General features: G+C 38.0%; 2 protein-coding genes across 2 annotated transcripts; both read left to right on the top strand.

The window, feature by feature from the left end:
• Positions 1-27,073: 27,073 nt before the first annotated feature.
• Positions 27,074-33,193, top strand: LOC129283482 (fibropellin-3-like). Its single transcript, XM_064113958.1, has 10 exons — positions 27,074-27,206; positions 27,442-27,621; positions 28,661-28,840; positions 29,505-29,618; positions 29,898-30,011; positions 30,290-30,403; positions 30,683-30,796; positions 31,076-31,189; positions 31,469-31,582; positions 32,668-33,193. Exons 4-10 carry the CDS (start codon positions 29,603-29,605, stop codon positions 32,775-32,777), a joined length of 696 nt encoding a protein of 231 aa, XP_063970028.1. The 5' UTR covers positions 27,074-27,206; positions 27,442-27,621; positions 28,661-28,840; positions 29,505-29,602; the 3' UTR covers positions 32,778-33,193.
• An 11,568-nt stretch (positions 33,194-44,761) lies between these two features.
• LOC129282467 (uncharacterized) lies at positions 44,762-54,375 on the top strand. Its single transcript, XM_054918363.2, has 6 exons — positions 44,762-44,792; positions 48,124-48,218; positions 48,690-48,882; positions 49,884-49,983; positions 50,947-51,202; positions 52,197-54,375. The coding sequence occupies exons 2-6, from the start codon at positions 48,129-48,131 to the stop codon at positions 52,503-52,505; spliced, it is 948 nt and encodes a 315-aa protein (XP_054774338.2). The 5' UTR covers positions 44,762-44,792; positions 48,124-48,128; the 3' UTR covers positions 52,506-54,375.
• The last annotated feature ends 17,714 nt before the right edge of the window (positions 54,376-72,089 follow it).

Raw genomic sequence — 72,089 nt, 5'->3', positions numbered from 1 at the left:
GTTATGCGTCGCAAATGATGGGGCAACTCTTTGACTATCTATAGCAATTTGTTAGAAGTCTGTAGAATGCAGGATGTGGGAGTTAGGACGAGATTAGTAATGGTATGCAAATGGACTTGAAATTTACAAAATGGCGCCTAGATGGTCATGCATGAGTGATTTTGAAAAAACGAAGACGAGGGGCACAACAAGGGATGCTGGACAACATGTCTACCAAGTTTGGATGAATTTGGATGAGGGACGGAGCCAGGGCAGAGCTAACAAACACCATGTGTTAAACAAATGGGATTTTGTGGAAGAAGAAGAAGAAGAAGACTAGAACTGCAATCGTTTCAGAACGATGTGCATGCATTGACGCGTCTGATTGAAAGGTCAAGTCCACCTCAGAAAAATGTTGATTTGAATCAATAGGGAAAAATCAGACAAGCACAATGCTGAAAATTTCATCAAAATCGGATGTAAAATAAGAAAGTTATGACATTTCAAAGTTTCGCTTATTTTTAACAAAAGAGTTATATGAACGACCCAGTTACATCCAAATGAGAGAGATGATGATGTCACTCACTCAAAATGGTGCATGCACTGTCATGCATGACTGATTTTAGAAAATGAAATAAGAGGTACACAATAATGCATCATGGACAACATGTCTACCAAATCGGAATGAATCTGGATGAGGAGCGGAGGCAGGGGAGGACTAACAAAAATTACATGTTAATCAAAGTGGATTTTGGTACATTTTGCCCTCCATAGGAAGTTACAGTCTCGAGTCAAACGGATTTCGTCCATTTTTAGACCATGTGGCCGCTCAACAAAGAGAGAGAAGGGAGAGAAAGACACAGAGAGTGATATGAATAAGCATACAAATTTCCCTGACAGTTCATTAACGTAACTCAGTGTAAAGTACATAGCAGAACGATGTGCATGCATAATACGTTATGCCATAGACATTGTGTACAATTCTGTTGTTGATAATGTGTGCATTGTGAGTAGTATACCATGTGTTCAGAATGGCTTATCTTGAAATTTTCTGTTGTAACCTATGTCGTATTTGGTATCACTGGATAGAACATTCCAATGCGGTGACATTGATACCACTTTTATTTGTGCGCAAGCAATAGACCGGAAGTAAATGCCATATAAAGAAAGACATTAAAAATGACAGTTTTGCACAATAATTTTAAGCTGACGTCAGCTCTATGTCAGTTTCTGTCACAAAACGTTGACGAACGGTTGAAGTATATATCAACACTCATATCTGCCAAGTTAGAAAGGATAAGCTTCAATAATAAGGAAATAAGAGTAAGTTGAAGTTGTGCTGGCATTATAGTGCATTTTTGCGTATTTTGCTGATTTTCGGGAGCATTTTTCAGATATTTCGTCAGCTGTAAGGTATATATTTTTCTAAATGGCATGAATGGGCATATCTTGAACACCCTAAATCTAAAAAAGGGTACGGGTTTGGCCATGCATGACGCAATGAGGAGCATTCAAAGATAAGCGTTTTTGAAACTTTAGAGGGCGCTATTTCAATGCCGGAAGGTCGATGATGCGTAAAAACTAAGTCGTATGTATGATATGTTGCCAGTATCAATTCCTGAAAATATCAACTCGAATTGAATAAAAAGAAGAAAGTTATGGCCATTTTACGATTATTTGACTTTACGTTTCAATAAATATGACGTTTTTGAAGGAAGGCTATTTCGGATTTGAATTTAGGGCATGAAGATGGCATTTTGAAGGTCAGGTTATACGTCGCAAATGATGGAGCAACTCTTTGACTATCTATAGCAATTTGTTAGAAGTCTGTAACATGCAGGATGCGGGAGTTAGGACGATATTAGTAATGGTATGCAAATGGACTTGAAATTTACAAAATGGCGCCTGGATGGTCATGCATGAGTGATTTTGGAAAATGGAAAACGAGGTGCACAACTAGGGATGCTTGACGACATGTCTACAAAGTTTGGATGAATTTGGATGAGGGACGGAGCCAGGGTAGAGCTAACAAAAACCATGTGTTAAACAAATGGGATTTGGTGGAAGAAGAAGAAGAAGAAGAAGACGACGGAATAGGAATACGGAACAAGAACAATGCATTGTCGCCATTGGGCGTCAATGCAAAGAAGAAGACGACGGAATAGGAATACGGAACAAGAACAATGCATTGTCGCCATTGGGCGTCAATGCAAAGAAGACTAGAACTGCAATCGTTTCATTACGATGTGCATGCATTGACGTGTCTGATTTAGAGGTCAAGTCCACCTCATAAAAATGTTGATTTGAATCAATAGGGAAAAATCAGACAAGCACAATGCTGAAAATTTCATCAAAATCGGATGTAAAAAAAGAAAGTTATGACATTTCAAAGTTTCGCTTATTTTTAACAAAAGAGTTATATGAACGAGCCAGTTACATCCAAATGAGAGAGATGATGATGTCACTCACTCCAAATGGTGCATGCACTGTCATGCATGAATGATTTTAGAAAATGAAATAAGAGGTACACAATAATGCATCATGGACAACATGTCTACCAAATCAGAATGAATTTGGATGAGGAGCGGAGGCAGGGGAGGACTAACAAAAATTACATGTTAATCAAAGTGGATTTTGGTACATTTTGCCCTCCATACGAAGTTACATTCTCAGGTCAAAAGGATTTCGTCCATTGGGCCATTTTTAGACCATATGGCCGCTCAAAAAAAAGAGAGAGAAGGGAGAGAAAGACACAGAGAGTAATATGAATGAGCATACACATTTCCCTGACAGTTCATTAACGTAACTCAGTGTAAAGTACATAGCAGAACGATGTGCATGCATAATACGTTATGCCATAGACATTGTGTACAATTCTGTTGTTGATAATGTGTGCATTGTGAGTAGTATACCATGTGTTCAGATTGGCTTATCTCGAAATTTTCTGTTGTAACCTTTGTCGTATTTGGTATCACTGGATAGGGCATTCCAATGCGGTGACATTGATACCACTTTTATTTTTGCGCAAGCAATAGACCGGAAGTAAATGCCATATAAAGAAAGACATTAAAAATGACAATTTTGCACAATAATTTTGAGCTGACGTCAGCTCTATGTCAGTTTCTGTCACAAAAGGTTAACGAACGGTTGAAGTATATATCAATACTCATATCTGCCAAGTTAGAAAGGATAAACTTCAATAATAAGGAAATAAGAGCAAGTTCAAGTTGTGCTGGCATTATAGTGCATTTTTGCGTATTTTCCTGATTTTCGGGAGCATTTTTCAGATATTTCGTCAGTGGTAAGGTATATTTTTTTCTAAATGGCATGAAAGGGCATATCTTGAAAACCCAAAATCTAAAAAAGGGTACGGGTTTGGCCATGCATGACGCAATGAGGAGCATTCAAAGATAAGCGTTTTTGAAACTTTAGAGGGCGCTATTTCAGTAACGGAAAATTGATGATGCGTGAAAACTAATTCCTATGTATGATATGGTACCAGTATCAATTCCTGAAAATATGAGCTCGAAATGAATAAAAACAAGAAAGTTATGGCCATTTTACGATTTTTTGACTTTACATTTCAATAAATATGACGTTTTTGAAGGAAGGCTATTTCGGATTTGAATTTAGGGCATGAAGATGGCATTTTGAAGGTCAGGTTATACGTCGCAAATGATGGGGCAACTCTTTGACTATCTATAGCAATTTGTTAGAAGTCTGTAGAATGCAGGATGCGGGAGTTAGGACGAGATTAGTAATGGTATGCAAATGGACTTGAAATTTACAAAATGGCGCCTTGATGGTCATGCATGAGTGATTTTGAAAAAAGAAAGACGAGGGGCACAACTAGGGATGCTGGACAACATGTCTACCAAGTTTGGATAAATTTGGATGAGGGACGGAGCCAGGGCAGAGCTAACAAACACCATGTGTTAAACAAATGGGATTTTGTGGAAGAAGAAGAAGACGACGGAATAGGAATACGGAACAAGAACAATGCATTGTCGCCGTTGGGCGTCAATGCAAAGAAGAAGAAGAAGAAGACGACGGAATAGGAATACGGAACAAGAACAATGCATTGTCGCCGTTGGGCGTCAATGCAACTAGAACTGCAATCGTTTCCGAACGATGTGCATGCATTGACGCGTCTGATTGAAAGGTCAAGTCCACCTCAGAAAAATCTTGATTGGAATCAATAGGGAAAAAATCAGACAAGCACAATGCTCAAAATTTCATCAAAATCGGATGTAAAATAAGAAAGTTATGACATTTCAAAGTTTCGCTTATTTTTAACAAAATAGTTATATGAACGAGCCAGTTACGTCCAAATGAGAGAGATGATGATGTCAGTCACTCAAAATGGCGCATGCACTGTCATGCATGAATGATTTTAGAAAATGAAATAAGAGGTACACAATAATGCATCATGGACAACATGTCTACCAAATCGGAATGAATTTGGATGAGGAGCGGAGGCAGGGGAGGACTAACAAAAATCACATGTTAATCAAAGTTGATTTTGGTACATTGTGCCCTCCATAGGAAGTAACATTCTCGAGTCAAACAGATTTCGTCCATTTTTAGACCAAATGGCTGCTCAACAAAGAGAGAGAAGGGAGAGAAAGACACAGAGAAAGTGATATGAATAAGCATACACATTTCCCCGACAGTTCATTAACGTAACTCGGTGTAAAGTACATAGCAGAACGATGTGCATGCATAATACGTTATGCTATAGACATTGTATACAATTCTGTTATTGATAATGTGTGCATTCTGAGATGTATACCATGTGTTCAGATTGGCTTATCTTGAAATTTTCTGTTGTAACCTATGTCATATTTGGTATCACTGGAAAGAGCATTCCAATGCGGTGACATTGATACCACTTTTATTTGTGCGCAAGCAATAGACCGGAAGTAAATGCCATATAAAGAAAGACATTAAAAATGACAGTTTTGCACAATAATTTTGAGCTGACGTCAGCTCTATGTCAGTTTCTGTCACAAAAGGTTAACGAACGGTTGAAGTACATATATCAATACTCATATCTGCCAAGTTAGAAAGGATAAACTTCAAAAATAAGGAAATAAGAGCAAGTTCAAGTTGTGCTGGCATTATAGTGCATTTTTGCGTATTTTGCTGATTTTCGGGAGCATTTTTCAGATATTTGGTCAGTGATAAGGTATATATTTTTCTAAATGGCATTAAAGGGCATATCTTGAACACCCTAAATCTAAAAAAGGGTACGGGTTTGGCCATGCATGACGCAATGAGGAGCATTCAAAGATAAGCGTTTTTGAAACTTTAGAGGGCGCTATTTCAGTAACGGAAATTCAGTGATGCGTGAAAACTAAGTCGTAAGTATGATATGGTACCAGTATCAATTCCTAAAAATATGAGCTCGAAATGAATAAAAACAATAAAGTTATGGCCATTTTACGATATTTTGACTTTACATTTCAATAAATATGACGTTTTTGAAGGAAGGCTATTTCGGATTTGAATTTAGGGCATGAAGATGGCATTTTAAAGGTCAAGTTATACGTCGCAAATGATGGGGCAACTCTTTGACTATCTATAGCAATTTGTTAGAAGTCTGTAGAATGCAGGATGCGGGAGTTAGGACGAGATTAGTAATGGTATATGCAAATGGACTTGAAATTTACAAAATGGCGCCTAGATGGTCATGCATGAGTGATTTTGAAAAAAGGAAGACAAGGGGCACAACTAGGGATGCTGGACAACATGTCTATTAAGTTTGGATGAATTTGGATGAGGGACGGAGCCAGGGCAGAGCTAACAAACACCATGTGTTAAACAAATGGGATTTTGTGGAAGAAGAAGAAGAAGAAGAAGAAGACTAGAACTGCAATCGTTTCCGAACGATGTGCATGCATTGACGCGTCTGATTGAAAGGTCAAGTCCACCTCAGAAAAATCTTGATTGGAATCAATAGGGAAAAAATCAGACAAGCACAATGCTGAAAATTTCATCAAAATCGGATGTAAAATAAGAAAGTTATGACATTTCAAAGTTTCGCTTATTTTTAACAAAATAGTTATATGAACGAGCCAGTTACATCCAAATGAGAGAGATGATGATGTCACTCTCAAAATGGCGCATGCACTGTCATGCATGAATGATTTTAGAAAATGAACTATAAGGTACACAATAATGCATCATGGACAACATGTCTACCAAATCGGAATGAATTTGGATGAGGAGCGGAGGCAGGGGAGGACTAACAAAAATTACATGTTAATCAAAGTGGATTTTGGTACATTGTGCCCTCCATAGGAAGTAACATTCTCGAGTCAAACAGATTTCGTCCAGTTTTAGACCAAATGGCCGCTCAGCAAAGAGAGAGAAGGGAGAGAAAGACACAGAGAGAGTGATATGAATAAGCATACAAATTTCCCCGACAGTTCATTAATGTAACTCAGTGTAAAGTACATAGCAGAACGATGTGCATGCATAATACGTTATGCTATAGACATTGTGTACAATTCTTTTGTTGATAATGTGTGCATTGTGAGAAGTATACCATGTGTTCAGATTGGCTTATCTTGAAATTTTCTGTTGTAACCTATGTGGTATTTGGTATCACTGGATAGGGCATTCCAATGCGGTGACATTGATACCACTTTTATGTGTGCGCAAGCAATAGACCGGAAGTAAATGCCATATAAAGAAAGACATTAAAAATTACAGTTTTTCACAATAATTTTAAGCTGACGTCAGCTCTATGTCAGTTTCTGTCACAAAAGGTTAACGAACGGTTAAAGTATATATCAATACTCATATCTGCCAAGTTAGAAAGGATAAGCTTCAATAATAGGGAAATAAGAGCAAGTTGAAGTTGTGCTGGCATTATAGTGCATTTAACGTAACTCAGTGTAAAGTACATAGCAGAACGATGTGCATGCATAATACGTTATGCCATAGACATTGTGTACAATTCTGTTGTTGATAATGTGTGCACTGTGAGTAGTATACCATGTGTTCAGATTGGCTTATCTTGACATTTTCTGTTGTAACCTATGTCGTATTTGGTATCACTGGATAGGGCATTCCAATGCGGTGACATTGATACCACTTTTATTTTTGCGCAAGCAATAGACCGGAAGTAAATGCCATATAAAGAAAGACATTAAAAATGATAGTTTTGCACAATAATTTTGAGCTGACGTCAGCTCTATGTCAGTTTCTGTCACAAAAGGTTGACGAACGGTTGAAGTATATATCAATACTCATATCTGCCAAGTTAGAAAGGATAAACTTAAATAATAAGGAAATAAGAGCAAGTTCAAGTTGTGCTGGCATTATAGTGCATTTTTGCGTATTTTGCTGATTTTCGGGAGCATTTTTCAGATATTTTGTCAGCAGTAAGGTATATATTTTTCTAAATGGCATGAAAGAGCATATCTTGAACACCCTAAATCTAAAAAAGGGTACGGGTTTGGCCATGCATGACGAAATGAGGAGCATTCAAAGATAAGCGTTTTTGAAACTTTAGAGGGCGCTATTTCAGTAACGGAAATTCAGTGATGCGTGAAAACTAAGTCGTAAGTATGATATGGTACCAGTATCAATTCCTAAAAATATGAGCTCGAAATGAATAAAAACAATAAAGTTATGGCCATTTTACGATTTTTTGACTTTACATTTCAATAAATGTGACGTTTTTGAAGGAAGGCTATTTCGGATTTGAATTTAGGGCATGAAGATGGCATTTTGAAGGTCAGGTTATACGTCGCAGATGATGGAGCAACTCTTTGACTATCTATAGCAATTTGTTAGAAGTTTGTAGCATGCAGGATGCGGGAGTTAGGACGAGATTAGTAATGGTATGCAAATGGACTTGAAATTTACAAAATGGCGCCTAGATGGTCATGCATGAGTGATTTTGGAAAAAGGAAGACAAGGGGCACAACTAGGGATGCTGGACAACATGTCTACAAAGTTTGGATGAATTTGGATGAGGGACAGAGCCAGGGCAGAGCTAACAAAAACCATGTGTTAAACAAATGGGATTTTGTGGAAGAAGAAGAAGAAGAAGAAGAAGAAGAAGAAGACGACGGAATAGGAATACGGAACAAGAACAATACATTGTCGCCGTTGGGCGTCAATGCAAAGAAGACGACGGAATAGGAATACGGAACAAGAACAATGCATTGTCGCCATTGGGCGTCAATGCAAAGAAGAATAATGAAGGAAAAGCAGTAGGAGACGTATAAGGGCAGGTGGGCAGAAGAACAACAAGAAGAGAGGAGACGTAGAAAAGGGAGGGGAAGGAAAATGAAGGAGCAACAGAAAAGGATGAGGTGGAGAAAAAGAATAATGAAAGACGACAAAGGATATGAAGAAGACAAAAGGAGAAGGAGCAAGAGAATTAGATTTGATTTCATACCTATCACATCACAATCATTTAGGGCCATGCTCATATAATACAGTAATAGGGAATGGAATGGTGACATGAACTTTTCTGACCGGGATTTACCAATATAATTATAAACTTAAAAGCTTTAAATCATAAAGAAGGAATATCAGCGGATACACTGCAGTTTTTTGTAATAAGAATAGATTAAATAGGAGGCCTACAAGAAGCATACATTGTGTGTGAATTTTATATCATCAAAAATTATGTTTCTTGGTATTATTCATTGAATGTGTGACTTTCGTAACTTTCAGTATTTTCATTTATTATAATCATCAAGGCTACCACATTCACTACCACCGCCACCACCATCATCAGTGTTAATTATCATCACTATCATCAGCAGGATCATTATAGTCAAGTCAACAGCAAATCATCTATGTCATTATCGTAGTTATTGAAATTAGGATCATTTTGGTAAGGAAATAATAAAAATGAGAGAAAGGTTGTAGCGGGAAGGGGGGTGTGAATTTGTTCTAAAGTAAGATCAATGTGAGTAGAATAAACTTTGTTTTTAATCTATATTGCAGTGATGGTAAACATCATTGCAATACTATTTAGGATGCCATGATGTTCAATAATTCAAGCTTCAAAATTCAATACTTCACGGGTGAAGATATGGGGCCGTAAGCTGCAGGGAGATAATTATGTAGAATAATATTAAAATTAGATCATTACTCTAAAATAGATGAAATGTAATTATTATATATTTATTATTTATATTAGTTTGTACACTTAATGGCCTAACGGCAAAAGCAAATAGGGCCATGATATAGTCTTCTCCATCAAGAGAATTGAACATTATTTTCCTTTCAGGATTAATTGCTGGGCATTATACTCATCGAACTGTTTTTAGTCATTGCCCAGGCCTATGATCATGAAAAAGCAAGATCACTGACCCGTATAGTAGAGAATCATTGACAATGGCATGCTCAGCGCGTTCGCCACAGAGAACAATGGGAGAGACGCGCACAGACTTTAGTTCCCCATATCCGCTGTCGTGATTATAGTCGTAATTTCAATAGATTAACTTACTTCAAAAGACCGTTGGCCGGTCCGATGGGGAATCTTTTGTACTATAGTGTATTAAAGTGCGTATATACAGTAACTACCGTCCCGACTTCTTTTGTGCTATTTAAAAGATTTCTTTCACCACCATCGAGTAGCAATTAGCACGTAAAATCGCATAAAATACCTGACAAAACGGGTCTAATGTTCATGATTACCAGCATCACCATAATCATTACTATTACCTTTCATATATTTATGATTATAGAAAATATAAAATTGACATTGGAGAACGATTGGAAATAGATAATGAATGATGATGATAATGATAATAACAGTGATGATGATAATGGTAATAATAACAATGAAGTGATATTAACGGACATGATAATACGAATAATAATATAAGTGAAAATGTTGATGATCAAATTATAACAAATGAAGATGATTGGTATATTTTGCGGTATAATGAACCATGTATAACATGAGACACGTTTTTCCTTTATCATGTTTGTTATAAAAGGATTTTTATATCATGATCCTGAAATACATAGATTATATTTCAGTTTTCAAACAAAATTAAGAAGAGGGAGAATGGATGGCCTTTATCTAATTATGGAAAAGTTTTTGCTGGTTGCCAAGTCCGATGCAGTATCAATCATGATTGCATACCGAGGTCGATGCGATTTTTATATCAACGTCATCATCCCCCAGAGTTTATCAAGTTTAATTTGAGTTTGTGTGCATTTTCGCAAAAATTGAAATTTGTCATGTTTGTAATACGAGATTATTCTAATTTTAGAGTGCTGTATCATCCGAACTGCATGCCATCCCGGCTATATACGTACGTTTTGAATTCATCGCCTAATTCAATTTCTGGATGCATGATACCATGCACTGCAGTTAAAGCGGAATGTCTCGGTCATATGTCAAAACTTAAGGTAATAATATTCAAACATATCAGCTCTTTTTTTAACTGTGATCCATATCCACTCACAATTTTCATACAAATCTCGAATTTTCCGCTTCCGCTTCGCATCAGTTGCTTATTTGTATAACTATATTTTTCATGATTACAAAAATTGCTTAGAATTTTCATTCTTCAGGTAGAAATGTCAAGATTTTCAGCTCACGCTTCGCGCTCACATTATTAACTTGTTGAAATATGTAACGTTTTCACTTACGGATATTACAAGCAGCCGTTAACAGTTCCCTTTTTATCAGAATGATCAAAACTCAATTTATTCATCTCGTTTAGGATGACAAACATTGCCAGAATGCCACTTTAGGACAAAATACATGAAATAATAATTTAAGAAATATCTCGCGGCTCGCGCTCGCACTATTTAAAAAAGGCTTATGAGACTATGTTAGATTTATTTTGATTTATAAGAATAAAGCTTAGAATTGACAATAGGACTACCCCTTCAAACAAAACAAAAAATCAGATTTGAGCGGCTGATCGCGGGTCATGCCTTTTGTGGATAAAAAAATTCCGCCCGCCCCCCCCCCCCTTCATCGCTGTGATGCCAACACTGAACAGTTAAATGTTCTTACTCGCGATGAACATGAACAAAGGTTATTTTGCCGAAAGCATGAATCCAGTTAATGCTTATTTAACCACATGTCTATCAGGGTTTTTGTATGAAAAAAGATGAAAAAAAGATCGGGCTCAGTGTGATTTAAAAAAAAATCTTACCCGCGCGTGAACATTAACCCTTAAAGGACTGGGCTATTTGAGATGTATTTAGGACTGGGGGGATGATGTCCCCCCCCCCCCCTTCTCATATCGGCCGCTGTTCACACGATCGCGCCGAAATTTGGTACGCACATTCCTTGCCATATAAACTACAAGATAGTATTAAAAAATTCTGAAAATAATTATTTTTTATTTATTATGAATAAGATATGCAAATTTATTCATGAAAAGCATTATTTGCATATTTTACACCCAATTTCACTTCAAAGTTTCTTTTTTTTTCTGATCTCATATTTGTAACGTTATTTATATTAAACCCTAAATTAATCAAGCAGACCAATTAGAGCGACAAATATTCACCCTTTTATAATTATATTTCATCTCCCATAGACTTTGTACACAAATTATGAAAATGAGCCATTTTCGGCATGACATTGTCTCGTAAAAAGTCAAGTGACGTCGCGATGCTTATACCCGTATGTCACAAATTCGGTCTCAAAAGTTGCGCGAGACTTCAAAAAAAGGTCATAAAATTTTGCGGGGCTATCTGTTTGCGTTTCAGAAATATCGTGCGAAGTGTCGAAGGGGGGCATCATGCTCCCCCAGTCCTTTTAGGGTTAAGTTTTAGACGGTCAACACGGTCTATTCTTGAAACTAAAACAACATGTTCATGCTATTAAGCTCAATTAATCTATCAAAACAATCTAAATCTAGTTGAACTTGTTACTACTGAAGCCTGAAAGCAGGAAGTATAAACATTTGTAGAAGCGTAGCTTTTGGAAAATATAACAATTAAACGTACACGCCACTGAACTATTATCGGCCTTTGCATGGATCCTCGCATTGTCAACATAGAGGGCGCTCATGCAAAAACAACAAATCGGATAGTTGCTTGAGAGGATTCATCGAGGTGTCACTGTAAAAGATAAAAGAGCCGCGTCCGTTTTCGCTGCAAAAGGGCACGCTGGCGTCTTGAATGGCAAGAGCACTGACCCGTAGGAAAGAAAAATGGACAATGGCACGCTGAGCGGGTTCGCCGTAGAATATAAAGGTAAAGACGCACACACACTTTTGACAAGACGCCTAAAGCGACGTGGTCCAGATATTCTGACTCTCGCTTTTGAAACAGAGAGGCGCGTGTTCGAATCCCATCCAAGGTCTAATTTCTTTTAGTAGAATATTGATCTCCATTGTGTTCCAATCAACCCAGATGAGGTTAATGGGAATCCGTACCGATTACTTCCTTGAATTCCCTAAGGACTTTAGAGAATCCGAAGCAAAAGTCCGGGTAATAGTTCGCCATTTAAGAAGCACCTCGATACTTTCCACTTCGTAATTAACCTTATATCATCGTTGATCTTTTCATGTTGATAATGGTTTCTCAGTTGCCAAAACTCGAGGTCTGTTATAAGAAACGACTTTTTCTTAAATATCTTGATTGCTGACATCACCAACTTTTCTTTGAGTCGTGTTGTTTCAGTTACTTGTGAGGTTTCTGAATTGGGAGAAAACGTAAATTCGTCTTGTACACCTGGTGAGGAAGTAAGCCTGAACCAAGAATGTGTATTCTCTTGTCCGACTGGTTACGATCTGACTGGCCAATCCTCTGTCACATGCACAAGCTCCGGAAATTTCTCGGATCCATTTCCCCAATGTCAGAGTAAGTAAATAAAGTAAAGGAACCATTATCCATTTATTCAAAGCTCCAGAATCTCGGAAAGAATTTCTGGGAATACAATACATGAAAGACGAAATGCTCTGCTTTTTGTGCCGATAACCCAGGCTTGGGGTAAGATCTAGTGTATCTGTCTTCCGTTTCATGTAGAAACGCAGTATTCTTTTGGAAGACCTTCTTTTCTGACAGTAAGGAGATGTGCTCTATTGGCCAAAGACCTTGTATCTCGATGATAACTTGTGGGAGTATCGGGATTGGAAAACAATCGTTTATAGATATACCGAAAATCAAACGATAGCTACGTCAATAAAGGCAAACGGAAGGTTTTATGCGTTGACGTTATTAAACAATGATTCGATATTACCTGCCTCCAGGAAGGGACATAACTTATATGTTTTTTGTTAGTTGCCGACACTCGTCCTGATTTCTTTCTTTCAAATTAGTCGTGATGTGCGCTGTAACCTCACTGGGAGACAAAGTAAACTCATCGTGTACACCTGGCAGTCAAGTAAACTATGAAGAAGAATGCACCTTTTCTTGTCCAACTGGTTATGCGCTGGTCGGACCGTCATCCGTTAACTGCACAAGCTCTGGAAATTTCTCACACTCATTTCCCAAATGTCAGGGTAAGTTGGACATAGAAGCTTTGTACCATACTGAAAAATTGTCAATTACCTAATTATGTAAGAAAAAGACTTCCACACCCTAGATGAGAAAATGAAATATTTTTGAACATTATATTCAGTATTCAAAAGAGCGGATATGACGTTGTCTTTATCAATATATTGGTATAGTAGCCTCAATCTAATGGTGAAGACAATGGTGATAAGTTAAGATGGTGGAGATTTTCATAATTATTATAGGGGGTAATATAGGGTGTGTTTTGCGACTCTGGTGTGGTAGTCGTAGTGCTGGTACTATTTGAGGTGACATAGCAATAAAGCGACGTGGTCCAGATATTCTGACTCTCGCTTTTGAAACAGAGAGGCGCGTGTTCGAATCCCATCCAAGGTCTAATTTCTTTTAGTAGAATATTGATCTCCATTGTGTTCCAATCAACCCAGATGAGGTTAATGGGAATCCGTACCGATTACTTCCTTGAATTCCCTAAGGACTTTAGAGAATCCGAAGCAAAAGTCCGGGTAATAGTTCGCCATTTAAGAAGCACCTCGATACTTTCCACTTCGTAATTAACCTTATATCATCGTTGATCTTTTCATGTTGATAATGGTTTCTCAGTTGCCAAAACTCGAGGTCTGTTATAAGAAACGACTTTTTCTTAAATATCTTGATTGCTGACATCACCAACTTTTCTTTGAATCGTGTTGTTTCAGTTACTTGTGAGGTTTCTGAATTGGGAGAAAACGTAAATTCGTCTTGTACACCTGGTGAGGAAGTAAGCCTGAACCAAGAATGTGCATTCTCTTGTCCGACTGGTTACGATCTGACTGGCCAATCCTCTGTCACATGCACAAGCTCCGGAAATTTCTCGGATCCATTTCCCCAATGTCAGAGTAAGTAAATAAAGTAAAGGAACCATTATCCATTTATTCAAAGCTCCAGAATCTCGGAAAGAATTTCTGGGAATACAATACATGAAAGACGAAATGCTCTGCTTTTTGTGCCGATAACCCAGGCTTGGGGTAAGATCTAGTGTATCTGTCTTCCGTTTCATGTAGAAACGCAGTATTCTTTTGGAAGACCTTCTTTTCTGACAGTAAGGAGATGTGCTCTATTGGCCAAAGACCTTGTATCTCGATGATAACTTGTGGGAGTATCGGGATTGGAAAACAATCGTTTATAGATATACCGAAAATCAAACGATAGCTACGTCAATAAAGGCAAACGGAAGGTTTTATGCGTTGACGTTATTAAACAATGATTCGATATTACCTGCCTCCAGGAAGGGACATAACTTATATGTTTTTTGTTAGTTGCCGACACTCGTCCTGATTTCTTTCTTTCAAATTAGTCGTGATGTGCGCTGTAACCTCACTGGGAGACAAAGTAAACTCATCGTGTACACCTGGCAGTCAAGTAAACTATGAAGAAGAATGCACCTTTTCTTGTCCAACTGGTTATGCGCTGGTCGGACCGTCATCCGTTAACTGCACAAGCTCTGGAAATTTCTCACACTCATTTCCCAAATGTCAGGGTAAGTTGGACATAGAAGCTTTGTACCATACTGAAAAATTGTCAATTACCTAATTATGTAAGAAAAAGACTTCCACACCCTAGATGAGAAAATGAAATATTTTTGAACATTATATTCAGTATTCAAAAGAGCGGATATGACGTTGTCTTTATCAATATATTGGTATAGTAGCCTCAATCTAATGGTGAAGACAATGGTGATAAGTTAAGATGGTGGAGATTTTCATAATTATTATAGGGGGTAATATAGGGTGTGTTTTGCGACTCTGGTGTGGTAGTCGTAGTGCTGGTACTATTTGAGGTGACATAGCAATAAAGCGACGTGGTCCAGATATTCTGACTCTCGCTTTTGAAACAGAGAGGCGCGTGTTCGAATCCCATCCAAGGTCTAATTTCTTTTAGTAGAATATTGATCTCCATTGTGTTCCAATCAACCCAGATGAGGTTAATGGGAATCCGTACCGATTACTTCCTTGAATTCCCTAAGGACTTTAGAGAATCCGAAGCAAAAGTCCGGGTAATAGTTCGCCATTTAAGAAGCACCTCGATACTTTCCACTTCGTAATTAACCTTATATCATCGTTGATCTTTTCATGTTGATAATGGTTTCTCAGTTGCCAAAACTCGAGGTCTGTTATAAGAAACGACTTTTTCTTAAATATCTTGATTGCTGACATCACCAACTTTTCTTTGAATCGTGTTGTTTCAGTTACTTGTGAGGTTTCTGAATTGGGAGAAAACGTAAATTCGTCTTGTACACCTGGTGAGGAAGTAAGCCTGAACCAAGAATGTGCATTCTCTTGTCCGACTGGTTACGATCTGACTGGCCAATCCTCTGTCACATGCACAAGCTCCGGAAATTTCTCGGATCCATTTCCCCAATGTCAGAGTAAGTAAATAAAGTAAAGGAACCATTATCCATTTATTCAAAGCTCCAGAATCTCGGAAAGAATTTCTGGGAATACAATACATGAAAGACGAAATGCTCTGCTTTTTGTGCCGATAACCCAGGCTTGGGGTAAGATCTAGTGTATCTGTCTTCCGTTTCATGTAGAAACGCAGTATTCTTTTGGAAGACCTTCTTTTCTGACAGTAAGGAGATGTGCTCTATTGGCCAAAGACCTTGTATCTCGATGATAACTTGTGGGAGTATCGGGATTGGAAAACAATCGTTTATAGATATACCGAAAATCAAACGATAGCTACGTCAATAAAGGCAAACGGAAGGTTTTATGCGTTGACGTTATTAAACAATGATTCGATATTACCTGCCTCCAGGAAGGGACATAACTTATATGTTTTTTGTTAGTTGCCGACACTCGTCCTGATTTCTTTCTTTCAAATTAGTCGTGATGTGCGCTGTAACCTCACTGGGAGACAAAGTAAACTCATCGTGTACACCTGGCAGTCAAGTAAACTATGAAGAAGAATGCACCTTTTCTTGTCCAACTGGTTATGCGCTGGTCGGACCGTCATCCGTTAACTGCACAAGCTCTGGAAATTTCTCACACTCATTTCCCAAATGTCAGGGTAAGTTGGACATAGAAGCTTTGTACCATACTGAAAAATTGTCAATTACCTAATTATGTAAGAAAAAGACTTCCACACCCTAGATGAGAAAATGAAATATTTTTGAACATTATATTCAGTATTCAAAAGAGCGGATATGACGTTGTCTTTATCAATATATTGGTATAGTAGCCTCAATCTAATGGTGAAGACAATGGTGATAAGTTAAGATGGTGGAGATTTTCATAATTATTATAGGGGGTAATATAGGGTGTGTTTTGCGACTCTGGTGTGGTAGTCGTAGTGCTGGTACTATTTGAGGTGACATAGCAATAAAGCGACGTGGTCCAGATATTCTGACTCTCGCTTTTGAAACAGAGAGGCGCGTGTTCGAATCCCATCCAAGGTCTAATTTCTTTTAGTAGAATATTGATCTCCATTGTGTTCCAATCAACCCAGATGAGGTTAATGGGAATCCGTACCGATTACTTCCTTGAATTCCCTAAGGACTTTAGAGAATCCGAAGCAAAAGTCCGGGTAATAGTTCGCCATTTAAGAAGCACCTCGATACTTTCCACTTCGTAATTGCCTTATATCATCGTTGATCTTTTCATGTTGATAATGGTTTCTCAGTTGCCAAAACTCGAGGTCTGTTATAAGAAACGACTTTTTCTTAAATATCTTGATTGCTGACATCACCAACTTTTCTTTGAATCGTGTTGTTTCAGTTACTTGTGAGGTTTCTGAATTGGGAGAAAACGTAAATTCGTCTTGTACACCTGGTGAGGAAGTAAGCCTGAACCAAGAATGTGCATTCTCTTGTCCGACTGGTTACGATCTGACTGGCCAATCCTCTGTCACATGCACAAGCTCCGGAAATTTCTCGGATCCATTTCCCCAATGTCAGAGTAAGTAAATAAAGTAAAGGAACCATTATCCATTTATTCAAAGCTCCAGAATCTCGGAAAGAATTTCTGGGAATACAATACATGAAAGACGAAATGCTCTGCTTTTTGTGCCGATAACCCAGGCTTGGGGTAAGATCTAGTGTATCTGTCTTCCGTTTCATGTAGAAACGCAGTATTCTTTTGGAAGACCTTCTTTTCTGACAGTAAGGAGATGTGCTCTATTGGCCAAAGACCTTGTATCTCGATGATAACTTGTGGGAGTATCGGGATTGGAAAACAATCGTTTATAGATATACCGAAAATCAAACGATAGCTACGTCAATAAAGGCAAACGGAAGGTTTTATGCGTTGACGTTATTAAACAATGATTCGATATTACCTGCCTCCAGGAAGGGACATAACTTAGATGTTTTTTGTTAGTTGCCGACACTCGTCCTGATTTCTTTCTTTCAAATTAGTCGTGATGTGCGCTGTAACCTCACTGGGAGACAAAGTAAACTCATCGTGTACACCTGGCAGTCAAGTAAACTATGAAGAAGAATGCACCTTTTCTTGTCCAACTGGTTATGAGCTGGTCGGACCGTCATCCGTTAACTGCACAAGCTCTGGAAATTTCTCACACTCATTTCCCAAATGTCAGGGTAAGTTGGACATAGAAGCTTTGTACCATACTGAAAAATTATCAATTACCTAATTATGTAAGAAAAAGACTTCCACACCCTAGATGAGAAAATGAATTATTTTTTAACATTATATTCAGTATTCAAAAGAGCGGATATGACGTTGTCTTTATCAATATATTGGTATAGTAGCCTCAATCTAATGGTGAAGACAATGGTGATAAGTTAAGATGGTGGAGATTTTCATAATTATTATAGGGGGTAATATAGGGTGTGTTTTGCGACTCTGGTGTGGTAGTCGTAGTGCTGGTACTATTTGAGGTGACATAGCAATAAAGCGACGTGGTCCAGATATTCTGACTCTCGCTTTTGAAACAGAGAGGCGCGTGTTCGAATCCCATCCAAGGTCTAATTTCTTTTAGTAGAATATTGATCTCCATTGTGTTCCAATCAACCCAGATGAGGTTAATGGGAATCCGTACCGATTACTTCCTTGAATTCCCTAAGGACTTTAGAGAATCCGAAGCAAAAGTCCGGGTAATAGTTCGCCATTTAAGAAGCACCTCGATACTTTCCACTTCGTAATTGCCTTATATCATCGTTGATCTTTTCATGTTGATAATGGTTTCTCAGTTGCCAAAACTCGAGGTCTGTTATAAGAAACGACTTTTTCTTAAATATCTTGATTGCTGACATCACCAACTTTTCTTTGAATCGTGTTGTTTCAGTTACTTGTGAGGTTTCTGAATTGGGAGAAAACGTAAATTCGTCTTGTACACCTGGTGAGGAAGTAAGCCTGAACCAAGAATGTGCATTCTCTTGTCCGACTGGTTACGATCTGACTGGCCAATCCTCTGTCACATGCACAAGCTCCGGAAATTTCTCGGATCCATTTCCCCAATGTCAGAGTAAGTAAATAAAGTAAAGGAACCATTATCCATTTATTCAAAGCTCCAGAATCTCGGAAAGAATTTCTGGGAATACAATACATGAAAGACGAAATGCTCTGCTTTTTGTGCCGATAACCCAGGCTTGGGGTAAGATCTAGTGTATCTGTCTTCCGTTTCATGTAGAAACGCAGTATTCTTTTGGAAGACCTTCTTTTCTGACAGTAAGGAGATGTGCTCTATTGGCCAAAGACCTTGTATCTCGATGATAACTTGTGGGAGTATCGGGATTGGAAAACAATCGTTTATAGATATACCGAAAATCAAACGATAGCTACGTCAATAAAGGCAAACGGAAGGTTTTATGCGTTGACGTTATTAAACAATGATTCGATATTACCTGCCTCCAGGAAGGGACATAACTTAGATGTTTTTTGTTAGTTGCCGACACTCGTCCTGATTTCTTTCTTTCAAATTAGTCGTGATGTGCGCTGTAACCTCACTGGGAGACAAAGTAAACTCATCGTGTACACCTGGCAGTCAAGTAAACTATGAAGAAGAATGCACCTTTTCTTGTCCAACTGGTTATGCGCTGGTCGGACCGTCATCCGTTAACTGCACAAGCTCTGGAAATTTCTCACACTCATTTCCCAAATGTCAGGGTAAGTTGGACATAGAAGCTTTGTACCATACTGAAAAATTATCAATTACCTAATTATGTAAGAAAAAGACTTCCACACCCTAGATGAGAAAATGAATTATTTTTGAACATTATATTCAGTATTCAAAAGAGCGGATATGACGTTGTCTTTATCAATATATTGGTATAGTAGCCTCAATCTAATGGTGAAAACAATGGTGATAAGTTAAGATGGTGGAGATTTTCATAATTATTATAGGGGGTAATATAGGGTGTGTTTTGCGACTCTGGTGTGGTAGTCGTAGTGCTGGTACTATTTGAGGTGACATAGCAATAAAGCGACGTGGTCCAGATATTCTGACTCTCGCTTTTGAAACAGAGAGGCGCGTGTTCGAATCCCATCCAAGGTCTAATTTCTTTTAGTAGAATATTGATCTCCATTGTGTTCCAATCAACCCAGATGAGGTTAATGGGAATCCGTACCGATTACTTCCTTGAATTCCCTAAGGACTTTAGAGAATCCGAAGCAAAAGTCCGGGTAATAGTTCGCCATTTAAGAAGCACCTCGATACTTTCCACTTCGTAATTAACCTTATATCATCGTTGATCTTTTCATGTTGATAATGGTTTCTCAGTTGCCAAAACTCGAGGTCTGTTATAAGAAACGACTTTTTCTTAAATATCTTGATTGCTGACATCACCAACTTTTCTTTGAATCGTGTTGTTTCAGTTACTTGTGAGGTTTCTGAATTGGGAGAAAACGTAAATTCGTCTTGTACACCTGGTGAGGAAGTAAGCCTGAACCAAGAATGTGCATTCTCTTGTCCGACTGGTTACGATCTGACTGGCCAATCCTCTGTCACATGCACAAGCTCCGGAAATTTCTCGGATCCATTTCCCCAATGTCAGAGTAAGTAAATAAAGTAAAGGAACCATTATCCATTTATTCAAAGCTCCAGAATCTCGGAAAGAATTTCTGGGAATACAATACATGAAAGACGAAATGCTCTGCTTTTTGTGCCGATAACCCAGGCTTGGGGTAAGATCTAGTGTATCTGTCTTCCGTTTCATGTAGAAACGCAGTATTCTTTTGGAAGACCTTCTTTTCTGACAGTAAGGAGATGTGCTCTATTGGCCAAAGACCTTGTATCTCGATGATAACTTGTGGGAGTATCGGGATTGGAAAACAATCGTTTATAGATATACCGAAAATCAAACGATAGCTACGTCAATAAAGGCAAACGGAAGGTTTTATGCGTTGACGTTATTAAACAATGATTCGATATTACCTGCCTCCAGGAAGGGACATAACTTAGATGTTTTTTGTTAGTTGCCGACACTCGTCCTGATTTCTTTCTTTCAAATTAGTCGTGATGTGCGCTGTAACCTCACTGGGAGACAAAGTAAACTCATCGTGTACACCTGGCAGTCAAGTAAACTATGAAGAAGAATGCACCTTTTCTTGTCCAACTGGTTATGCGCTGGTCGGACCGTCATCCGTTAACTGCACAAGCTCTGGAAATTTCTCACACTCATTTCCCAAATGTCAGGGTAAGTTGGACATAGAAGCTTTGTACCATACTGAAAAATTGTCAATTACCTAATTATGTAAGAAAAAGACTTCCACACCCTAGATGAGAAAATGAAATATTTTTGAACATTATATTCAGTATTCAAAAGAGCGGATATGACGTTGTCTTTATCAATATATTGGTATAGTAGCCTCAATCTAATGGTGAAGACAATGGTGATAAGTTAAGATGGTGGAGATTTTCATAATTATTATAGGGGGTAATATAGGGTGTGTTTTGCGACTCTGGTGTGGTAGTCGTAGTGCTGGTACTATTTGAGGTGACATAGCAATAAAGCGACGTGGTCCAGATATTCTGACTCTCGCTTTTGAAACAGAGAGGCGCGTGTTCGAATCCCATCCAAGGTCTAATTTCTTTTAGTAGAATATTGATCTCCATTGTGTTCCAATCAACCCAGATGAGGTTAATGGGAATCCGTACCGATTACTTCCTTGAATTCCCTAAGGACTTTAGAGAATCCGAAGCAAAAGTCCGGGTAATAGTTCGCCATTTAAGAAGCACCTCGATACTTTCCACTTCGTAATTGCCTTATATCATCGTTGATCTTTTCATGTTGATAATGGTTTCTCAGTTGCCAAAACTCGAGGTCTGTTATAAGAAACGACTTTTTCTTAAATATCTTGATTGCTGACATCACCAACTTTTCTTTGAATCGTGTTGTTTCAGTTACTTGTGAGGTTTCTGAATTGGGAGAAAACGTAAATTCGTCTTGTACACCTGGTGAGGAAGTAAGCCTGAACCAAGAATGTGCATTCTCTTGTCCGACTGGTTACGATCTGACTGGCCAATCCTCTGTCACATGCACAAGCTCCGGAAATTTCTCGGATCCATTTCCCCAATGTCAGAGTAAGTAAATAAAGTAAAGGAACCATTATCCATTTATTCAAAGCTCCAGAATCTCGGAAAGAATTTCTGGGAATACAATACATGAAAGACGAAATGCTCTGCTTTTTGTGCCGATAACCCAGGCTTGGGGTAAGATCTAGTGTATCTGTCTTCCGTTTCATGTAGAAACGCAGTATTCTTTTGGAAGACCTTCTTTTCTGACAGTAAGGAGATGTGCTCTATTGGCCAAAGACCTTGTATCTCGATGATAACTTGTGGGAGTATCGGGATTGGAAAACAATCGTTTATAGATATACCGAAAATCAAACGATAGCTACGTCAATAAAGGCAAACGGAAGGTTTTATGCGTTGACGTTATTAAACAATGATTCGATATTACCTGCCTCCAGGAAGGGACATAACTTAGATGTTTTTTGTTAGTTGCCGACACTCGTCCTGATTTCTTTCTTTCAAATTAGTCGTGATGTGCGCTGTAACCTCACTGGGAGACAAAGTAAACTCATCGTGTACACCTGGCAGTCAAGTAAACTATGAAGAAGAATGCACCTTTTCTTGTCCAACTGGTTATGAGCTGGTCGGACCGTCATCCGTTAACTGCACAAGCTCTGGAAATTTCTCACACTCATTTCCCAAATGTCAGGGTAAGTTGGACATAGAAGCTTTGTACCATACTGAAAAATTATCAATTACCTAATTATGTAAGAAAATGACTTCCACACCCTAGATGAGAAAATGAATTATTTTTGAACATTATATTCAGTATTCAAAAGAGCGGATATGACGTTGTCTTTATCAATATATTGGTATAGTAGCCTCAATCTAATGGTGAAGACAATGGTGATAAGTTATTGAAGATGGTGGAGATTTTCATAATTATTATAGGGGGTAATATAGGGTGTGTTTTGCGACTCTGGTGTGGTAGTCGTAGTGCTGGTACTATTTGAGGTGACATAGCAATAAAGCGACGTGGTCCAGATATTCTGACTCTCGCTTTTGAAACAGAGAGGCGCGTGTTCGAATCCCATCCAAGGTCTAATTTCTTTTAGTAGAATATTGATCTCCATTGTGTTCCAATCAACCCAGATGAGGTTAATGGGAATCCGTACCGATTACTTCCTTGAATTCCCTAAGGACTTTAGAGAATCCGAAGCAAAAGTCCGGGTAATAGTTCGCCATTTAAGAAGCACCTCGATACTTTCCACTTCGTAATTGCCTTATATCATCGTTGATCTTTTCATGTTGATAATGGTTTCTCAGTTGCCAAAACTCGAGGTCTGTTATAAGAAACGACTTTTTCTTAAATATCTTGATTGCTGACATCACCAACTTTTCTTTGAATCGTGTTGTTTCAGTTACTTGTGAGGTTTCTGAATTGGGAGAAAACGTAAATTCGTCTTGTACGCCTGGTGAGGAAGTAAGCCTGAACCAAGAATGTGCATTCTCTTGTCCGACTGGTTACGATCTGACTGGCCAATCCTCTGTCACATGCACAAGCTCCGGAAATTTCTCGGATCCATTTCCCCAATGTCAGAGTAAGTAAATAAAGTAAAGGAACCATTATCCATTTATTCAAAGCTCCAGAATCTCGGAAAGAATTTCTGGGAATACAATACATGAAAGACGAAATGCTCTGCTTTTTGTGCCGATAACCCAGGCTTGGGGTAAGATCTAGTGTATCTGTCTTCCGTTTCATGTAGAAACGCAGTATTCTTTTGGAAGACCTTCTTTTCTGACAGTAAGGAGATGTGCTCTATTGGCCAAAGACCTTGTATCTCGATGATAACTTGTGGGAGTATCGGGATTGGAAAACAATCGTTTATAGATATACCGAAAATCAAACGATAGCTACGTCAATAAAGGCAAACGGAAGGTTTTATGCGTTGACGTTATTAAACAATGATTCGATATTACCTGCCTCCAGGAAGGGACATAACTTAGATGTTTTTTGTTAGTTGCCGACACTCGTCCTGATTTCTTTCTTTCAAATTAGTCGTGATGTGCGCTGTAACCTCACTGGGAGACAAAGTAAACTCATCGTGTACACCTGGCAGTCAAGTAAACTATGAAGAAGAATGCACCTTTTCTTGTCCAACTGGTTATGCGCTGGTCGGACCGTCATCCGTTAACTGCACAAGCTCTGGAAATTTCTCACACTCATTTCCCAAATGTCAGGGTAAGTTGGACATAGAAGCTTTGTACCATACTGAAAAATTGTCAATTACCTAATTATGTAAGAAAAAGACTTCCACACCCTAGATGAGAAAATGAAATATTTTTTAACATTATATTCAGTATTCAAAAGAGCGGATATGACGTTGTCTTTATCAATATATTGGTATAGTAGCCTCAATCTAATGGTGAAGACAATGGTGATAAGTTATTGAAGATGGTGGAGATTTTCATAATTATTATAGGGGGTAATATAGGGTGTGTTTTGCGACTCTGGTGTGGTAGTCGTAGTGCTGGTACTATTTGAGGTGACATAGCAATAAAGCGACGTGGTCCAGATATTCTGACTCTCGCTTTTGAAACAGAGAGGCGCGTGTTCGAATCCCATCCAAGGTCTAATTTCTTTTAGTAGAATATTGATCTCCATTGTGTTCCAATCAACCCAGATGAGGTTAATGGGAATCCGTACCGATTACTTCCTTGAATTCCCTAAGGACTTTAGAGAATCCGAAGCAAAAGTCCGGGTAATAGTTCGCCATTTAAGAAGCACCTCGATACTTTCCACTTCGTAATTGCCTTATATCATCGTTGATCTTTTCATGTTGATAATGGTTTCTCAGTTGCCAAAACTCGAGGTCTGTTATAAGAAACGACTTTTTCTTAAATATCTTGATTGCTGACATCACCAACTTTTCTTTGAATCGTGTTGTTTCAGTTACTTGTGAGGTTTCTGAATTGGGAGAAAACGTAAATTCGTCTTGTACACCTGGTGAGGAAGTAAGCCTGAACCAAGAATGTGCATTCTCTTGTCCGACTGGTTACGATCTGACTGGCCAATCCTCTGTCACATGCACAAGCTCCGGAAATTTCTCGGATCCATTTCCCCAATGTCAGAGTAAGTAAATAAAGTAAAGGAACCATTATCCATTTATTCCAAGCACCAGAATCTGGGAAAGAATTTCTGGGAATACAATACATGAAAGACGAAATGCTCTGCTTTTTGTGCCGATAACCCAGGCTTGGGGTAAGATCTAGTGTATCTGTCTTCCGTTTCATGTAGAAACGCAGTATTCTTTTGGAAGACCTTCTTTTCTGACAGTAAGGAGATGTGCTCTATTGGCCAAAGACCTTGTATCTCGATGATAACTTGTGGGAGTATCGGGATTGGAAAACAATCGTTTATAGATATACCGAAAATCAAACGATAGCTACGTCAATAAAGGCAAACGGAAGGTTTTATGCGTTGACGTTATTAAACAATGATTCGATATTACCTGCCTCCAGGAAAGGACATAACTTAGATGTTTTTTGTTAGTTGCCGACACTCGTCCTGATTTCTTTCTTTCAAATTAGTCGTGATGTGCGCTGTAACCTCACTGGGAGACAAAGTAAACTCATCGTGTACACCTGGCAGTCAAGTAAACTATGAAGAAGAATGCACCTTTTCTTGCCCAACTGGTTATGCGCTGGTCGGACCGTCATCCGTTAACTGCACAAGCTCTGGAAATTTCTCACACTCATTTCCCAAATGTCAGGGTAAGTTGGACATAGAAGCTTTGTACCATACTGAAAAATTGTCAATTACCTAATTATGTAAGAAAAAGACTTCCACACCCTAGATGAGAAAATGAAATATTTTTGAACATTATATTCAGTATTCAAAAGAGCGGATATGACGTTGTCTTTATCAATATATTGGTATAGTAGCCTCAATCTAATGGTGAAGACAATGGTGATAAGTTATTGAAGATGGTGGAGATTTTCATAATTATTATAGGGGGTAATATAGGGTGTGTTTTGCGACTCTGGTGTGGTAGTCGTAGTGCTGGTACTATTTGAGGTGACATAGCAATAAAGCGACGTGGTCCAGATATTCTGACTCTCGCTTTTGAAACAGAGAGGCGTGTGTTCGAATCCCATCCAAGGTCTAATTTCTTTTAGTAGAATATTGATCTCCATTGTGTTCCAATCAACCAAGATGAGGTTAATGGGAATCCGTACCGATTACTTCCTTGAATTCCCTAAGGACTTTAGAGAATCCGAAGCAAAAGTCCGGGTAATAGTTCGCCATTTAAGAAGCACCTCGATACTTTCCACTTCGTAATTGCCTTATATCATCGTTGATCTTTTCATGTTGATAATGGTTTCTCAGTTGCCAAAACTCGAGGTCTGTTATAACATGTATAAGAAACAACTTTTTCTTAAATATCTTGATTGCTGACATCACCAACTTTTCTTTGAATCGTGTTGTTTCAGTTACTTGTGAGGTTTCTGAATTGGGAGAAAACGTAAATTCGTCTTGTACACCTGGTGAGGAAGTAAGCCTGAACCAAGAATGTGCATTCTCTTGTCCGACTGGTTACGATCTGACTGGCCAATCCTCTGTCACATGCACAAGCTCCGGAAATTTCTCGGATCCATTTCCCCAATGTCAGAGTAAGTAAATAAAGTAAAGGAACCATTATCCATTTATTCAAAGCTCCAGAATCTCGGAAAGAATTTCTGGGAATACAATACATGAAAGACGAAATGCTCTGCTTTTTGTGCCGATAACCCAGGCTTGGGGTAAGATCTAGTGTATCTGTCTTCCGTTACATGTAGAAACGCAGTATTCTTTTGGAAGACCTTCTTTTCTGACAGTAAGGAGATGTGCTCTATTAGCCAAAGACCTTGTATCTCGATGATAACTTGTGGGAGTATCGGGATTGGAAAACAATCGTTTATAGATATACCGAAAATCAAACGATAGCTACGTCAATAAAGGCAAACGGAAGGTTTTATGCGTTGACGTTATTAAACAATGATTCGATATTACCTGCCTCCAGGAAGGGATATAACTTAGATGTTTTTTGTTAGTTGCCGACACTCGTCCTGATTTCTTTCTTTCAAATTAGTCGTGATGTGCGCTGTAACCTCACTGGGAGACAAAGTAAACTCATTGTGTACACCTGGCAGTCATGTAACCTATGAAGAAGAATGCACCTTTTCTTGTCCAACTGGTTATGCGCTGGTCGGACCGTCATCCGTTAACTGCACAAGCTCTGGAAATTTCTCTTACTCATTTCCCGAATGTCAGGGTTAGTTCGACATAAAAAGCTTTGTACCATTCTTAATAATTGTCAATTACCTAATTACCTAATTTTCACTTCATAACTGCTTTATATCATCGTTGATCTTTCCATGTTGATAATGGTTGTGCTAATGTTGCTCAGTTGCCAAACTCGATGTTTGTTATAAGAAACGACTTTTTTCTTAAATATCTTGATTTTTCACATCACAAATTATTTTTGACATGTTTGGTTTACATTTCAGCAACTTGCACCGTACATGACTTGGGAATACAAGTAACTTCTTTATGTACTACTGGTGAGGAAGTAAGCTTGAACCAAGAATGTACCTTTTCTTGTCCAACTGGTTATGAGCTTATCGGACCATCATCCGTTACCTGCACGAGCTCTGGAAATTTCTCAGACGCACTTCCCGATTGTCGGGGTAAGTCTGACGTATAGGCTCTGTATAATGCTTAATAAGTTTCTATCGCTTTATTATGTTAGAAGGAAGTTTTGAAACCATGGCTGAGAGAACGAAATATTTTTGACATTTTTATCACGTATTCAATAGCGGTAATGGCGTTGTGTTTATCAAGGTCTTGAACTCACTTTGATGGTTACAATAGTTATAACGGTGATGAAATGAAGATGATGAAGATTATCACAATGATTATAGGGGGGGGGGGGTAATAGAGGGGATACGTTGTGACTCTTGTGTGTTAGTCGTCGTGTTGGTACTACTGGGGGTGACATAGGGATGAAGGGACGTGGTCCAGACCTTCTGACTCTTGCTTTTGAAAGAGGGTCGTGAGTTCAATTCTCAACCCAGGCGTAATTTCCTTTTAGTAGGATATTGATTCTCATTATTTTGAAATCAACCCAGGTGAGGTTAATGGGTACCCGGCTGAATTACTTCCTTGAATGACGTAAGGACATTTAAGCAGTTGGAGCTATAGTCCGGGTATATAGTTCACCTTTAAAAAGGAAACTAGATAATTGCCTGTCGAAGTTCCCTTATATTATTGTTCATTCTTTCATATTGATGATGGTTGTCCTACTGTTGTTTATACTATATTTATCACCTCTGACTCTCACTTTTAAAACAGATGGGCGTGAGTTCAATTCCCAACTAAGGCATTATTTCCTATAGGGGGATATCGGTCCTCGTTGTGTTGCAATCAGCCCAGGTGAGGTTAATGGGTACCCGGCCTGATGACTTCCTTGAATGCTATAAGTACTTTTAAGAATCTGGAGCTAATGTCCGGGTAATACAGTTCGTAATGTAAGAGCCACCTAGATCATGTAGATAATTGTCATTTCATAATTGCCTTATATTATCGCTGATGTTTTTATGTTTATGATGGTTGTGTAACTTGTGTTAGCGTTGCTCAGTTGCCGATGATCAATGTTTGTTACAATAAACGACAATTTTTTAAAGAGCTTGATTTCTGACATCACCAATTTTTGTTTCGACTGGTCAGTTACTTGTGAGGTTTCTGAATTTGGAGAAAACGTAAATTCATCTTGTACACCTGGTGAAGAGGTTAGCTTGAACCAAGCATGCACATTCTCTTGTCCGACTGGTTATGATCTGACTGGCCAATCCTCTGTCACATGCACAAGCTCCAGAAATTTCTCTGATCCATTTCCCCAATGTCAGAGTAAGTAAATATAATAAAGAATCATCCATTCACGTAAGGGTTGAGAATCTCGGAAAGAAATTCTGGGAATATAATAACCGAAGAGCAAAATGCTCTGCATTTCTGTGCCGATAACCCAGGCTATGAGTAAGACCTACTCTGCTTGTCCTCCGTTATATATACAAACGCAAATTTCTCTTGGAAGTACTTCTTTTGTGAGAGTAAAGAGCTGTGTTCTGTCGGCCAAAGTTTTTGAATCTCGATGAGGACTTGTGGAAAAACTGTTTAACAGATAACAGACTTATTTATGAGCAATACAATGAATAGGAAGCTAACATTTTATTCAATCATCAATGTTATTGATCTTTTACAGATATCGACGATTGTGATCCTCCCCCTTGTGTGAATGGAGGAACATTTCCTCAATTCATCCTCCTCTATTGCGATGATGGTATCAACTCTTATACTTGTAACTGTGCTCCTGGGCCCTGTAACACAAAGTTTAGCAATTAATCATAGGAAAAAGTTCTACAATCATTGCTAACCTTTGTGTTACGGGCCCCGGGTTATACTGGAATGACCTGCTTAACAGCTAACAAACTTAATCATTTATTTATGAGCAATGAAATGAATATAAAGCTAACATTCTCCTATTTAATCATGAATGTTATTGATACTGTTGCAGATATTGACGATTGTGATCCTTCCCCCTGTGTGAATGGAGGAACTTGTGACGATGGTATCAACTCTTATACTTGTAACTGTGCTCTTGGCTATACTGGAATGAACTGCTCGACAGGTAACAAAAAATATCATTATTATAGGTTAATAACCAATGTAGGGAACGAAAGGCTAAATATCCATTGATCCTTATATTTTCTTCATTATTATTAATGGCTTTAATCATATCCTTTGAAAGTTCTTCAATCATTGCTAACCTTTGTGTTACGGGTCCCGGGTTACACTGGAATGACCTGCTTAACAGGTAACAAACTTAATCATTTATTCATGAGCAATAAAATGAATATAAAGCTTACATTCTCCTATTTAATCATGAATGTTATTGATCTTGTTGCAGATATTGACGATTGTGATCCTTCCCCTTGTGTGAATGGAGGAACTTGTGACGATGGTATCAACTCTTATACTTGTAACTGTGCTCTTGGCTATACTGGAATGAACTGCTCGACAGGTAACAAAAAAATCATTGTCATAGGTTAATAACCAATGTAGGGAACGAAAGGCTAAATATCCATTGATCCTTATATTTTCCTCATTATTATTAATGGCTTTAATCATATCCTTTGAAAGTTCTACAATCATTGCTAACCTTTGTGTTACGGGCCCCGGGTTACACTGAAGTGACCTGCTTAACAGGTAACAAACTTAATTATTTATTCATGAGCAATAAAATGAATATAAAGCTAACATTCTCCTATTTAATCATGAATGTTATTGATCTTGTTGCAGATATTGACGATTGTGATCCTTCCCCTTGTGTGAATGGAGGAACTTGTGACGATGGTATCAACTCTTATACTTGTAACTGTGCTCTTGGCTATACTGGAATGAACTGCTCGACAGGTAACAAAAAATATCATTTTCATAGTTTAATAACCAATGTAGGGAACGAAAGGCTAAATATCCATTGATCCTTATATTTTCCTCATTATTATTAATGGCTTTAATCATATCATTTGAAAGTTCTACAATCATTGCTAACCTTTGTGTTACGGGCCCCGGGTTACACTGGAGTGACCTGCTCAACAGGTAACAAACTTAATCATTTATTCATGAGCAATAAAATGAATATAAAGCTAACATTCTTCTATTTAATCATGAATGTTATTGATCTTGTTGCAGATATTGACGATTGTGATCCTTCCCCTTGTGTGAATGGAGGAACTTGTGACGATGGTATCAACTCTTATACTTGTAACTGTGCTCTTGGCTATACTGGAATGAACTGCTCGACAGGTAACAAAAAATATCATTATCATAGGTTAATAACCAATGTAGGGAACGAAAGGCTAAATATCCATTGATCCGTATATTTTCCTCATTATTATTAATGGTTTTTATCATATCCTTTGAAAGTTCTACAATCATTGCTAACCTTTGTGTTACGGGCCCCGGGTTACACTGGAGTGACCTGCTCAACATGTAACAAACTTAATCATTTATTCATGAGCAATAAAATGAATATAAAGCTTACATTCTTCTCTTTAATCATGAATGTTATTGATCTTGTTGCAGATATTGACGATTGTGATCCTTCCCCTTGTGTGAATGGAGGAACTTGTGACGATGGTATCAACTATTATACTTGTAACTGTGCTCTTGGCTATACTGGAATGAACTGCTTGACAGGTGACAAAAAATATCATTAGTATAGGTTAATAACCAATGTAGGAAACGGAAGGCTAAATATCCATTGATCCTTATATTTTCCTCATTATTATTAATGGCTGTAATCATATCCTTTGAAAGTTCTACAATAATTGCTTACCTTTGTGTTACGGGCCCCGGGTTGCACTGGAATGACCTGCTTAACAGGTAACAAACTTAATCATTTATTTATGAGCAGTAAAATGAATATAAAGCTAACATTCTCCTATTTAATCATGGATGTTATTGATATTGTTGCAGATATTGACGATTGTGATCCTCCTCCTTGTGTGAATGAAGGAACTTGTGACGATGGTATCAACTCTTATACTTGTAACTGTGCTCTTGGCTATACTGGAATGAACTGCTCGACAGGTAACAAACTTAATCATTTATTCATGAGCAATAAAATAAATATATAAAGCTAACATTCTCCTATTTAATCATGAATGTTATTGATATTGACGATTGTGATCCTTCCCCTTGTGTGAATGGAGGAACTTGTGACGATGGTATCAACTCTTATACTTGTAACTGTGCTCCTGGCTTTACTGCTCGACGGGCAACGAAATTATTTGACTTTACTAGTTGCTGAAGAATGAAAGGAATAAAAAGCTAACAAATGTTTTTTAGCACTCATGTTATTCATCTGTTGATGGATATTGACGACTGTGATCCTAATGTTATTAGAGCATTAACACATCTAATTAAAAATGTAACACTTCTAATAACAACACCACTTAAAATATATGAGGATCTTCCATTCTTTCTGATTCACTATCTTCTCTCCTTCTTCTTCTTCCTGTCTACTTTGTGTAGTTTTGTTTCGTTTTCTTCTTGCTTTGTTGTGCCCTGTTCTTGTATTTGTTATATTATGTCTTGCTGTGTCTTGGTCTTGTCACGTCCTCATACGTGCTTTTCCTGGAACGTTTTTGTTTTGTAATGTCCCGTTGGTTTGACTTGCCATATTCTGTTATTCTTCAGCCGCATTTATTATTTTTGGGAGAATATAGATATGATTATTGTAATGATATTTATATTCTATTCTGCATGAAGGTAAATATTATATATTTGCATATTAAAGACAATGTGAATATTCGTATCTATTATTATGTCGCATATACATTTTTTACGGGAACCTCAACAAGATAGGCTTTAGAGAAGGTAACCATTTCACTTCAATATAATATATAATATTAAGCTTTATGTTTTAATTTTATTGTTGAACTTGAAGTAAAATAAATCCTATCAGTAGAATGCTATCATTTAATCTCTGGAGGAACCCGCGATGATGGTATCGACTCTGATCCTTTTAACTATTCTCCTTGCTATACTGGAATGAACTGCTCGACAGGTAAAAAAATCCTATTAATTATACAGGATAATGCGTAATAAAATGAATAAAAGTCTAGCAACCTCCTTTCTTAAATCAATCATTAATGTTATTAATCTATTTACAGATATCAACGAATGTGCATCAAACCCCTGTATACGTGGGACCTGTGTGGATGGTATCAACTCTTACACTTGTGATTGTCCTGAAAATTACACTGGAACGAAATGTGGTTAGTTATTTCTTTATATTCTTTTCTCGAGCCACTTTTACAAATACAAACATTATTAGACATTGGTAGAGCACCCGTCTCACCATCTTGAGGTCGGTAGTTCAAGCCCCGGTCGCCTCGGACCAAACAGACGTTATTAAAAGATACCAGTTACTGGTACCCTGTTTGAGCGTAAATGGCGTTCAACGGTTTAAGGGTTAGAACAACATTGGTCTGTCGCTGTACAGTGGCTGCCGCCGGCGGGCCCTCGATCATTTGGCCAAAATCAATTTTCGGAAGATTTCTATTAATGATTTCTGTTTTGATCAATAATCTATGGGGGTTCTTATTGGACAATATCATTGGACCTCTCTATCCTTTTTTCCTTCTTTATGTATCGATGTTAATACAAAAAAAATTCTAAATGAAAGACCCCCCCCCCAAAAAAAAAAAAAAAAATAAAATGTATTTTCTATTCACGTTTCTGAATCCACCCATGATCATGGTCATATTCTTGACCTCGGGAAGGAGGTAGCATTATTCATAATTGTGGCGTGAGAAAGTGTCTTGGATCTGATCATTATGTCGTGGAATTTGATATATCCAAACAAAGGCCAGCCAAACAATCAATTGTTTCTACAACCCGAAAATACAGAAATATTGATATGGATAGTTCTAAAAGTGATCTTTTAAATGAGTTCTCTAAATTAGACATCAATGACGCAAGTAATGTCAATACAGTCTATGACGCTTTTGAGAAGATTATTTTGAAGGTCATTAATTCGCATGCTCCACCAACTACCAGAGTGAGAACTACTCGACCTTTTTGTCCGTGGTATAATGATGAGATTAGAGATGCCCGTCGGGTTTGGCGTAGGTTAGAACGAAAGTGGCAAAAACATACCTCTGATGAAACTCGTAAGACTTATAAAAAACAACATATCAAAGTAAACAAGCTAATAATTAGTACTAAGGAGACTTTCTACAAGACTAAATTAACAACTGCTGACAGTAAGACCATGTTTAAAATTTTGAATAGCTTAATAAAGGGAAGAAAGTCTTACCTGTTTGTGACGATTATGATAAATTGAGCAACTCTTTTGCTGACATTTTTTCACGATAAAATTGCAAAGATTGGACAGTGAATTGGTGGTCAAAATTTAGAGTTCGACTCACACACTCAAGTTAATGTTGATACTCTAAATGAGGATGCAGTCATGACAAAATTCAAACTTGTGTCAGAGGAAAATGTTAGAAAAATTATCTGCAAACTTCCAAATAAATCATGTTCGCTTGAGGTTATTCCAACATGGCTCTTGAAACACAATGTACAGTGTGTCTCTAAAAAAGTCAACCCATCTTCAACGGCAAATTTTCAGAAAACTAAAAAATATTTACACATTATTTGTCATGGTTAGCTAGTCCAATAAGTCTTATTAATAAGTCTTATTAGGTTATCTAACTCTCATGCATGACTGAGCATGATTCAACTTAGTGAACTGGGGTCATATCATCACTATGGCAAGTTATTTCTTGTTATTTTCATGCATTCAAGGCCTATTTGAAGTTAAACTCAGTGGTTCCGTGATCAGCATACTTTCTCACATTGTACCAGATGGCCCTTTTGTTGGAGGCTGCCTCTCGGGGAACTGCACCCGAAAAGCCTCTTGAACTTCCACGAAACTTCTTGTTTCCTGGTATTGAGTTACCAGGAATACTCTCTGCTCAATTGTCAATTGTACCATGTTTGGAAAGCATGTGAAGTGTGCCTGTGTTAGGAACAACCTTTGCTGAAGTTGTTATGAAATTATAGGCCTAACATGTGACCAAAATTTAACTTACAATAGGCCTTGAATGCGTGACAATAGCAATAAATAACTTGCCACAGTGATGATTTAATCATAGGCCTAACATGTGACAAACATTTAACTTTAAATAGGCCTTGAATGCATGAAAATAACAAGAAATAACTTGCCACAGTGATGATTTGACACCAGTTCACTAAGTTGAATCATGCTCAGTCATGCATAAGAGTTAGATAACCTAAGTGATATAATTGGACAGAGGACTTATTGGACTATCTAACCATGAAAAAATAATGTGTAAATATTTTTTAGTTTTCTGAAAATTTGCCATTGAAGTTGGGTTTACTTTTTTTAGAGACACGCTGTATATCACCTATAATTCCACCACTAACAGCTATAATTAATTTATCTCTCACTTTTCGTGAGTTCCCTGTATCTTTAAAACAAGCGATTATTACACCTGTCATTAAAAAGCATCTCTTGATATGAATCACTTAAATAATTATAGACCAGTTTTCAATCTCAAATCCTTTAAAAAAATTATGGAAAAGTTTGCAATGTCTCAATTACACACTCATACATGTCAGACAATAAATTACTGGATCCATATCAGTCCGCATACAAACCACAACATGGCACTGAAACTGCTCTTCTACTGAGAGTTAAAAATGACATTCTGTGTGCTTTGGATAACCGCAAAGCTGTATTTGTAATTGTTTAGATCTTAGTGCCGCTTTTGACAGGATTGATTTTGATATTAATGACAAAAGACTCACACATTGTTTTGGAATTCATGGAAATAAACATACCTTAGAGTTTGGTGTGCCACAAGGATCTGTGGTTGGCCCAGGAATGTTACACACTATACATATCCACTTGGTAAAATAATCGAGAGTTACAACCTAAAATACCATATCTATGCAAATGACGCTCAAATTTATATTGAATTCGATTAAAAAATACCTGATGACAATGTCATTGCATTGCATAAGCTTCAAGAATGTATTAGATAATTAAAATCATGGATGACTGTCAATAAACTGAAGCTGAATGAAGAAAAAACAGAGTTCTTTATAGCAGCTTCTACCCATAATATGAATTATCTTAATAATGTTTCCTTGGATGTTTGTGGTACACAAATAATTCAATAATAATCTTGGTGTCTATTTTGATAATAACATGATTATGTCAAATCATGTTTGCCCTCTTGCACGCTCCTTGAATTTTAATCTGCACAATATTGGAAGCATACGTCGCTATATCGATGAAAATACGCGTAATCATGTAGTTAGATCACTTGCTCTCTTACGTCTAGACAGCTGTAATTCACTCCTATACGGCATTACTGTTAAAGTCATTAAAAATTGCAGACCATTCAAAATAGATCAGCTAGACTAATTTTTAAGGTAAATCGTAGGGAACATACTTTACCATTATTACAGCAGTTGCATTGGCTTCCAAACTCTGAACGCATTGTTTTCAGGATTCTTGCTCTTGTTTTTAAAGCACGTATGGGGGAAGCTCCTGGTTATCTATCAGACATAATCAGTAATTATATTCATATGGGCAATAATACTATATTTCTTAGATCACATGCTGGCCAATACCTCCTTACACGCAGAAGAAGTTTTAGTTCATATGGTGATAAAGCATTTGCTAATTTTGTGCCCAAATTATGGAATAAACTGCCTGTAACACTAAGATCTGCTGACAAGTTCAAAATTTTAAAATCTCTGCTTAAAACACATTTATTTGCTCGTTGAATTTTTTCTTCTTATATGATAATTTTTGTGTAACTATTAGTTTGAATATTCATGTTTAGTTCTCTTTCGTAAGTTGGTTTTTGTTAGGGTTTAGCTTAGGCCTGGTGTTTTTAGAGCCCTTGTGAGTTATGAACCTGCCGGATTGCCTTCTGGGCAAGTTCCTTAAACTGCGGGTGAACAGGGCATTAAGGTCAGGCACCCGTCCCCGTAGATATATTTTTAATCGCTTTTTAATGTAATTTCATTATTATTATTAGTTATTTATTGTAAAGCGCTTTTATCATATTTTGGTAACGCGCTATATAAGTACCTGTTATGTATGTATGTATAAAATAAAAATAAAACGGACGCATTAATCTGTCGCACAAAACAATGTACTTTTACAAAATGAGATAGTTATGTTATTTTATGAATTCATTTTGTGATTTCATAATTCTTTCATTGTATCATAATTATAATCTACATTTTCTCTGAATACTCGATGTGAAAATTCAAGTTATTTTGTTTATAAATGCAGTTTCAGAGTGAATGTATGTAAGTCTTTTTTCACTCATGTTTCGTCCAAAATTGAAGGCGATATTATTAGGACAGAAGAAATGATTTAACCTAATTATTATGGAATGGTACCAGCATGATTATCATACATTTCTGGATTGTTGCCTACAATTAAACATAAATTTGATTTTTGTTTAACCTGCATAGCAGATTGAGACTATCGGCCCCGCTTTTCCGACGGCGGCGGCGGCGTCAACTTCTTCTTCCTCCGGTTATATCGGAGATCAACAGCAGGGTGCTGCTTAAAGAATGTCCATCAGCAGTTAATGGTTACAGAGAGGAAAGAGCTGTAATACGGCTAATATGGAGTTTATAAAGGAAAGTCAATGTAAGCAAAATAAGCTCAACATATAGTTGGGAGGTGAGGTAAAGAGAGCATGGGAGTAACACCGCTGTTGTGAGTGCATCTCCTTTGGTTGTATCATAGAGGGAGTAAATTTCATCTGGCAGGCGTTTACTTATTGCAGAATTCTTGTTTGTGAGTGTCTAGGTGAATACATGATGCTGTAAAATGGACAATGTCTTCTGTTTCTTTCTTGCAGAGCCGGCATTTGACTATTGTGGTCTTCTCTAATTTTACAAGCCTTGTTTGCACTGGATATGTCTGGCTTAGTAGCTTTGCTCTAACAATTACTGCTTGCCTGAGAAATCTCGAGCTGCCACAGCGGGGATACAGGTGGTAGGGGTTCCGAATGTTGTTGGAGGTCCAGAATGAGAGCGTTTTCTTTGCTTGGATCGCCTCCAAGGTATCAAGTATGATCACGTTGTTTACTGCCGTTTTTACTGTTTTCTTCCATTGGAAGTAAGGAATCGGGTCCAGTGTAAGTGAGTGAAGGTCTGGTTGGTTATATTTCAAAAGGATGGTTTGGCAGGCTCTGATTGTGACCGTTTGCTTGGAGAGGGCATGAAGAAAGGTGCGATATTCGAAGCGTTCGTGAGGGAGGACAAGCAACTTTCCTATCAACTGAAGCTTCACAACATCCACTTGCGCGCTGATAGGTATTAGTCCAGTCAGAAGGTGTACCGATTCATCAGCTGCAGACTTTGGTAGGCCAAGAATCTGCTTGAACAGTTGAAGCTGTGACTGGTCGAGTCTCTTTGGCATACCCTTTGTAAAGTTAATGACTGCTGCTCCATAGAGCATGCGGGTGACACAGTACACTCTCCATAATGCTGCACAGTGTTGTGGTAGGATGCCACCTGTATATGCACCAGCTGCAGTGATAGAATAAAAGGTTTTCAGTCCTTTGGCAATCATGTCCTCAGTTATATCTCTCCTTGTGCTACATGTAGCTTTTGTAATGACAAAATGAGGATGCATTTGTGCAGTTTGCACTAGGTCCTCTACCAGATGCCAGGCATATTGCCGTGAGGTATGTTTACCAATGTTGAAGGCAATGATGCAGCTTTTGGATGGATTGATTCTGTATTTCCATTCGTTTGTATAGCTGTTTGTGACATCAAGCATAGATTGTAGTTCACTTGGTGAATTACTTAGAAGGGCTACATCACCAGCAAGGACTAGAAGACCAGAATATCGACCTAGTAGATTACAGCCAAGATTCCTGCTACGTAGATGCTTGATGAGTGCATCAATGAATGTAATGTAGAGGAGTGGAGATCAAACTCCCCCTTGCCTTACTCCTTGACGAATTGGGAAGGGCTCACTTGCTACATCATACAAAAGGACTTGACTCTGAAGAAGTTTGTACAGAGAGTGGATCCTATTAATATGTACAGGATGAATGTTTGTGGCCCCTAGCTTATGCCAAACTTTATCAAAAGATTTCTCAGCATCTAGGAGTGTACATGTAACATAAGTGTGGATTTTCTTTGCAGAATTAAGTTCAATTATGAGTTCGAGACAACATGAGGTCAGGATGCAGGAGTGATGTTTTTGGAAACAAAACTGAAGTTCATCTGGAATATTTTTTTTTTTCAAGGGAACGCTGGATCCTTGGTTTAAGGGCAAGTTCAATCAATTTGCACAAAGTATAAGTCAGAGTTATTCTACGATAGTTTCTTGGGTCTTTCACACTTTGGCCTTTCCCTTTGTGTAGAGGAAGGACACGTCAATTCTTCAGACTTGAGGGGTGAATGACGATACCAAGAAGGAGTTGAAAACTCCTTGCAGTTACACCATGATATTGGATGTGTTCTGGAAAGATATCGCCAGGTCCACTAGCTTTCCCTTTCTTGAGGCTGGTGATGGCTACATCAAGCTCATGAGGTAATAAGGGCTGATTCCTGTAGCATTGGGACAACGTCATTCAGTTCAAATTGATCATTAATTGTTATCTGAGAGATTTCGGCATTCGATGCAGGTTGATCCAAATCTGTGAAGCAGCACTTCCAACCAGCGGCTACATCTCCTTTCTCGTATGTGTAGCCTTGGTTCTCAATCACTTTTGTTTGTCGTTTTGTGTTGTTGGTTCTTTGCCTCTTAATCAGCTGGTAGAAGAACCTGGAATTTCCCGTTGATGCAGATTCGATGCTGGACAGGAGCCTATGATCTACGGCACATGCCTGTCTCAACCTCTGTCTGAATACTTTCTTCAAAAGGAGGTAGAAATAATGCAGAATTACTCCAATGGGCTTTCCATTGTCTTTCCAGCGTTTCCATGCATGGTTTGCTTCGGAACATGCTTCAGCATCTTGCGTTGACCATTCTGCTTTACCAAGACGTTTTTGGCAAGGTTTACTGTGAGTGAGATATTTTGACTGCTGAAGCATCGCTTGGGAGAGAGACAACAGGATTGATTCAGCCTCCTTACCAAGAATTTCACTGTCATAGTGTTGGTAAATAGATCCATTGCTATCTCTTCTATAGGTACCGTGTAGAGTTCCTGGAGAGTATTGTGATCAACTTGATCCCATTTTATTTTTATTCTGGCAACTTTTTCTGGTTTGTGAGGGGAAGAGCTTGGCCACTTCTTTTTCTCCTCAAGAGAGGTCTGAGGAGTACTAGGATCCCATGTGAAGGTGACTGGAAAGTGGTCGGATATGTTCAAAGGATCATCCTCCTTTAAAGATACAACTCCAAATCGTGATAGCGCAAATAAAGGTATCAGGAATCCATCAATGTTTGACCTCTTCTTCCACCATCCGATTGAAAGGTAAGTTGTTCAGATGTACAGTGATCCTCTGTGGTACTCAGGCAAACAGGAGAGTTCATAAAAGACATTAGATATCCCAGTGTCTTTTAATTGTTCTGATGTACTGTGTCAGCATTAAAATCTCCAGCAATCACTACAGGGGTTAGATTGTTTGCCTGGTACACATAAGTGTCTGGTAAGTGCGTGATGGTTGCTAGACAGACCTGGTACTCTGTGAGATCAGCAGATGAGGTGCCGCTCGGAATGTAACAATTAATAAGGAGTATTCTTTCATTCGAAGGTGCAAGGTTGAGATTGGCTGCTATAAATCTCGGTGACTGTATGTCAGGATGGTCAATGGTTTCCTGGTGGACGTCTGAATATACTGGATATGGTGGGAAATTATCTTGTAATGAAAGAGAACTCACTCGCAATTTGTTACCATTGGGTGCTTGAGCGCCATTCTTTGGGTAAAATGTACGACTTGAGACTGTCATAGGCTCATTTTCTCTTGACAGCCATGAGGGTGGTGGGAGGCAAGGCCTATGTTTGGTCGGTGAATGCTTATGTCTCTCTTCGTATTGCCTGACAGAGGCATGCTGCACATGGCTTGCAGTTGTACGAATGGAAGATTTCTTGTAAGACGTCTGACCTGGTGATAAGGAAGGATTACCTTTTATTGCTCCAGGGCAATCATTTTCCATTCGTCGCTGGCTAACCTTTCCTTCCTCCTGTACTACATGTACATCAGATGTATCTGTGACAAGGGGTGCAAACCTATTGCTAGTTGGTAAAGAGTAGGCATACATGCCATGAAGATAAGTATTTACGGCTTTGATTTTGACCACTCTTGTTTGCATGGGAGTAAGGGCGATGCAGATCTCAATACAATTTTTTAGATATAGGGCATAGAGATAGTCACTGTCCATAGTCACCTGTCATATCAGACGGGTCAATTTACGACCAAAAATACCCTTATCCGGAACAAATTGCAACAAATGATTTTTCACCGGTTTTTTGTACTATTTGACCTCAGGAATTACATACTAAAAATCTACCAAGATTGCCGCCATTCACTGAAAATGGATACAACTGACTCATTATCCACCCTAGAATCCTATTTCGGTTCATAATCCATGGTCTAGGGGTAGAAACAATTGTTGATACAGGCTAAAGTGAATTATAACCCCTCCAGTATACCTGCCAAATCCAAGATGGCGCCCAAAATGGCTGCCGTAGACTGAAAATCCACAATTCATCGAAGTGGCTTTAATTTGGTTTTTATTCTATGGTTTTTAGGGTGAAGTAGTACATTGGAACAAGTTACAAGGACAGCCAGTGGTCTGGTGTGTCCAAAAATCCAAGATGGCTTCCAAAAATGGAGTTTAAAATGGCTGTTGATAATTAAAATGGACATAGTTCATTTCATATCCGCCTGGGATATAATGACTTTTGGTGTCTATACCATGTTTTCAATGGTCAAATAAGAGATTGGGACAAGTTATAATGACATGGAGTGGTCCAGTATGTTCAAAAATCCAAAATGGCTTCCAAAAATGGAGTCTAAAATTGTTGTTGCTACTTTAAAAAATCGACATAGTTTGTTCAATATCCAGAAATATGATTTTTGTGTCTATGCCATGGTTAAATGGGTCAAATATTACATTGGGACAAGTCACAAGGAAAGTCGGTGGTCTGGTATGAGCAAAAATCCGTGATTGGTTCCAAAGATTGATTCTGAAATGGCTGCTAATATTTAAAGCTGACATAACTCATTTCATTTTAGCCTGGGAGATGTGACATTAATAACTAAACTACTGGTTTCAAGGGTCAATTTATACTTTAGAGCAACTTACAAGGACAGTCAGTGATCTGATATGTCCACAAATCAAAGATGGCTTCCAAAATTGATCTTAAAGATAGGCTGGTTATTCTTAAAGCGGACATAGCTCATTTCATATCGGCCTGGGAGATGTGATTTTGGTATCTAAACCACTGGTTTCAAGGGTCAATTAATACTTTAGAGCAAGTTTCAGGGACAGTCAGTGGCCTGGTATGTCAAAAAATCTAAGTTGGTTTCCAAAAATTTATTCTAAATTGACTGCTGTTACATAAAGCTGACATAGCTTATTTCATATCGGCCTGGGAAATGCGATTTTGGTGTCTAAACCACTGGTTTCAAGTGTCAAAATAATTCATTAGGACAAGTTTTAAGGACAGTCAGTGATCTGGTATGACCAAAAATCCAATATGGCTTCCAAAAATTGATTCTAAATTGGCTGCTGATACTTAAAAGTGGCATAGCTCATTTTATATCCGCCTGTGATTTGATTTCGGTGTCTAAACTATGGTTTTAAGGGTCATATCATATATTAGGACAAGCTACAAAGACAGTCAGTTATCTAGTATGTCCAAATTTCCAAGATGGCTTCCAAAAATGGAGTAAAAAAAATGTCTGATGTTCCTTAGAAAAGGACATAGTTTGTTCAATACCTCTCTGGGGAATATGAGTTCGGTGTGTAAACCATGGTTTAAAGGGTCGATTAATACACTAGGGTAAGTTACAAGACAGTCAGTTGTTTGTATGTTTAAAAAATCCAAGATGACTTCAAAAATGGGGTTTAACTTGACTGTTGTTACTTAAAATTATACATAGTTTATCAGAAATACACCTCGGAGGTATGATATTACTGTCTACACTAGAGTTTAAAGGGTCAAGTAATACATTGGGTTAAATTGAAAGGACAGTCAGATGTCAGGTATGTCCGAAAATTAAAGATGGCTTAAATGACTGTTGTTACTTAAAATTGGATATAAAACATTACAAATACACATTGGGGATATTATTTTGGTATCTACACTAGGGTTTCAAGGGTAAGAAAATACTTTGGGACTGGTTACCATGATATGCAGTTATCCATTTAGCCTTAAAATCCAAGTTGGCTGTAAAAATGGGTTTTAAAGTGACTGTTGTTACTTAAAAATTGACACAGTTCATACAATATCCATTTGTGAGAATTAATCTTGGTGCCTACACTTAAATGCATTGGGATAAATTATCATATTGTTTCATGAATTGGTAACAGCACCCATTTCGATGAAATTTTTGAATCCGCCATGGATTTTTTTATACAAAATGGAATACTAACCATCCTTTTAACTTGTCCGAATGTATCATTTGACCCTTATTCCAAAATTTAAACACCAACATCACTTCTTACAGATAGATATTGTAGAACTCTGACCATTATTGAGTGATATAAGTCGTTTTAGATGCCTTTTTAAAAAACCCTCTTGGATTTTTAGGCAAACTGGACAACTGCATATTCATGTAACCAGTCCAAACGTATTATTTGAACCATGAAACCATTGTGTGGACACCGAAATCATATCTCCTTGGTGGATTTTAAATGAACTATGTCAAATTTTAAAGTAACATCAGTCATTTTAGACTCCGATTTTTTTAAAGCCATCTTGAAATTTCGACATACTGGACCACTGACTGTCCTTGTAACTAATTTTCTGACTTTTAAAACCTTGGTAAAGACATGAAATCATATACCCTTGATGGATATTATATAAGCTATATCCATTTGCAAATACCAGCGGCTAATTTATACTATTTTTTAAGCCACTGTGGACCTTTGGACACACTTGACCACCCATCGTCCTTGTAACTTATCCCAATGTATTATTTGACCCATTTAACCACGGTATAGGCAAAAAAATCATATTCCCAGATATTGAACAAACTATGTTGTTGTTTTTTAAAGTAGAAACAGCATTTTTTAAATCCATTATTGGAAGCCATCTTAGATTTTTTAACATACTGGACCTCTGACTGTCCCTGTAACTTGTCCCAATGTATTATTTGACAATTGAAAGCATGGTCTAGATACCGAAATCATATCTTCCAGGTGAATATTATATGAGCTATGGCCATTTTAAGTATTAACATCTATTTTAAACTCAATTTTTGGAAGCCATCTTGGATTTTTGGACACACCATGCAGACCACTGGCTGTCTTTATAACTCGTCCTGATGTACATGTACTACTTTACCATCAAAACCATTGAATACAAACAAAATTAAAGCCACTTAAGTAAGTAATATATGAATTTTGGGGTTTTTAGCCTCCGTCAGCCATTTTGGGCGCCATCTTGGAATTTCCTGGTACCATGGTGTGCTAATATTCACTCTAACTTGTATCAATACATTCGTTTACCCACTGGACCATGGAATATAAACCATGGAATATGAACCAAAATAGGATTCTAGGGTGGATAATGAGTGAGTTATATCCATTTTCAGTGAATGGCGGCAACTTGGACGCCATCTTAAAAATAACTACTTTCCCATATGCGGATTTTGGTAGATTTTTAGTATGTTATTCCTGAGGTCAAATAGTACAAGAAACCGTTGAAAAATAATTTGTTGCAATTTGTTCCGGGTCAAACCATATATTGACCCGTCTATATGAAAACATGGTTTATGGGCAAATTTTGGTCCGGCGTGCAGGTACAAATCGAAAAACACAAACGGAATCCAGTGGTGTCACATATTTGGTCTACAAACCTGTTTCTCCAATGCAAGGGTCAAAATGAGAAACATGCATTTCTGGGAGAGAAATGCTGGGAGAGCTTTTGGTAATTTTTCTCGGTTTATCGTGATTTATCGCGAAATGTCCATGGGAGCTAAATAAGCCTCCAACTTAATTTATTTTTTACTGTTGACTTATTTGGATTTCAATGATAAAACATTGTACCACTCTTTATTTCCTTTTCAGAGTGTTCTACAAATGACTCGAATTGCCCCCCAAAAGGTAAGTTTTTCGTTAAATCAGACACAGCTCAATTTGAATAAAGGAAAGTTCACCCATACAATAATTGGTTGTATAATAATAATAAAAAGAACACTGCTGTAGGCTTCGTAGAAATATATCAGAGAATAAACGAAACGTAAAATTTCTTCTTTTTTTTTGGTTGATGATGTCATGTTCGAGCAGCTTCCCCATACATCGTGAAATACGAATTCTATATTTTTATTGGAACATGATGAATATGAAATATTTTTCATGAAGAGTATACAATGATGTGTCTGAGGAAATAGCCCCCGAACGAATAAAATCCCTTCAAAATAATTATAAACGAAAGGGCCGGTTCGCCTGTGACACCACAAAAACTTCAACAATTTAAATTTTTATTTTTAACGAATTTTCATCAAACATTTCCCAATATTTTTTCTGCTTTTATCAAAACCTACATATCGTTAGAATGATGCAATGGCATTGAAAGTATCAGAAAAAGAAGGTCAGTTTGTCTCAACACCCTATGTGTCAGTATGCCTAATCGGTTATTTGCTGCTTTTTTTAAGAGAGAGATATTGAATTGCTGACGTGCTGCATTTCTCGATCGGCTCTTGTAGTATAGATCTGGTGTGAATTTCTTCAATTACTGAATTCTCAAAACATAATTAATTTTCTATGTATTTTATTATTTTTCGAGCAGTTTATTTTCAATTGGTTTTTTCGATGAACTTTGTCGGAGAAACTTTTTCGATCATAAATATCATAAAAGGAATCTGTTCAAAAACGACAAAAGTAAAAATATTCATACGTTTATGATTTTTTTTAATTTTGAGGCAAAATTCACATAGTGTAGCGAACGGTGCAAAGCCTGTCGAGCAGATGCACACAGGTTTTCCATATGCGCACAAATCAATGCACTTTTCCAATTTGAGGTAATAATGTTACTTTATAATGTATTCACTTTATGCATTCATGATTCTTTCATTGTATCATATGAGCTACATTCTCTCACTGTTTTGTTGTAAAAGTTTAAATAATTTTTTAGATATAAAGGCGGTTTCAAAGTTATGTTATGTACATGTTTATCCCCTTATCAATTGTTTTCTTCCTAAATTGATTGTTATATTATTGCGACAAAGAAATACTGAAACCTAGTTTTACTACATACCAACATTGTATTAGCGTTTTACAATCGGCAAAAGTTGGTTACATCCCAGAGGCATTTTTACAAGCCATGTCAGCACCTGATGACATCAACTGTCATGTTAGAGAAAGCAGTATACTCCAATGATCATTGACTACGCATGGAAAGGTTGTACACAGACCCTCAAATAAACTTCCAACGTATAAATAGCGACTTTTCGCATTTGCTACGGAGAAACTCTCTACAACGCGCCGATTTCCTTTGAAAATGCAAGCCAAATCACAATGGAGAGCTGAGGGGCTTTTGTTGAAAATTGGTGGACCGGGTAAGCATCTGAATCTCTTGGCTCTGGACAACGACATATTTGCAATTGTTCGTCCGGTGTAAATCTCTGGATGATCTGCTGCCCCAGTCCACCGACTTTCGACAAAAGCCTCTCAGCTCTCCGTTGTGATTTGAACTGCATTTTCAAAGAAATCGATGCGTTGTATATACAGAGATACGTGTCTCCGTAGTAAATGCGACTTATACGGCGGAAATTTCTTTTGGGGTCCGTGAATAACCTTTGCATGACGTGATCATAATTTTCAAGTTGAAATAAATTAAACGGACGAGGGAAACATTATACAGAAAAAGTTATTGTGACCCAATATTCATTTCAATGGCATTTGTATTAGTTTCAATCAAGAACAGGAACCATGGAGGCGATCAGCATCGACACGATCAAAATTATGTCGACAATTAAGAATTTTTGTTTTACATACTGCTGCTAGATTTTCGAATTCGTACTAAATTATCGTTTAAATCTTTTGACTTTAATGATCTTAAGTGTATACGATTTAAACGTTCATATATGAATTATTGTTGATTTACATAAATTAACATACTTTTGCATGGAAACAGGATTTTAAATAGCATGTGTTGCTGGGAAAATTGAAGCTTTTGGGCTGATAGAGGTATTCAAAACTGTTGCTTCTTTTTATTCCATTTTACTAATTAATACCTATTGACACATAGATTCATGCAAAATTACTGCTAAATTACATAAATTTACATATTTTGCATGAAGACAGGATTTTCATTATCATTTAACGATTGAGAATTTTGAGAGGTCGAACGTGTTTTAAAAGGGCTTGTAAATCCATATACAGTGCGTATCAAAAAAGTTTACACTTTGAAAAAGCCCTGGAAATTCAAAAATATACAACATGTGGGTAATATTTTCACATATAATCTTGGGTTTGGGTCCCATCTATCCAATGAAAGTAAAAGTTTTGACAGAATTTTACACTTGAGTGAGCACTGTCCATTTTTGTAAAGCTCGCAGAAATCTGTTTGCGCAGAAATGCTCGTTTTCACGCTGTGTCAAGGGGAACGGGCCAAATCAAACTTACCCTGCGAAACATTTATCATACATTTCCCTCGCACGTTTAGTCAATTGAAATAAAACGGATACATTCAAGCATTTTGTAACAATTTTGCCACCCAAATTGAAATTTCAACATTTAGTAGGCACAACCTTTACCCTTTTTGTGCCTGCTGGATCTGAGGACATAACTGAATCTGAACAAAAGTTTATATCAGACATCTCCAGCATTTTTTCACTGAGTTTTTATCATTTAAAGTGGGTTTACATTTAATACTTGTTTCTAACCACACTTTTCCCAAGCTTGACAATGATTAACAAAATTAAAATCAAGCCTAAGCCATTTCATGTAAATCACAGCTCAGTGTAAAGCAAATATCGTCTCGATGGCCTCGGTGTGTGGGGGAGTGGGGTGGGGCGCAAGTGTTTTGGGCAAGGAAATAAGTTTAAAAATGTAAAAGTTATCTTTAAATCAATTTTACTAGCTAAATTCCATAATTTCTTCATGATTAAGGTCTACTTTTATTTGCATAACTAATTCAAAGTTCTGCGCAAATCATTTTTCACTAAATTTTCAAAAGTAAGTGGTGCTCACTCAAGCGAAAATATTTTTCGATAGTTATATCGTCATTTGCTTAAATGGATCTGTACCAATGTTAAAATGTGGAAAAATCTTCAGGATATTACAAATGTATAATTTTACAGGATTTTTTCAAAGTGTAAACTTTTTTTGATACGCACTGTATACATGTAGACATGATAAAAGTTGGTTTCCATTTTTAAACAACACCACTTCTTTAAACAAGGCTTGTAAGTTCCATTTCTTTTTTTTTAAGCATCAATGTTGGGTGATTTCATGGGTGAAAACGGTGTTAGAAAACGTGCAGCTATTCCTACTGGTTCATCAGCCGTTCAAAGCCTACAGGACAGGGTAAGTATGGGAAAATGAATTCCTTATGAAGTATTATGTCCATTTCACTCATAACCATTCATTATTTGTATACTATCATGTTATGGAACATTGACGCAGTTCATGTCTGCGTTGTCACGAATAGGCAAGATCGAACCGTGTTAATGAGGGACCCCAAAATCATGCAAGTGCCATATAACAGCATAAAACTTCACTTTGAGTAGGGGCGATTTCTACTAGCTTGACTACAATGGGTTCAGTACCTGAAGAAAACTTTATGGTTTATTGGTTGGGCCTGATTTCACTCAAAGATTCAACACTTCTGTTATTTCTCTCGCACAATAATTACAAATATTGGAATATGCTTTATCAATCAGAATTAGAGGGCTCATGTATTAAACTCATATAGGCACTGTGCTGCATGCATTTCTACCTGCCTAGCAGACTGACCACTTACTATTATCACTAATTATTTTTTCGTTACCATAACAGATTGTGAAAGCTTTGGAAAGCCTACCAGAAGTTATCAGTGTAAACGGAACTGCAATTTCGGCAAATGATGACGTCATTGGTTTTATTACAGCAAGGATCAGACTCGATGTTACATTTAATGGTGACGTAACAATTCAACAGTTGATACCATTCCTGATATCTGCTATTGAGGATTCCGGGATTATCATTCAGAGTAAGTTTTAATTTGGTTTTGCCTCATGATAAGAATTCTTGTTAGCAGAATGGGGAAGTCATATCTCACAATGGACCGATTAGAAATAGATAATTAACGCGCGAGCCTTCTTTTGATAGAGTAACGACGTGTGACGTCATCAATTTTCAAATTCGTATTTCAGCATTTTTGATACCATATCTTGGTGGAGCATGATAAAATACCTCCACTAACAAAATTAGGTGCGAATCGGTCCATGGGGTCCTGAGATATGACCTCATGAATACGTAATTAGCCCAATTAAAGTCAATGTATTTGGCCCTGTTCCTAATTTATAGAACAAGGGTGCCGTCTCATAAAGCTGTTCGTAAGTTGAGAGCGACTTCAAGAACGACTGGTGAACCTTTCTTACGCGCTTAACTATTGCCAATGAATATACAATTTTCCACAAGAAAGGATCACCAGTTGTTCTTAAAGTCGCTCTTAATTTACGAACAGCTTTATGAAACACCCACCAGGCCCATGATACGTTGACTTCAATGGGGCTAATTATGTATTCATGAGGTGATATCTCAGCCCCCCATTGACCGATTGCAACAAATTTTCGCAGTGGGGGTATTTCATCATGCTCTACCAAGATATGGTATCAAAAATGCTAAAATGCAAAAATAAAAGTTTTTGTGACGTCATCACTTCGGTACTCTTTAAGGACACGCAGCCGTTTAAACAATAGCGTCTACCAATACGTTTTTTATTATTTATTTTCTTGGACTTGGTTATTGTTGGCCTCGTTGGCTGAATATGCCTTTCAATCTATATGCGTCAGATTTAGGGCAGCAAAATTAAGAACCAGACGATCTCTGTGTTATAGAATTTGTTATAATCAAAGTTGCAAATGTCCACACACACGTAATGACCTTATCAATAAGAAAATATACATATTCCACAGCCCCGGCTATCCCATCTTCCATAATAAACACGCAGTAATTTGTTTCATCCTTAAAATATTTTTTTACCCACAGGCCTTGATCTACTGACCAATCCCTGTTCCCTGGGAAATCCATGTATTGATGGATCTACATGCGAGAGGGTCGACGACACCTCTGCAGAAGTCCGCTGCATGTGAGTTTCCTGTGTGTATTTGGGACAGTAGAGAGTTTTCACACAACGACGCATAACGAATAAAAGAACGCAGTAAATATATTGAAAATGCCCGACAAATGACAATTAATAGCTGGGAGGGCTTTGCGAAACTTAATGAATAGGAACAGCACTTCCGTTGTAAGTTTCGGTGCTGACGAAAAATTGCAAATACATCGTTTGTTCAGAGTCCAACTGCTGTTTTGATTCACCAATTTTCGACAAAGAAAAAACAAAACAAATTACGACAAAGACCTCTTGGTTGACCTTTGTCATAAAGGACATTTAGCAATACATTTACTGTGTCCTTGAATACGTCGTATGGCGCGGAGCGAGACCTCTCTACCATCTAGTTGATTATTGATATGCATGTATAGGGATCGTCATCGAACGGCTGCCAACATGCTTTAGATTTGAAGCAGACGATTTTGCTATATAAAATATTTTATTATTTGATCCACACATTTCTGCACGCACATAATGACCTCAATAACATTAAGAGTTGATGTCTCTGTATTGGATATGAGCCATGTATCTCTGGGATATTATGATGAAAATTTGACTGAAAAATAGGATTATAAATAAGAGGCTACAAATCACAATATTACCTCTATCTTAAAATGTACTGTACATACATTTTCCCAAATAAAATACATGGAACTAATATTGCTAAAGGTAAACCAGAATTGCACATCGAGTTTCCAGGATTTAAGTGATTTATCATCTTCTGCGCCACACAGTTTGTGCAATATCAATGTCTAATCACGAACTGCTTCTTTCAGCTCATGGCCTTATTGAAGGCGGGACACGGTAGGATGAAAGTAGAAAAATATGAAGAGAATGTTAGAGCACAATGACGGTCACATGTTAGTGAGTTCATAAACTATCCGATGCGAGTCCATCTCTAATAGGTCCATGTGTATATATACGTTTTTATCTTCAAAGACAAGATATGGTCTCAACAAACACACCGGACACTGCCACAGTGCTCATTATCAGCCTCCCCATAATCGCCATCCTGACCATTTTCCTTTTCGTTGCCACGTGTTTCGTTTGCTTCGCTGTCCGCCGGAAGAGATGGGAGATGAGGCAAACGAATGGTGCTTATTCTTATGGAATACCGGGCTACTTCAGACGGCCAACAGGGGGTAATGGACGTCCTAGACCGCGAAGATACCCGATGGAGAATACTCTTTCACAGGTAGGTCTTGATGGATGATTACAGAGTTTCCAAGAAGAAGCGGCCATGCGTGTATGTATCTTTGCCGTAGTATTACCTCATATATGTGTGTAAGCATTTTTTTTAAATGAAAATTTCAATCTTTGCTGTATGCCATTTCCACATACGACGCTACATTATAAGGACGTCCTTACCACTGAAATACACTGAACAAATTTGCGCACAGGTCTTGAGCATTGATATAAAGATATAAAAAAACCGGATAGAGCGACAGGCGATGGGGGGGGGGGGCACATGAAACTGAAAAGTTCTCTAAAAGGACAAGCGCGCAAGAAATTTCACACTCTTTCTCTTGCGTGTACCTGTGTGTGTTGTTTCTTATATGATGGTATGGCCTACATTTGCTGTCAGTTGTGTCATGGAGTAATTATCTTGTAGCGTCAAGGTCGTGTGTGCGGCAGCATGCAACGAGCTATATCCAGGAGGGGGGGTCGATGGTCCAATGGGACAATTGCAGAATCTATACGATTTTACGATATAGATGGCGACAAACAGGAACAATGATAGAAAAGAAGAAATCGTGAATTCAACCAATTCAAGGACGCGGACCACGGCCGATTTTGGCAATGGTCTGCAAATTACATAGCTTTCCTACTGCCTTAGGTGACATAAAGCCATTCGAGGAAGTTCACCTGTTCCTGACATAATTTCTGGATAATATAAAATGTTGGTAACAGCTATCTAAGCAAGACAACTTTTAATCCTTGGAAAACGACAGCATAAATTTATGAAGGTATATTATGTATAAAATGGTTAATATAAACAAGACTTTTATAGATTTTCAATTTCCTTAGACAACTGAGGAATTGTCTTTATTGTGCGCCTGACGTGACTATCGTTTATCTTGTAATTTTGTATTATTATGCTGTGAATATAAATACTGGATAATTGTGTCGATTGGTAATATGATAACGCACCATGACAACAGTGGGCCTTTATCTATCAAACCTTTCAGCGTCGCATTTCTGAAAAGGCAGGCCGGAGGCGAAGCAGGAGTGTCGGCCCCGTGTTCCCGGCGCACACCGACCCTCGGTTCTTGCACGAAGTGAACGCCAAGCTTGAGATGGGATTATATTCTGGCATGGAAGACGACGCATCTCCCGGCTTCAAGTATCACTACGCGGTAGACGACAATGGGTTCTCGTACGGAAACCGAACCGGTGGTTACCATGGTTACTTAACAAATGGGCCCTACCAACATGGCGCCACGAAAAGGAGCGAACAGCGTAAAGGATTCAATGGAACACTGGACACGTACTTCTGACCGGGCTCCAAAGACATCACTTACTCCACATCTTCAACGATACACGATAAGTGAATATAGTGTATATAACCGCGAATTAGGCACATTTACACCTCATGCGATAGTCGATGATAATCCTTTCGGAGCAGACGCAACGCCCTGTCGATACAGACCAATAATTTGGACAGTTTTTAACTAGGCGTGTGTGTGCGCGCGCATGTGTGTGAGAGAGGGGGGGGGGGGTTATGTGCTGATAATAGCAAAACACCGGGCTAACTGTATAACTCATAGGAATTAACTTTTGTTCTTTTGAACCTCCCACCCTCAACACACACACACAATTATGGTTGCCATAATTTACAGTTATGAATGCCCTTAAAGCGGGTACATCTTTATCATGTATAGTGAAATGACGCAACAATATGAAATACTTATAAGAGGAGTTTACCTATTTAAGATTTGACCGACGAACAAACAGGTCATGTTCACATTACAACCAAAAATCAAATGCTTTGGTATAAATGAGTGAATGGTCGAAATTGAACAGGAAAATTTCAGTTTTACATGATTGTAAAATGAGAAGTATATATTATTGTTAATGTAAACATAGGACATTCCAATTGGGCGTGCAACCCCCCCCCCCCACACACACACACATCCACGTTCCATGTTTCGAGTGCACAATTAAACTTTTGTAGATATGTTAATGGTTTTAGCGTTTATTTTGAACAGTACTAAATTTAGGCCTATGTCTTCCGTAAGGTGCTCAAATGATAAACATTGTATAACTTTAAGTATAAGTATTTATTCATTGTCCATAAATGGAAATTATATTTGTTTAGTACTAATTACTTTGTAATTATGGAATCTAATTTTTTGGAATCACTCCGCCTTTTGTTAACAAATTTGTTACGTATGTGTACTCTATTGTAATAAATTATTTTTGTCTAAATAACATTGAAAAAATGCATTTGTTGAAATAGGAAGAAATGAACAGGGCCCTGTCCACGGAGGATTATTATATCGTTACTGGGGGTGCTGAGCATTGTCAAAGCAACCCCAGTAACGATAGATAATCCTCCGTTGCCAGGTCCCTGAAAATGAATGTTTATTTGAAGAAAAAAAATGAAATGTTGGTGGTGTTGCTGAAGATGAATCGTAAAAGAAAACGAATGCTAAAAATGAAGCATATGTATAATCACGAGAGGGGTGGTATTTTTACCATAGTTACACGAACGAAACTACCCTTTAGATAGTGAATAAGCACAAAAAAGCTTTAAAATCTCGACCCATTTGTTATTCTTTGTTTTTTTATTGTCATCATTTGAACCTTGTTAATTACAATTTTAATTCTACATATTTTAATCAGTCATACATTGCAGGAAACCCATATCAACAAGCGATGCTTTCTAGTGAGTCTCGCCTGTATAGCAGAGCGAGATTATTAAGCGCCGCTTTTCCATCGGCGCACAGTGAGCCAGGAGTGAGCAAAGGTGCGCCGAAAAAATGGTTTTGGGATATGAAATGAATTTTTTTTTTTTATGTTCTCAGCAAAGACAAGGTCCTCTAGAATATCACCATGCAATATTTTTCCAAGAAATTTTATCATTAGTCGCCCATCTTTCTGAATATTACCGGAAAATGACTCTTTGTGTTAATGACAATTTTTATTTAACGTTAAGGTATAATATCGAACATTGTTATATGTTATGTAAATCAATTTTCGCTTTTTATAATCAAACAGATTGGCTTGAATAATACGTATTTAGCGTATTATATTTTATTTTGTCCATTAGTAGGTTAGTCAAAGTAGAGTCATAGCGTACTCAGTCGACAATTCTATTTTTGTAACGATTGTAATAATGAAAACCAAATAAAAGTTTGGGTATTAAGAATCAAATGAGTCAGGTGTAATGATTTTGACTTCAAAATGTATTTTTGTAAAGAAGGTAATAATGAGAATCGGAATAAAAGTATGGGTATTAAGAAATCCATATTGACACACACACACACACACCCTTACACATATATATATATATATATTGTGAAGAAATGGATGAAGAGAACAATGGTAGGCGTGGCTTAAATCAAGGTTCCCCAGAGCTATCTGCCCTTTGGAAAAATTGGTGATGCCGAAAAAATGTCTCTGCTGAGAATCGAACCCGGGCCCCCAGCTTTGAACGCCGGTGCCTTAACCACTAGACCACAGTTACTCGAGAACCAAATTTTCCCTAATAAAGCTGTACTGATTCTGCCCGAATATGGCCTGATTCAGATGAATTCGAAGGGTTCGGAACCTATTCGTCTCTGATTCGGGGAGCTCCCTGAATTAGAGACGATTGGGTCTGGAATACGTTCCGAATCAGAGCAGAATCCCAAAGAATTGAGCCGAATTAATATTGGCTGTTCCGCATAAAGCCGTATGCCAACCCGAAGAGTGGCAGCAATCGAGCCAAAGGTGGCCAGAATCTAGCCGAATTTAAAGCCCCCTCGCACCCGACTGAATGTAGGCGGACGAAGGGAGACGAATGGGAAAAATGCACGAAATGCACGCGAATTCAACGAATGCAAATAAAATTTCCGTCAAATCATGCGATCAGTAACTAATGTCAAATGTTATCAACGAACGGTAAGAGAAGGATAGATATGACATTAAAGGATATCGATTTCTTGGTTCACCTCTTTTAGTAAATTGCTGCCGAAGGCAAGCGAAGGGTTGATATAACCCAATACGACGAACGAACAATGAGCAATTGCTTGATTTGGCGTGCGATTAGAAACCAAGACGAGGGAATAGATCTGGCGTTTTTTTTTACGTTTGTGTCATCGTGTTGCTTCGTTAAGGGTTCTTTCGAGATCAGTCCACTTTGGCAAAAAGCGCGATTAGGGACTATGCGCGACAATAACACACAAACGATAAACGAACGATTACGGCAGACTAAATAAGAGATGCGAATTCAAACAGACGACCAACGATTTTTCAATTCGTGGGGAAATGTTTAACTTGTTCAAAATTTCCGCGCGAATTTGAATAACCGCCAGAAGCATTCCACTTGTTGTTTTACATACTCTAGATAGGCATCTGATTAAAAAAAATTCATCATCACATTTATTTTCTCATGTTCTATTGTTTTGTTATTTATTTATTTATTTTTCAACTTCTTGTTTTTAATTGTTTTTTCAATGAAAATTTTCGGGGACTTTATTTTGACCATAAACAAGATAAAATGAATTTATTTTAAGCAGTAAAAGGAAAAATAATGATGCATTTTATGAATTTTGGCTAAAACACTATTTGCTTTAGATTTGTACACAAATTCACGTCTTTCAGTAATTTTGGGTCTGCATGCACTTACGAAATGTTGCGTAATTTCATAACCACGTACCCGGGGGTCACAATTTTTGTCTCAAAAGTTGCGCGAGATTTGAAAGTAAAAAAGTCAGCTAGCAACGCGGTCAAAAAATTTCGAGCGGCTGATTTATCACGAAAAATGTCAAGGAGAGAGCTGAATCCGCCCCCCCAGTCTTAGGGTTCAGGTGAATACTTGCAAATTCACGTCTTTCAGTAATTTTGGGTCTGCATGCACTTACGGATTGTTGCGTAATTTCAGAACCACGTACCCGGGGGTCAAAATTTTGGTCTCAAAAGTTGCGCGAGACTTGAAAGTAAAAAGTCAGCTAGCAACGCGGTAAAAAAAATTCGAGCGGCAGATTTATCACGAAAAATGTCAAGGGGAGAGCTTAATCAACCCCACCCCCCCCCCCCCCAGTCTTAGGGTTCAGTTGAATACTTGTAAATTCACGTCTTTCAGTAATTTTGGGTCTGCATGCACTTACGAAATGTTGCGTAATTTCAGAACCACGTACCCGGGGGTCACAATTTTGGTCTCAAAAGTTGCGCGAGACTTGAAAGTAAAAAGTCAGCTAGCAACGCGGTCAAAAAATTTCGAGCAGCAGATTTATCACGAAAAATGTCAAGGAGAGAGCTGAATCAGCCCCACCCCAGTCTTAGGGTTCAGGTGAATACTTGTATACATGAGTGAAATTCCTGACCCCAGTTCAAATATCTCTCGATATTGTGGAGCATGAGTTGTACTGCGTGAATATAATGCTGATATATACGAAATAATTGCTTATAAGTATCAAAAATGTAATTAAAATGAGTAAATCAAATACTTATCACAGAAAAGAAATAGGCTTCCCTGTATTATGCGTAAAAAAATAGCGTTTGCAATTATTTCATGATTTACACCAGCTTGCATTTTAGTGACAGCACATACACGTATTCACTTTTAGAAAAAAAAGTTTATGTGAACATACATACTCTACCATGTAAAGGTCAAGTCCAACCCAGAAAAAATGTTCATCTGAAAAATAGAGAAAAATCAAACAAGTTTAACAAAATTTCATCAAAATCTGGTGTAAAATAAGAAAGTTACGACACTTTAAAACTGCGCTCATTTTCCACAAAACAGTCATATGCACATCTGACATGCAAATGAGAGTATTTATTATGCCCTTCACTCATTATTCGGTTTGTTTTGTTTGAATTATACAATATTTCAATTTTTACAGACTTAACAATAATGACCAATAAATGAACCACAAAATGTTACAATAGTAATTTTACATGTTTAGGGAGTAATGAAACTTTGTTTCAAATAGCAATGAGTGGACAATTTAGTTTAAAATATTTCATATTTCATATAATGAAATACAAAAGAAATATGTATAACTGTTTTGTAAAATTAAGAGAAACTTGGGGCCATAATTTTCTTATTTTCCATCCGATTTTGATTTTTAGTGTTAGGCTTGTTGGATTTTCTCTTTTTATTGAAATCAACTTTTTGTTGGCGTGGACTTGTCCTTTAAAGTATGTAACAAATAAGGATCAGTGCGAACGACCCATCATTTCTCGCGCTAAAACCCGCCCTTCTCTCTTTGTTTTGACAAAAATGGGCGTGACCTTTAACTTTCAAACGGCCACTGCGCCATAACAAGTTGACCAATTTAAATGAATATCGTACTTTTCAAAAGGAAATCAGAGAGGAATAAAAAAAAATCTTAACTTACGAACAGTTTTATTAAACGTCCCCTAGGTCTTCCTTCAATTCAATTGGCAAAATTTGATTCCCGTCAGAGTTGGCTAAGCAACGGCCGCGGATCGGTTTTCAAAGGGGGGGGGGGCTGACCATGCTAATAAACACAATCATGGTAATTTTTACTTTTTGTACACGGTTTTAGAAAAAAAGGGGAAGCCCCCCCCCCCAGCCTCCGCGGCCCCTGCCTAATATGTATTGAACTTCCCCCTCCTATAAAAAGTCCTTCACATTTGTAAAGAACATGAGTTTAATAATTCATTTATTATCTGAAGAAATCAATTTTTTTTTTCTTCTAGAATTTCAGTTGGTAGAATTATTTATGTTCATAGTAAGGCTTTTACACACTTTACTAAAACAAATAATATATAAAGTATATTATTTGTATGTTTGGAGAAGATTTAGAAGATGAAGAAATAAAATGTCATCATTGGTTTTAACATTTTGTAAAAATTAGATTGATAATTAACATACATTAACATTAACGACAATTATTCGCCCGGAAGTCAAACTCAAGGTCAAAGTAAAGGTCAAAATGGTACAACCTTTGATATTTCTCCAGTTCTTGAATTGAGGATTTTTTTTTATTCCTCCCTGATTTCCTTTTGAAAAAAGGAGCAAAAGAGTGCAATAAACACATTTTGAATCAATATTCAATCAAAAGAAAAACTTACAGAAGGGAACAGTGGTGGTATATTGAGATCCATTTCATCTCTGAAAAAAAATCTCCTTTAACATCAGTGAGATAAAATACCCTTAAAATCCCTTTGAATTTATATTCTTCTGGGAACCATTTCATCTTCATTTTAATATCTCTTTAAGACACGCCTATTTGTGAAGCAACACCCAATGAGAAAGGCTGTATATAAAATGTGGCACTCTTATCTCATTCATCCAATGAAAATCCTTTCCGCCAGGTGTGGCATCGGGTGAGATTAAATTCAATTATTTTTCTCGCTATTATGTAATAAGATCAAAATTTATTTTTAATTCTGTTAACAAAATTATTTTATCTGTGCCTTTTATTCACTTATACCCCTCCTCCTCCTTCCCCAATGTATATTCACACATAGGCTACATAACAATTATTTATGTAATATTCATTTTCACTAGGATTTTACTACAATTTAATCTTCTAATTAGTTATTACAAATAGTTTCTTTGTCTTTTTTAAAGATTGTAAATAGTTTGTAAATATGTCAAAATTGCATAATTGATGTGTTATGTTGTTTTGATAGTGTCCCCAATACACCAATGAGGGTGACATGGGTCCAATAAAATCATTGTCATTGTCTTCGCAAAAACAAACAATAATCTTATCTTTGTTTAGATGTCATTTTCGCATCATTTATGCATAATTTCAAAAAAAAAAATTATTCAACTAAAGTCTACTGAAATATATCATTGATCTACAGAAATAAAGTTAGAGTATTACTGTCAATGATTACATAACTTTCCTTTATTCTCATTTCAACTTTGGAGCAAATAAACTGAATTAAACATGGAGCTCATGTTCATGTAAAAAAATCCCTTCCAAAAGTGATAGTTGTACCCACCACTACACAAAACGGCATATTTTCATGACTTTTCTTCCATCAGTCCACCTTCAGTCCATATTCCCGACCTTTCGTTAGAAGAACGCGAACGCTTATTTACGACGTTAGTTGATTTTGGAAGAGACTTTTGGGCCCGTCGTCATGGTCGTAAAACTCTGTCCTGCAATGCAAATTGTGTGACATGAGATTTTTTTTCGTTTCGCATCTGGAACAGAAACATTCAATTTGTGTTTCGTGTGCAAAATTCTGATTGCTACTATGGTAACAGCGATATATCCGATTTAGGACGACTTTCCAAATCCACATTTGGTTCCACCCAGAGCTCGAGAGGCCGCCCGGGGGCCCACTTTCATTGAATAGTGGATACCAGGCGCAACAACGCGTAAAAAGGGAAATAGTGGGTAAGTACGTTACGTATAAGCCTATGTAACGTTATAAAGGTGTCAAAAACGATGATTAAAATACTGAAAAAAGGGATAAAATGATATTTCCAATACTTGTAGGGTTTCACAAGCCATGTTAAAAGATGCATTTTCATAATCTGGAAAAGACTTGCTTCCCTTGTTTAGGGTACTTTTCGAAACACAATGTTCGTGCCTGATAACCACTCATCAATGGAAGTGGTCCCCCGGAATTTGAATCTAACCCCCCATTTCTGGGGAAAGTAAAACATAATACCCTTTACATCGTGTGCTAGAGGCGTATCGTTTGTGTAGAAGGAGTGAACAAAAGAAACAAAAGAAACCCACATTTTCAAACATATTGCATACGCTGTGTACATATGCGAAATGGGTTCGGCTTGAAAAGGTGATCTGACCCATGGAATCAATTGCCAGTCATCCACCAATATTCCACATTAAATGCAATATCGATTCGATGGACTGTAATGATCTATATCTAAGCCTTAATTGTATTAGTAAGTTTTTCCTCACTCAATATGTACTCGATTTATTTGAATATATATATTTCGAATATCTCCATCCATCAGTCGTAATACATGCATGTATGGCGCGCGGGTGTCGCAGGAAAGAAAGTGTCCATCACTAGCAATTTTCAGACAGGCATTAACTTTTTTGGAAATAAAAAACGCCTCTTTTCTGAATAGGGTCTATGTACAATTACATTTATAATCAAGGCCAAGCCAACCTCAAGTGATGTTCATGCAGGCTTTACTCCTCTTCACTATAGCTACACTACGCTCCACCTACCCGAACCTCAAGTCGGTGAACTCGTTCGGATACTCCGAGTGGCAAAGGTGGGAAAAATATCCCCAAAAAAGATATCAACAATAAAGCTTAATTTCTTACTCTACACCCTTATTTCAGTGCATATCAATCCTCCAGTTATCCTCAAAATTGGTGATTTAGACTTAGAGCCAGTATCTAATTGCAAGTTTTACACGGTTATCCTCAAAATTGGTGATTTAAATTAGAGCCAGTATCTAATTCCTCACACGTATTCACGGTCGATTTCAAAACATCGCATGCGAGGGTTGCACTGTCGCAAGTCAAACAGAATGAATATTTATATTATATTGGATGGCTCAGAATGGAATACGAGAAATATTCCAAGAGTTTGGGAAATATTCCACTGATTCGTGGAATATTTTCCCAAACTCTTTGAAAGGATGGATATGCTGTGAAATAAGGATGTAAAGCCCGGGGGGGGGGGGGTACACGACCAAAAAAGTAGAAGGTACGTGCCGCGGGCGAGACAAAAAAGGGGTCCTTGGAGCGGGCTTATCAGAAAATGGAGGGTCCTTGGAACGGGCTTCGGAACTACAAATGTTTGTGAAAACGGGGGTCCTTGGAACGGTTCGCCTGCGTGTAAGTGCGTATGCATCCCTATGGAACGTGCATGCAGCTAGCCAGATGGCACCGGCACTAGCGCAGAGGCGACGGTCGGACAGCGCTCTGAGTCCCCTTTTCACCAAAATTGCGGCTCATTGTAGCAGATCAATGTGGCCGGAACGGCGTAACGAAAAATATGCGAAGCTTTTGGAGCGGATTTCTTTCTTTTTTCTCGATAAGAAGAAAATGCTATGCTTTGGGGCGGCTTTCTTTGTTCTTTTTCTCAATAAGACAAAACTGCTATGCCTTGGAACGGAAATATGAGTGTAAAAATTAGGGTCCCCACTGAGGCACATACCCACCTACCTCGAGCGAAGTTCGTGCAGGCTCCACTCCACTTCACTACCGCTACACTACGCTCCACCTACCCGAACTTCGAGACGGTGAACCAGTTCGGATATACCGAGTCACAAAGGTGGGATGGAAATCATGTTTATCGTAAAAATTAAAGAAAAAAAATATAACGAGAAAGATGAATAACTTAATATCTTACTCTACACCCGTATTTCACTCCGTTTCCATCCTCCGGTTATCCTCAAAATTGGTGATTTTGTGCCAATATCTTTTTCCTCATTTTTTCCAACCTTTGCCACTCGGACTCAGAGTATGCGAACGAGTGGACATAGCGGTAGTGAAGTGGAGCCTGCACGAACATGAGTTGAAGGTAGGACAAGCCCAAGACGAGGAAAGGGCACTGTGCAGAGCACCACCAGACGTCTACAGACCACGTATGGTTGGAACTACCCCTTATCGACCTAACTTTCTAAGCATCATATCTGCGAAAATATTTATCAGTTTTACCCAGTTTTCGTCTCATTTGTGCAGAAAATTGAGCAGATCAGATTCCCATATTTCGATCGGCGACTCCGATTAAATTCGCGTATATATCGGCGAACAACGAATACGACGGTTTTACATTTGCTCATTTGACCCTCTTTTGAAACCGACCACCCGCGATACACTAAGTTAATGGCCGATTCTTGTCGCGGTGGCGAAATATTTTGACTCTTCCAAATCAGTTCTATGATGTCAACATGCTAAATGATCGTCACACTACTTCTACTGCGAGCTCCGGCACATGATTCGACGATTGACGACGGATATTTGTTCTATAAAGACGTTTCCTATCGGAAACGGGGCGGGTTCGGGTCTAGTCAAAACAATTTTGATAAATTGTACTAAGTTTTTACCTTTTCCCCTTCTTTTTCTCTCGTAAAATCGATTCTTACCGTTCCTATGGACACTGCGCCTACTCTCCCGCGCGTATCGTTTGTAATACGCAATAATTTTAATGCGCGCAAGGTTGTCGGTTTCAAACGAGGTGGTCGATATGTGGTGGTCTCACTATACACCATAGAAATTAGAAAAATAATTAAATAGGGTCTAAAATAATAGAAGATAAAACTTTTTTCTTTAGATCAAATCCAAGAAGTCATACGAATATATTTTAACGTTTGATGTTCAAGGTTTGTTTTTTTAGTTGAAAGCAAAGAAAACGTGTTCAAAGTCCAAACGGCCAACGCACGGCTCGAGAGCCATCAAGCCTCAACGGCATCATCAGCCGTTGTTAGCCCCACAACTCTGGGGTTCGACTTCACGTACCGTACGGTACGCCGGCAGGCAAAACGCCGCAGGTTGAAATAACTTCATCAGTGACTGGTTATTCTAAATTTCTACTGATACTCTAGCTAATTTAGACATGGATTCTTTACTTAATTGATAATTGATGATAAATATTAGTATAAATGCTTACTCTGAAGTGTCTTGACATGTGAAAAAAGGCAGTCACTTGAGCATAAATTAATATTACGGGCGTGGATCCAGCTCACTCATTTCAGTAACGGTTGCATTTTCAAATACCGGTACACGAATCACGTGTGCGAGCTGACGATCGGACACACATTACAGCAGGGGGGGGGGGCGGGGGTTCTTATTTTTATTTGGCAACCAGTCAATTTGACTATTTTGGCCATCATAAATATTATGTTATTAACGTCTGTTTTCTTTGAAAAAAAAGTATATGAATAGCTCTTGACTTGGCGACTAGTCTTCACTCGAAACATGTTTTAGTTGAAGTGTCGAATGCCCATGCAAATGTCTGTTTTCGATCGACGACGACCTACAGAATATAGGCTAAAGAAAACATTTAGGGAACATTTTGAAAACGTAAAAACTATGTGTTGCATGTATAAATGTTGTCATAATGATCGACGTCATATCATCTGGTGATTCTGGTCATATAAAAATTGTATACTCGTCGTTGATTAGTCAATAAATGACGTCATAATTACGTCATAATCTGGTCATGCAAAATTGTTAAATATACTTGTCGTTGATTTGTCAATAAATGACGTCATAATCACGTCATATTCTGGTCAAGCAAAATTGTAAATTTACTCGTCATTGACTGGTCAATTAATGACGTCATAATCACGTCATAATCTGGTCATATAAAATTGTAAGTTTACTCGTTGATTTTTCAATAAATCACGTCATAATCACGTCATATTCTGGTCATGCAAAATTGTAAATTTACTCGTCATTTACTGGTCAATTAATTACGTCATAATCTGGTCATATAAAAATACAAGATAAACTTGTCGTTGTAAGTCGTCATAATGACGTCATAAAGACGTCAAATTTTTATTTACGACCAGTACGACAAGATTACGACGTCATAATGACGTCATTACGACCATGTCTGCTATCAGGGTAGTTGCATATCATGTGAATCAATCACAGCGGGGAACTTGCATTATAATATGCAGCATTCATATAGCGCTTAATACAAATGATTCTAAGCGCTAGTAGACCGGCCAAAAGCCAAAAAGTGCTCTAGATAAGGATTCGACGGCAAAATTTGTTAATGCTTGGCATCCCAGCTAAAAGTCTTGCAAAAATACCAAGGAATAGCGTACGGCCGGATGCCAAGCGCAATTTTGCGTGAAAGTGTCATTTTTAGCGTAAAAACTGAAAGAATGTCGAAAATCACGCATTTTGATATTTTGACGGATTATCATCATATTTTTAATTATCTTTGATATGAAATTATTTTTATTCAGAGTTTCAAATTATAAGTCTCATAAATATGCATTTTAAATTTGAATATTACACACACACATATAGCACAGGGAAACATAAGACCGCGATTTCCTCCAAATAAAAGTTTGTGAAAACTATTAATAGTTTGAAGTTTATTTACGCAGCTTAAATTCTTCGATTTAACTGCGTTTATCCATCAAATGTATAGTAAATGTCCTAATGTCACAAATATTAAAATAATTTTCAAGTAAGATGGAAGATATCTCACTTTATGTTATCCGAAAGGAGACAATGTGCATTTTACCAGGTGCGCATTTTGAAAGAAAAATTGAAAATACCGTACATAATGTACATAATTACATGTATAAGTACATACTAAAGCGAGTTTTTAATTACATGTATAAGTGCATTCTAAAGCGAGTTTTTAATTGGATAGCACAATTTGTCAATTCTTTGCATCCCAGCTAAAAGTCTTGCGGAAGTCCTGAGGAATAATGTACGGGCGGATGCCAAGCGCAATTTTGCGTGAAACTGTCATTTTTAGCGTAAAATCTGAAAGAATGTCGAAAATCACGCATTTTGATATTTTGACGGATTATTTTAATATTTTTGATTATCTTTGATATGCAATTATTTTTATTCAGAGTTTCAAATTATAAGTCTCATAAATATGCATTTTAAATTTGAATATTACACACACACATATAGCACAGGGAAACATAAGACCGCGATTTCCTCCAAATAAAAGTTTGTGAAAACTATCAATAGTTTGAAGTTTATTTACGCAGCTTAAATTCTTCGATTTAACTGCGTTTATCCATCAAATGTATAGTAAATGTCCTAATGTCACAAATATTAAAATAATTTTCAAGTAAGATGGAAGATATCTCACTTTATGTTATCCGAAAGGAGACAATGTGCATTTTACCAGGTGCGCATTTTGAAAGAAAAATTGAAAATACCGTACATAATGTACATAATTACATGTATAAGTACATACTAAAGCGAGTTTTTAATTACATGTATAAGTGCATTCTAAAGCGAGTTTTTAATTGGATAGCACAATTTGTCAATTCTTTGCATCCCAGCTAAAAGTCTTGCGGAAATACTGAGGAATAACGTACGGGCGGATGCCAAGTGCACTTTTGCGTGAAAGTATCATTTTTTGCGTGAAATCTGAAAGAATGTCGAAAATCACGCATTTTGATATTTTGACGGATTATCATCATATTTTTTATTATCTTTGATATGGGATTATTTTTATTCATAATTTCAAATTATAAATCTACTAAATATGCATTTCAATTTGGAATATTACACACACATATATGGCAATATGACATAAAAAATCGTGATTTACTCAAAATAGAAGTTTGTGAACATTATCAATAGTTCTAAGTTTTTTTACAAGTTATTTTCTTCGATTTAAATTGGTTCATCTATTGAATATCGATCGTTTCTAATGTCACAAATATTAAAAGAATTTTCAAGTAAGATGGAAGAAATATTTTGCGAAAGGGGGCATGCAAAATTTAGCGGGGAGGGGGGGGCATTTTGAATGTAAAATTGAAGATACTGTAAATTATCAACATAATTACATGAATAAGTACATACTTAAAACGAGTTACAAAATTTCTGGCCGCAACTGCCTCTCCCCCCCCCCTCCCCCCGCTGCCTAAGGTCATGTATAGTGTCCGAAAGGATTACATGGAGCTGAAAGTGTCCCGTTTTAAAGATAATATACCACTAGCGTAAGGGGGGGGGGGGCAGACTGCCCCCCGACGAGTCACAACTCATGCAGGAGATGTACCCCTGCCCCCCCCCTGGCTCCTTTAGTCCTGCTCTGCTATGCATGCAGGCGAGACATAAAATAGGTATTGCCGTGGCAACGGCCATATTTTTTTAGACTTTGATAATCCAATAATTGAAGTAAAATGTAGATTGACAGAGTAGTTAAAAAATGCTAATTCGATCGTTTTATTCATACATGTTTATTTTCTATGCACTAGCGTACCTACGGGGGGGGGGCAGAGGGGGCAGTCTGCCCCCCCCTGACGAGTCCCAACCCATGCAAAAGACGTATCCATGCCCCCCCCCCGACGAGCTTGAAGACCTTTTTTGCCCCCCCCCCCCCTGACGAGCTTGAAGACTTTTTTTTGCTCGTCAAATTTTTTGGCCGACGGTTTTGCCCCCCCCCCCCCCTGTGGAAAATCCTAGGTATGCTACCGTTTCTATGATTTTGGATATAGATATTCCTACAAAATTAATATTACCACGGTAACGGCAAATTAAATATCAGACCTATTTATGAATATCGCCACAGGTAGATTTTACGTTCAGCACCAATTAATTCGCGGAAATAGCAAGAAGATCGAACTCTACAAAAGTAAACATAATCCTATATACTATCATGACGAGTATCGCACTGATTAATATTAGTATGTGCAATATACACTACTCAAAAAAAGTTAAGGACCACTTTTTAAAACGTACATAAAGATTTTATACAAGGTGTTTTATTTCTGGAAATACCTCAGTACAACTGTCCTAAATGTCCTTAAACACGCTGTAATCAATTTCACGCATGGGTGGTTTCAGTTGTTGCACAATGTCTCTCGCATCACTGCACATCCTGAAAAGTGGACCCCGAGGGGTATCAGCTACCGACATGAAGTGGTAAAAACGAATGTCTGAGTGTCTTTCAGGCAGTTCAGTAATGAGTGTGACCACCTCCTGCAGCAATAACGGCTTCACAGCGCTGTCTCATGGAGCTGATGAGGCGATTGATGTCTCTGACGTCCAGTGCATCCCATGCAGCCTCCAGAGCCACACCCAGCTGCTGCAGTCCAAGTGGATGGGCTTCGAGCTGGTCGAGACTCCTCCCCATCATGTCCCAGACGTGCTCTATCGGGTTTAAGTCCGGGGACCTCGCTGGCCACTCCATACGCTCAATCCCCTGGCCCTCAAGGAACTCGGTCACCACCCTAGCTCGGTGGGCACGGGCATTGTCATCCATGAAAATGATGTTTTGTCCCACATTTTCTGCAAATGGCACCACTATAGGTTCAAGGACCTCATCCCTGTACCTCACTCCTGTCATTGCTCCCCCTGGGACCACGTAGAGACGAGTACGGTTGGCGTAGGTGATGCCTCCCCACACCATGACGCTGCCTCCCCCATAACGGTCATGTTCTGCAATACAGGGGTCTGCAAATCTCTCTCCTGGTCGCCTGGACACACTGAGCTGATGGGCGTGTCACACAGTGTCATTAGCAGAGCAAATCAAAGACACCGAGAGACAGGGCTATACTCCGAGAGACCCCGCAGTGGCCGACCAGTTTCGACAACCCCTAGAGATGATCGCTACTTGACGAATCTCAGCCTCCGCAACCGCTTTCACAGTGCACGCCGCCTCAACAATGACTTCGCTGCAGCAACTGGAGTGATTGTTTCCACTCAAACAATCCGTAACCGACTTCACAGAGCCAATATGCATGCCAGACGGCCAGCTCAGTGTGTCCCACTCACCCCTGCTCACAGAAGAATTCGTCTCAACTGGGCCCGGGAGCATGTCAGATGGACCAGACAGCAATGGCGTAGAGTTCTGTTAACAGATGAGAGCAGATTTTCCCTTGACCACAATGATGGACGTTCGAGAGTCTGGAGGCGACCAGGAGAGAGATTTGCAGACCCCTGTATTGCAGAACATGACCGTTATGGGGGAGGCAGCGTCATGGTGTGGGGAGGCATCACCTACGCCAACCGTACTCGTCTCTACGTGGTCCCAGGGGGAGCAATGACAGGAGTGAGGTACAGGGATGAGGTCCTTGAACCTATAGTGGTGCCATTTGCAGAAAATGTGGGACAAAACATCATTTTCATGGATGACAATGCCCGTGCCCACCGAGCTAGGGTGGTGACCGAGTTCCTTGAGGGCCAGGGGATTGAGCGTATGGAGTGGCCAGCGAGGTCCCCGGACTTAAACCCGATAGAGCACGTCTGGGACATGATGGGGAGGAGTCTCGACCAGCTCGAAGCCCATCCACTTGGACTGCAGCAGCTGGGTGTGGCTCTGGAGGCTGCATGGGATGCACTGGACGTCAGAGACATCAATCGCCTCATCAGCTCCATGAGACAGCGCTGTGAAGCCGTTATTGCTGCAGGAGGTGGTCACACTCGTTACTGAACTACCTGAAAGACACTCAGACATTCGTTTTTACCACTTCATGTCGGTAGCTGATACCCCTCGGGGCCCACTTTTCAGGATGTGCAGTGATGCGAGAGACATTGTGCAACAACTTAAACCACCCATGCGTGAAATTGATTACAGCGTGTTTAAGGACATTTAGGACAGTTGTACTGAGGTATTTCCAGAAATAAAACACCTTGTATAAAATCTTTATGTACGTTTTAAAAAGTGGTCCTTAACTTTTTTTGAGTAGTGTAGATGTAATATTGTGCGCTGTTTGTATTTTATCAGAAATGCGCATCCGATAAATGTACATTGTTATCTTTCGCATATAACATAAAATGATATATCTTGCATCTTATTTCAACATTTGTTTTCACTATATGTGCCATGACAACAATTATTATGTATTTATTCGGTTAGCGCTAAAATTGACGAAATTGAGATGCGGAACACAAACATTATACTATTGATAGTTTTCACAAACTATTATTTTTAGTAAATCACGATTTTATATTTCATATTGCCATATATGTGTGTGTAATATTCCAAATTGAAATGCATATTTACTAGACTTATAATTTAAAACTCTGAATAAAAATAATTTCAGATCAAAGATAATCAAAAATATGATGATAATCCGTCAAAATATCAAAATGCGTGATTTTCGACATTCTGTTAGATTTCACGCAAAAAATGATACTTTCACGCAAAAGTGCACTTGGCATCCGCCCGTACGTTATTCCTCAGTATTTCCGCAAGAATTTGAGCTGGGATGCAAAGAATTGACAAATTGTGCTATTCAATTAAAAACTCGCTTTAGTATGTACTTATACATGTAATTAAAAACCCGCTTGTACTGATACATGTAATTATGTACATAATGTACGGTATTTTCAATTTTTCTTTCAAAATGCGCGCCTGGTAAAATGCACATTGTCTCCTTTCGGATAACATAAAATGAGATATATTCCATCTTACTTGAAAATTCTTTTATTTTTTGTGGCATTAGGACATTTACTATACATTCGATTGAGAAACGCTTTTAAATCGAAGAATTTAAGTTGCGTAAAAAACTTTAAACTATTGATAGTTTTCACAAACTTTTATTTGGAGGAAATCGCGGTTTTATGTTTCCCTGTGCCATATGTGTGTGTGTAATATTCAAATTTGAAATGCATATTCATGAGACTTATAATTTGAAACTCTGAATAAAAATAATTGCATATCAAAGATAATCAAAAATATTAAAATAATCCGTCAAAATATCAAAATGCGTGATTTTCGACATTCTTTCAGATTTTACGCTAAAAAAGACAGTTTCACGCAAAATTGCGCTTGGCATCCGGCCGTACGCTATTCCTGGGTATTTTTGCAAGACTATTAGCTGGGATGCCAAGCATTAGCAAGCATTAACAAATTTTGCCGTCCAAAGTATAAAAAATCGTTTTGGCCGGTCTACTATAGTGACGTGTGCACGTATGAAGCCATTGCAGTTTGAGATCCCATCGAGGCTACAAGTTCATTTAATTTTCGCTTCAGAAATTCAGAAATTTTTCCGTCTATCCAACAATAAGTGTCACAGAGACGGGAAAAATAAGAGGACAAAGGTCTTAGAAGACCTCTCGATTGAAAGTTTTAGCTTATTTGGAAGGCGGAACTAGAAAAAAAAGGGCAAAATACAGCATCTACTCGGCCGGTCGGAAACGCGGTAGGCCTAGATGACAAGATCTAGACCAGCTGATACGGGCTTCACGCACTACCCCCGACGCACAGCGGGGAGACAGGCGCAGGCCGTTGGTTCCAACCCGCCGGTGACGCGACAGGGAAATCAACCACGCCACGGCTTCTTCCACAAATAACAGGTAATGTCCTCAGGTTTACTAGCAATGTTGTTACCTCTTCTCATCCCCTGTAAGCTATACGAATGGAGGCAACCATTTGTTTGCCCACACGTACGGCCAAGCAATATATAACCTTAACATGAAATTCTTTTTACTTTAGTTCACTATTAAACTTTGGGTTGATTTCATCCCTTGGCCTTATAATTCTTTTGAGAGATTAAACCCTCAGCACCCCTTAATTTCCATGTGAAATAGGGATTTTGATAAGGAAAGCTGTATTTTTAGACCGTCACATGAAGTGCCTGATATTCAATATTTCCACGGTTTTGAGTTATGATTTTATCGGTCTAGGCCTATTTTTTCGCATGTATTATGTGGTCGTTGGTCGAGGTGAATGGCCGAGGTTGAGGTGGAGCTAAATTAATTTTTTTAGGAGTATTTCTCAAATACGATCACGTACAGGGCATATCCATACCTAAAATTGGTATCAAATTCAAGGGGATAACACGCTCCTTCAAATTTTCAGTTTAAGTCACTGCCACAAATGTTGAGCGTCAGTTATCACATGTACATAGGTCAAAGTCGTACATTTTGTGCATAAGGGTATTATACATTTAAAACCAGTTGGATATTTTCAATTATCTTGGCATTATGACTAATTCAATATATTTAATGATAATATTCATTTCATCTTATGGGGCCAAGTGCCAGAGTTGATCTTACCCCCCCCCCCTGGCCATTGCAAAACACCACAGGTGTGAGAAAATTATGATATTATTAACAATGATAGAATTATGATATTGACAATAAAACAAATTACAAATAAACAGATTAATGAAATAATTATTTTGGCTTATATACCGCTTAAGACTTGGGCCTATCTTATAAGGAGTCTAAGTGATATGTAGTAAGGTAGCAAAATCACCCTGGCTTTCGCAGAGCGATTGTTATGCGCTCTGTGTATTAATGAATACATGTAGATTCTTACCAGATGATTTATTAGCCTCACCTGGGTTTGGTGCAGCTCAGCATTTCCTGCTGAGAAGGGGCACACAATGGTTTGAATTGTACCACATCCCACAGATTGCAGGGTGGAAGTCATGACACTAGACCAAGATGCCCCCACTCAGGCGAAAATCAGACAATGAAGCCTTTGGAGTGTTAGAAATAATAATAAATAAACAAATATGATAGTTATACAAAAATCTACAATTAGATAGACTAATAAATAAGAGAAAAAAGTTTAGTAGGACACAAAAGTCAATATAGTAACATAGGGGCACAACTCCTGCCACTCTCTCCATTGGAGGCGTGTGAGCGCACCAGACACGTTCTCATTATGCGTAATTACTGAACTACATGAACATGTACATGTCAGATCGAAAATTGCTCACAAACGCTATTTCATTAAAAGTCAGAGAACAAATGGTGGTTTCAGCTAGTAGTCGCGGAGAGTGATTACTTCGATTAAGCTGGCAACAGTGAGTTTGGATGCTCATTCCCGACCTTTCGTTGGAGAACGCGAACGCTTATTTACGACGGTAGATGATTTTGGAAGAGACTTTTGGGCCCGTCGTCATGGTTGTAAAACTCTGTCCTGCAATGCAAATTGTGTGTCATGAGATTTTTTGCAACGGAAACATTCAATATGCGTTTCGTGTGCAAAATTCTGGTTGCTACTATGGTAACAGCGATATATCCGATTTAGGACGACTTTCCAGAACCACATTTGGTTCCTCCAAGAGCTCGAGAGGCCGCCCGGGGGCCCACTTCCATTGAGTGGATACCAGGCGCGACCACGCGTAAAAATGGACAGAGTGGGCATGTACGTTACGTATACAGTGCGTATCAAAAAAAAGTTTACACTGAGAAAAAATCCTGTAAAATTATATATTTGTAATATCCTCAGGATTTTTCCACATTTTAACATTGGTACAGATCCATTTAAGCAAATGACGATATATCTGTTGAAAATATTCCGCTTGAGTGAGCACCACTTACTTTTGAAAAGTTAGTGAAAAATGA

The sequence above is a fragment of the Lytechinus pictus genome, chromosome 19 (assembly GCF_037042905.1).
Source record: "Lytechinus pictus isolate F3 Inbred chromosome 19, Lp3.0, whole genome shotgun sequence".
Classification (NCBI taxonomy): Eukaryota; Metazoa; Echinodermata; class Echinoidea; order Temnopleuroida; family Toxopneustidae; genus Lytechinus; species Lytechinus pictus.
This window is presented reverse-complemented; position numbering and strand designations above follow the sequence as displayed.

Excerpts from the sequence above, each read along its gene's own strand:
- LOC129283482 (XM_064113958.1), top strand. Across the intron at positions 31,190-31,468 it reads TGGAATGAACTGCTTGACAG|ATATTGACGATTGTGATCCT; the intron begins GTGACAAAAAAT and ends ATATTGTTGCAG. Across the intron at positions 31,583-32,667 it reads TGGAATGAACTGCTCGACAG|ATATCAACGAATGTGCATCA; the intron begins GTAACAAACTTA and ends ATCTATTTACAG.
- LOC129282467 (XM_054918363.2), top strand. The coding sequence starts at position 48,129 with ATGTTGGGTGATTTCATGGGTGAAAACGGTGTTAGAAAACGTGCAGCT. Across the intron at positions 48,883-49,883 it reads TTCCGGGATTATCATTCAGA|GCCTTGATCTACTGACCAAT; the intron begins GTAAGTTTTAAT and ends TTTTACCCACAG. Across the intron at positions 49,984-50,946 it reads TCTGCAGAAGTCCGCTGCAT|ACAAGATATGGTCTCAACAA; the intron begins GTGAGTTTCCTG and ends TTATCTTCAAAG.